This window comes from Corvus cornix, chromosome 18 (genome assembly GCF_000738735.6).
Source record: "Corvus cornix cornix isolate S_Up_H32 chromosome 18, ASM73873v5, whole genome shotgun sequence".
Lineage (NCBI taxonomy): Eukaryota > Metazoa > Chordata > Aves > Passeriformes > Corvidae > Corvus > Corvus cornix.
Genome location: NC_046347.1, coordinates 4,023,576 through 4,087,687, shown reverse-complemented (window position 1 = coordinate 4,087,687; position 64,112 = coordinate 4,023,576). Strand labels below are relative to the sequence as shown.

The 64,112-nt window shown below is 46.6% G+C and overlaps 1 protein-coding gene, 1 long non-coding RNA gene and 1 other non-coding gene across 4 annotated transcripts; all 3 read left to right on the top strand.

Annotated features, from left to right (window-relative positions):
• Nucleotides 1-5,688: 5,688 nt before the first annotated feature.
• On the top strand, nucleotides 5,689-5,844 carry LOC120410997. Its single transcript, XR_005603373.1, has one exon.
• An 8,081-nt stretch (nucleotides 5,845-13,925) lies between these two features.
• On the top strand, nucleotides 13,926-17,461 carry LOC109145704. 2 transcript variants are annotated; one of them, XR_002047349.1, is made up of 3 exons: nucleotides 13,926-14,314; nucleotides 14,400-14,580; nucleotides 16,856-17,461. It is a non-coding gene; the product is annotated as an uncharacterized LOC109145704 (long non-coding RNA). The 2 variants fall into 2 exon arrangements; XR_002047350.1 differs by lacking the exon at nucleotides 16,856-17,461 and adding an exon at nucleotides 14,780-14,961.
• A 3,544-nt stretch (nucleotides 17,462-21,005) lies between these two features.
• SEC14L1 (SEC14 like lipid binding 1) lies at nucleotides 21,006-61,483 on the top strand. The gene is made up of 16 exons (XM_039562261.1): nucleotides 21,006-21,099; nucleotides 22,943-23,034; nucleotides 45,126-45,275; nucleotides 45,365-45,496; nucleotides 47,519-47,647; nucleotides 47,901-48,135; nucleotides 48,823-48,932; nucleotides 49,669-49,858; nucleotides 52,909-52,997; nucleotides 53,795-53,865; nucleotides 55,392-55,563; nucleotides 55,885-56,019; nucleotides 57,608-57,742; nucleotides 58,214-58,465; nucleotides 59,457-59,635; nucleotides 60,141-61,483. Exons 2-16 carry the CDS (start codon nucleotides 22,972-22,974, stop codon nucleotides 60,244-60,246), a joined length of 2,148 nt encoding a protein of 715 aa, XP_039418195.1. The 5' UTR covers nucleotides 21,006-21,099; nucleotides 22,943-22,971; the 3' UTR covers nucleotides 60,247-61,483.
• The last annotated feature ends 2,629 nt before the right edge of the window (nucleotides 61,484-64,112 follow it).

The window sequence follows — 64,112 nt, the reverse complement described above, 5'->3', positions numbered from 1 at the left end:
TCGTCCAGCTCCATGACACCGTGCCTGCTGCTGGCTTGTGGAGAGGATAAATCACAGCTGGCACAGCTAATGTGAGGGGAGCACAGCCATACAGAACTGGATCTGGAAGAAATGTTGCCACAAGGAGTTATTCTTCAAAAAAAAAAGCCCCTGGTAGGTGGGAGGCAGCAGTGTGGCCGTGCTGCAATCAGCACACGCCTGGCCACTGCAGCGCTCCTCAGCAGGTCACCAGCTCTCGGATTTGTCATCTTCAGAGTGGAGGACACCAGCCCAGCTGGCTCCACTGGTTCATGCACACAAACTGCCCAGCTGGCAGGCTGATGGGAGAGGAACCTCCAGCTGGGGACAGTGACAAGTGCCTGAGAGAGAAAACATCTTTCCCCAGCACAGCTGGGTTTGGTCCACAAGCGTGTTTGAATAACAAAATGAGTACGTACACAAACCTCTTCAACCTTCTCTGCAGCAGGGAACTGGGGATAGAGGAGATGCTGATGGGAGTAATTCCAGATACAACAGCTCTGTGGAGCAGGGAATTTTCACTTTGTTTTTCAGGTGAAGGCAGAGATCCCTGAGCTTTCAGCTCGTCACCGTGGCGGGAGGGACGTGTCCTGTCCGAGTGCCTTGGGCTCAGGTGTCCAGGTGACGTGACCAGCCATGGCACTCTTTCCCCAAGGGGGATGCCTGCCTTTTGGTCTCTGCTGGAGGCCTTTTCCACGTGTGAGAAGGGCCAGGGTAGCTCACAGCCCATTTCCAAGGCAGCAGGAACTGGAGCACATCGATGGTTGCTAGGAACCAGGGACACCACAAGATGATCCCTACAGAAAGGACATTGAGGGGCTGGAGTGTGTCCAGAGAGGGCCAATGGAGCTGGGGAAGGGTCTGCAACCACGAGTCTTATGAGAGGGAGCTGGGGAGGCTCAGCCTGGAGAAAAGGAGGCTCAGGGGAGACTTTGTGGCTCTGCACAAGTCCCTGACAGGAGGGGGCAGCTGGGGGGGTCGGGCTCTGCTTGCAGGGAACAGGGACAGGAGGAGAGGAAATGGCCTCAAGCTGCACCAGGGGAGGTTTAGATTGGCTGTTACGGAAAATTTCTTCACTGAAAGGGTTGTCAAGTCCTGGAACAAACTGCCCAGGATGGAGGGGAGTCACCATCCCTGGAGGGATTAAAAGGTGCGTGGGTGTGGCACTTGAGGACATGTTTCAGGGGCGAACATAGAGGTGTTGGGTTAATGGTTGGACTCAGTGATCTTAGAGGTCTCTTCCAAGCTTAACAATTCCATGATTCTCTGAAGACCCTCAGTGTGAGCAACCCTGGGAGAAGCAGGAATTTGTGTGGTGGGAGCAGGCCAGGAGCATGTACAGAGGCAGCTTTTCACATCAGAGGTACCCAGAGTACAAACATACACAGGCCAAGGGCTCAGCTTGGTTTCAATCTCTCTGGTAAATTTGCCTGGTTTTAGCTGTTGAACTCCACAAGAATTTCTGGCACAACTGGCAGAGCTGGGTGCCACCCTCACCTTTCTGATCTTGCCAAGAGGAGGGCTCAGAGAGGCCTAAAGGGATTTTAAGCACTTGATGCACTGAAATGCATCAGATGATCCTTTGCAGATCATCTGGGAAAGCTCTGGCGGCAGCAAACGCTCTGCTCTGTGCGTTCTCCCCCGATGGATGAGCTGCAAACCCTCGAGCTGATGGTGCATCCCACGATTTGCTCCCAAAGAGGCAGAAAGGCTCCACTCCCTGCCCTCAGGCACCAGGTGCTCCTCACCATGGAGCCAGTGTCCGCCCATCCCATAGGATATTCCACGTGGGGGCAATGGATCAGCTGTGGAAGCCGATGCCCCCACTGGGAGTCTGACACATCCCACAGCGCAGCAGTGACCCTGAAGGCAGGAGGATCCCACCCCGGCAGGACCAGGCTCCCAGATCCATGTGCTGCTCAGTTTTCCTAACGCTGCTCAAAGCCAGGGCAGCTCCGATTTGGCTGGAGCTGCTCAGGTGTGATGTGGCACCGTGGGCAAGCACCAAACCCCACGCCTGACAGCGAAAGCGTTCTGCTGGAGTGCAGCATGAGGAAACCAAATTACTCTGGAATCAACGAGAAAATCCATCACTGGTGGGAAGAGGAGGAGGGAACCGGTTGAAGGATCCACGTACAGGACCGTGACAGCAATCAAACAACAGCCCTTTAAATGTCAGGGGGTGAGCGTGGTTTAATAGCAACTGAAACGCTGCCAAGCTGGGCGACGTGGAACAGAGCAGAGGGATGGATACATCCACCTATTATCTGCTCCCTGGAGAAAGAGAGGAGGGAGATAATTCAGGTTTATGCTTGATCTACTGTGTAAATCTCGGAGAGGTAATGTTTTCTTTTATCAAATAGGAAAATAAAGAATGTTTGTTTTCAGCTCCGTCCCTGCCATCAGCCAGACAGCCCCAGCTCGGCTGTACAAATGAGATACACAACGTTTACAGCTGGCCAGAGCTGGGCAGAATTGCACCCAGGAGGGATGAGATCCTGGCAGCTGGCCAGCCCCTGGCTCCCTTGGAGGCAAAATAGAGTGTGAGGGGGACACAAAGGGACCAGCAGGATGCACCGGTGGCAGCATCGGGCGTGAAATGCTTTTGCCTTCACAAATAAAACTCGGGAAGGGCGTGAAATGCTTTTGCTCTGCACACAAGGGCCCTGGGCCACTCTGATGTGCTGGAATGGGTGGCTCTCCCTGCCCACAGTGGGGTGGCCGGGTTCTCCTGCGGGGCTGGTGATGAACAAGGCTGTGAGGTGTCGCAGCCCCTCGGGCTCGGTTGTTAAAGCCCCTCTCCGCCGTGAGCGTGCCCGCGGAGCCAGCGCAGCCTGGCTGCCTCACCTGGCTGCCTCACCTGGCTGCCTCACCTGGCCACTGCGCCTTTGGTTCCAGGGCTCTCCCACCGTGCTCTGGGTACCTGGCACCGCTGAAGGATTTCACTGCAGCCACGGTCGGGTTTGATGGTCTTGGAGGTCTTTTCCAGCCTCAAGGATTCTACGGGTCTGTAAGGGAAAAAAGAGCGCGGAGCATTATGACTTCAGCATTGAAGCAGCAACGCAGGAGAAGCGGGGCTGTGCTGGGAGAGGGGATATCCCTCGGCTTGTGAGCAGCGGTCAAGGGGCAGCAGGGAAGGGCTTTGTACTCTGAGATGCACAAAAGCAGCTTTTGCGAAGTCAGCGCCTCAGATCTGCGGGTGTTTGTGTTTTCATTCATCCCTCTGCATCACAATTCTTTGCGCAAAGTAGGGATCGCGACCTCTGCTTTCACAGGGACCGGAGAGACGTTCCCGGGTATTTGTAGAACACTCCTGCTGTGTATTTACAAGCGGCAGAGGGAAAATCACAAGGAAATGAAGAGTTTAGTATTCAGAGCAGGCTCTGAGCAGCGCAGGCACCCACTCCTGGGGAGCCTGAGCGTGGAATTACCTGCTCAGCTGGCACAGCGTGGGGCCGGGCTGGTGGCACAGACCTTGTCACTCAAGCTCCGTGCTCGGATGTGCCAGCACCGAGAGGCCACACGAAGCTTTAATGGGCAAAAATGAGGTTTTCGTTTGCTGGTGGTGTGGTGCTTGGCTTCCCCAGCTGCTCCTCCCATCCAGGTTTTGCATGGCTTGGACCTGTATGTATATTTTATAAGAGGTCTGCTAAAATGTGTTATTGCAGAAATAAAACTAAGCACTGCTTCATTTTTAATGAGCCGTCAGGGAGCAAGTTATTGCTCGTGTGTTGGAGTGGTTTGCTGCTCCGGGGCTGTTCGTACCGAAATGTCTTGGAGGGAAATTTGTGATTAAATTTCATGAGTGAGATACCTGTGTTTGCGCTGAAAGCCTCTCTCTTAGCCAGGAGTGGCTGTCAGAGCCGCTGAAAGTGAAGCACAATTCAACATAAACAGGTGGCCTTGAGAACTATCAGCAGAATATTAGATCAAAACACTGATTTACTCTGTATTAACTGCCCTGTGGTTTCAGCTCCAGCCAAGAGCGACGTCTGAACTCTCTTCATGCAGAGATTTTGCCTTTGGGGGGGATTATAACAATGGAATAATGGAATGATTTGGGTTGAAAAGGATGTAAAACCCATCTCATTCCACCCCTGCCATGGGCAGGGACACCTTCCACTGTCCCAGGTGGAACTACCTGGCCTTGGGCACTTCCAGGGGTGGGGCAGCCACAGCTTCTCTGGGCAGCCTGTGCCAGCGTGTCAGCACTCTCACAGGGAGGAATTTCTTCCTCCCTTCTTTTAGTATCAAACTATTCTCTCTTGTCCTATCGCTGTCTGCCTGTGTAAAAAGTCACTCTCCATCTCTTTATAAGCTGCCTTTAGGCACTGGAAGGGGCTCTAAAGTCTTTCTGGAGCCTTCTCTTCTCCAGGTGAACACCCGCAGCTCTCCCAGCCTGGCTCCAGAGCAGAGGGGCTCCAGCCCTTGGAGCATCTCCATGGCCCCCTCTGGACCGGCAGCTCCAAAACCAAACCCCACCCGGTCGGGCCGTTCCCAAGCTGCACGGGCTCCTGTTCTCTGCTGGTGCCGAGCCCCACAGCGCTGGGCTGTGCCCCCGGCAGTTCCCCTCCCGTTCTCCGGGCTCCGCTCCCGGCAATTCCCGGCGGATCCCGGGCGCTCCGCTGCAGTCCCAGCTCCCGCCGCAGGAGGGCGCTGTCCCCGGCGGGCCGTGCCCTGCGCGGCGCTCTGGCCCCACGGCTCCTCTCGGTGTCCTTCCGGCCGCGCTTCCGGGCTCCACTTCCGGCTTCCGCTGCCGGGCCGCGCTTCCGGCCGCGTGGCGGGCGGGGGGTGCTGAGGGAGGGTCGGGGACGGGGCCGTGATGGGACTTGGGGGGATTTAGGGTGGGGACAGAGGGGTGCTAGGGGCGGGGAGGCGGCTGGGGTAGCCTGGAGTCCTGGGGGGCAGAGTGTGGGGTACAGGAGGGGCTGCACTGGGGGCTCCGGGGAAGCGGGGGTCGGTGTGGGGAGGCCAGGGGAGACAGGGTTGGGGGGCTGGAGTGCTGGGGGATGTGGGGAGGGCGTTTGGGATGCAGTGGAGGTGGGTAGCGAGGGTCTGGGGAGCAGCGTGTGGGGTTCTGTGGGGCTGGGGGAGGCGGCTGTGGGGGCTGGAGCTGTGTGGGGGTGCAGGGGGGTGTTGGGGTGTCGAGGGGGAAGTGACGGCCTGGGAGTCCGAGTTCCCCGGGGGGCTGCAGGGGGGGCTGGGGGAGGCAGGGTTTGGGGGGCTGGGGGCACGCAGGGTTTGGGGTCTGTGTGGGGGCTTTGGGGCAGTGTAGGGGGTCGGTAGGAGCACTGGGGCGCTGTGCAAGGACAACCCGGGGTGTGGCTCCTCCCTGGGGGACGTGTTGGGCCCACAGCAGGCTCGGGGAGCCGGGGGAGAGCTGAGTGGGGCCCGTGGGGTGTAAGGAGTGAGCCATGGGGTGGGGAAGGGGCTGCAGGGCCAGGCCAGGGTGTGCCCCAGGGCCAGCAGCCAGACCAGGACTCTGTTTTTGCTGTGACTGTCCCAGAACTTTGTGTGTCACAGGATTTCCTGCCGGGGCTCAGCCCCAGAGAAGCCACAGCCCTGGATGGTCACAGGGATGGGACTCAGTGCTTCCATCCCTGAGGTGAGGAAGGACCAGGTGAGTTGTGGGAGCCCCACGTGTCCCTCCTGGGCAGGGGTTCGGGGTCTGTGGGCTGGGGAAGGGCTGCTGGGTGGTACCAGCCAGCCTCACCCGTGCCCGAGAGCAGCTCCCAGGTGGGCTCCGTGCTGGGCCTCACCTGTGCAGTAACAGGTGTGAACATTCATGAAGCATTTTGATGGTCATGTATGATACTGCAAACAACAGCTGTGCCCCCAACCCAAGGAAAGAGAGGGGTTAGATTGGGGTTTTTAATGTATACTGAGCCTTCTTCTGAAAATGTTTTGCAAAATCAAACTCTCTCAGGTATGGAAATCAGAACCTGGGTACTTGCTTTGTCACTAGATGCTGTTTGAGTTGCAACTTTGTTCCCCACGTAGGAGGGAATAGTGATAAGGTGGTTTCTGCACTCGAGCAAGTGTAAAGCTTTGTTGGAAGTTGTGTACTCTGCTCTCTTGTTCTGTGTTTGGTTTCTCTCCTGCAGCAGGGGGTTCACCTGGGGACAGCTCAGGGGACTGTGTGCCCTGGCAAGTGTGGGAAGGGAGAGGGAGAGGGGAGGGCCCGTGCAGGGAACCTGGCACCACAGTGATCCCAGCTTCTGGCAAAAGTTCCTTGCCAAAAGAAGAAGTCCTTTTCCTGTTTGTTGTTGCTGTGGGATGGGTGATCTGGCTCTGGTGTGCTTTGGGAAGTGCTCGTGGTAGAGACGCTTTTGGGAAGGGCTTTAGGGAGAGCTGGGGGTGGGATGATGCTTCAGTTAGCACTGCTCCAGAGGAGATGGGTCTGTGTCGGACAGGGGGCTCTGGTTTTAGCTGCATTCCTGGGTGAACATCTTGGTTATTTCTTTTCAGGTAGCTGGACCAAGAGGTGGTTGTGCAGGATGGTGAGAGCTGCTCTTACTGTTTGGTTATACCTGTGTGGTTTTTTGGGTTATCACAGAATCATAGAAGGGTTTGGGCTGGAAGGGACCATAAAGACCATCTCCTTCCACCCCTGCCATGGGCAGGGACACCTTCCACTGTCCCAGGTTGCCCCAAGCCCTGTCCAGCCTGGCCTTGGACATGTCCAGGGATGGGGCACCCACAGCTCCTCTGGCAACCTGTGCCAGGGCCTTGCCCATCTAATGCCCTAATACCCCCTCTGCCTGTTGAAACCATTCCCTCTTGTCCTGGCACTACATGCTCTTGTGAAGAGTCCCCCTCCAGCTCTCCTGTAGGTTATAGAAGGCAATTTTGCCTAATTGGATGGTGAACATGAATAAAATCCATTTCTCAAAGTTGACTTTCTTTCTTTCTTTCTTTGTATTTGATACTCTTGTGCCTGAACAAGGTGGGGAGGTGTTTAACTGCTGCAGGTGGCTGTGCAGGCAGGCAGAGAACTGACCCCTGCACTGACCCCTGCACTGTCACACCCTGCAGGTGTCACACCCGGTCCTGCTTGGGGAGCTGCAGGGCAGTCAGATGCTGAATTGAACTCCTCGGCAGTGCTGTGGGATTTGGGAGCATCTCGGTGTGCCAAGCTCCCACCTCCACTAGAGGGTGTGGAGCTCCACAGAATCCTTTTGTTTTCACGGAAACGGGAAAACTGGGAGCCTTTCTGTAATCGGATGCACAGGCAGCCAGGCCATGGTGGGATTATATCCTCGGGAGATCCCTGCTCTGTGCCCTGGCAGCAGCCCAGGCTGCTCGTGCATTACACAACTGCCAGCCGGGCTCGGAGCATTCCAGGGGGTGTCCCTGGCCAGCCTGCAGCCAGGAAGAGCAGCTGGAGTGTGCAGGGGAGGCAGCTCTGCTGTGGGTTTGATCAGGTACTGCCCACCTCCTGGATGAGGTTGCTTGGAGGGATAACTTGCACGTGCCAAATTTTCCCTCTCCTTCTGCTTGGGGAGCGAAATGTAACTAAACAGCAGACAAATGTTTCACTTGCACAAGAGCCTGGCTCCTGGGTTTCCCTTCCTAGAGGGAATTTCCACTGGGTGTGCAACATTCCCCAGCCAAGCCCAAGACCAGTGTGCTGTGAAATTCCATGAGCCCGTGCTGCTTGCTGGGCTGTGTGTGCTCCCTGTGCTTGTAGGATGTGCTGCAGAGGCTGCTCAGCTCGTGGTGGCCACGTTGGCTCCTTGGCCAGGTACAGGATTTCCTCCTTGCTAAATTCTGCCTCCAAGTGTCTCGTTAAGAATGAATTCCTGAGCAGAACTGGAGCCAGCAGTGCTGCCTTTGCTCCAGCACTCAGTGCTTGGGGGAGCACCCAGAGCAGGTGGCTGGGGATGTGGAGGAACACAGGCTCCTCTCCAGCTGCTGGTCCCGTCTGGGTGTGCAGACATTTAGGAGTTGGATCTGTCTGGGAGGGAAGCAGCACCACAGGTGGGTGGGATGTGCAGCTCTGCGGGGTCAGGAGGGCTCCATGTCCTGCCAGGGTTGTCCAGTCAGAGCCCTGGTCATGGGGAGAGTGAACTGGCCTCTCCAGGGACCTTCCTGAAAGAATCCCATGGGAATGTGCCCTAGAGGAAAGAGGGATCCCAGAGCTGGGTAATATTCAAGGAACACTTCTTCCAGACTCAATAACATCCCTGTGGGCAAGGAATGGAGCAAAAGGGGCAGGAGAGCTGTAGGAATGGACATGGAACTCTGTCAGGAGAGAGAATGAGGTGGAAGAAGGGACAGGCCACCAGGATGAATATAGGGATGGTGTCAGTGTGCTGTGCTCATCCATGGCCAGGAGTGCTGATGAGAGGGAGGTCAGAGACTCTGTCCCCCGGTTCCAGATCCTGGTCCAGAGCCAGCTGTGGAGCAGCAGCCAGGATCATAACCCAGCCAAACAAATCCTCCATCAGCTGAGCATGAAATGGATATTTATGTGTATAATGAGGAAGGAGGCAGAGGTGTTTGCACAGGCACCCATGTTTTACCTCAACTGCAGCCAGGCCAAATCCTGAGTACTGGGGCTGGGCTGGGATCCTGTGTGGGAGATGCTCAGGCTGTGGGGAACAGAAGCTGGGGGCAGCTGCCAAGGTGGGGCAGGTTGGTGAGCAACGGGGAAACCTCTTTGTCCTCCAAAGCACAGCCCAGGCTGAGGGCCTGGCTGTGCCTGTGGTGTCTCCCCTCACACTAAGCCCAGTTCTGCTCCAAGGCTGCCTTCTGCTCTCCCCTGCTCTGCTCCTGGTTTGTGCTGAGGCTGGAAGAGCGCTGAGCTCTGTGCCTGGCTGGACCTTGAGCTGGGGCAGCAATCAGCTCACGCTGTCTGTGTTATGTAAGGGTTTGACCTTTGCCTTGTTGGAAGCGGAAATGTCTGGACTGCTCCGATCTCTGCAGGAACTGCGAGGGGCTGTGGCCACTTCTGCTGGGTAAACAGCCAGAGAACTGCCTGTTTTCCACCTTTCCTCTCCCTCCACCACCCACTGAAACTGCTCTGGCAGCTCTCTTGGAGTGTGACACCTGGGAATAGTGCTGGCAGCCAGCAGTGCAGCCCAGACCCTTCCACTCGGCATCGCTCAGCCTTGGTGAAGGCTCACCTCTGCTAAGAGGCTGCTTTTAGCTGTTCCCTTGAGAGCTGGTTTTAGGTCTGGCTGTAGCACTGCTCTTCCTTCAGCAGCAGCTGAAGTCCTTTGGGCACAGGCTGCAGGAAGGACACGTCTGGTGTCTCACTGCCCTGACCCTGCGGAAGGACGAGGCTGGGGCTGGGCACAGCTGAGCATCCTTGGAGCTCACAGCTCCCACCAGAGCCAGGATTGCACGGCAAGAGATGATGCCAGTCATTCTGCTGTGATGATGAAGGGAGCAGGCAATCAAAAAGGCTTTAAAAAAAAATTATTTTTAAGCTATAGCTAAGAAATCTGCCATGGCTCCAAGTTGGACCTTGCAGCCAGAGGTGAGCAGGCTTAATTTGACAGCTATTTCTTAAATATTTCAAAAGCTGCCTGGAATAAACGGAATGCTTCCGAGTAGTGACCTAAATTCCACTTGCTGTAAATTTCATTAGAAAGTGGATTTGTGTGCCTGCCAGGCTGCTTTGCAGCTTCATTGATCCGCCCAAACCATGTGCTGTGCAAGTGCCTTCCTCAGCAGATTTTTAAAGAGCTCACTGCTGCGTGCTGCCAGCCCAGAATGTGACTTGTTTTCTTCCTTTTCTCTCCTCTTCCTCTTTTTTTTTTGTTTCCTGGTGCAAATGCATCATTTGTTTACTAATCATGTCACATCATTAGCTGCATGGAGTCATCCCACCAGCTGTGTGGGCACGGAGGGAGCAGCTGGGAAGGAAAATGTCACTCTCTTCAGCTCGCTTGATGTGCTTTGCTCCCAAATCCCCATCCCACGCCATGAAGGCCAAAGACTTTTGCAACCCCGGGAGCTGCCAGCAGCTCTCTGCTCTCCAGCACTGTCACCTGTGGTTCTGACATCCCCCAGAAAAAGCCTCCTCTCCTCCTGCTGTCCCCAAAGTGCTGTCTATCCCTGTGCAACCACAGCTTTAGATCTTGTGGAGAGGTGTGATGGTAGCACAGATGGCACAGACTGAGCCTTACCAGGGAAAGTAGCCTGAGGAGATGTGGGACTGCCACACCTGTGGATGCAGGAGCAGCCTGTACCTCGTCAGGCCTGAGCAGGGTCACAGAGGTGCTGCCGAGTTCCCTTCCTGTAGCAGTGTGTTTGCAGCCCACCTGCTGGGGTTAAAGGGAGTGGAGAGGGGCTCTGTGCAACACCACAGCTGTCTCTGTTTGGTTTCTCTCCTGCAGTGGGGGAGTTCACCTCCTGTGTTGTCAGACTTGGAGCAGTTGCCTGGTTGGGCTGAATTACTGGGTGAGGGGAAGGTGTGTTCCAGTAGCCCTGAGGTTGGGTACCCAGCCCTGCCTGCCCCATGGGAACCCTATTCTGGGGCTGTCCCTGTGCCCCTGGCACTGCTGTTCCTGTGGGGACCCCCAGCCTGGAGAAAGGCTACATGGCAGTATGAAACCCAAGTTTGGGAAGCCCCATGGCCTTGCTGTGGTTCGGGGGCATCGGACACCCTGGGCACTGTGTGTGGAGCAGGCAGACTGTGCTGGAAATAAAGGTCTAACCCACAACCCCATCCTTCAGGAATGAAGTGCTGGCACCTGGCAGGAGCTCTGACAGCTCTTCCCAGTTCACAGCACAAGGCAGAGCTGGCTTTTGAAGAGGAGCTTTCCTGCCCGAGGACAGTCCCAGCACTGCCAGGCTGGCATGGAGAACAGCCCTGGCAGCAAGCCCAGGGGTGGGTTTGGGCCAGGAGGGCATGCTCATGTTGAAGGGATGTCTAAGGGGATTAGTAATCATAGAAATGGTCTCCAAAGGGTGAGATTACAAAACATGGGTTTCCCTCATGTCTTTCCAGACACAGAGCCTGTGCAGCTGGGAATATGGGAGGGACTGGAAATACCCCAAACCCACCCAGAGAGGTGTTTAGTGTCAAGGATGGAGGTTGGAGAGAAATATCCCACTCTTCCAACCACTCTCTATGAGTGAACATTGTGAAGAGACATCTGGAAGGGGGGTTTGGTGCTCCTCTTGCTGTGTGGGTGATGAAAGTGGGAAGAAATCCCTGTCTTGGAGCTGTGGAACATGGGACTGTCCTGCCTCCTGATGAGGAGGGGGCTTTCTTGGGCTGAGTTGTGGCATCCAAACAGCAGCAGCCTTTCCACTGCCTTCCCTTCCCCTTTGGCTGCCAGCACAGGGGATGCTGAGTGCCGGGATCCTGGCTGTCCTCTGCTCTGGGAGAGGCGCTGCTTCAACTCTGCTGTACAACCATGACTTATTTTTGGAAGTTAAACCTGAAGTCTGACAAAGACCCCACTGCTTGGGCCAGCAGTATGGGCTGTCCTAGAGGCAGGGCCTTGCTGGCCAAACTAATTTCCCATAAATCTGAAATGCTCTGCCAGTTTCCCAGGTTCTCAGCATCCCTGCTGGAGTTGCCTGTTTATTTATTTCCCTGAGTCTTCGATGTACAGTAGGTTTTGCAGAGGTGATGACCCATGTCCCATCCCCTCCTGCTGTCAGCACCCACAGCCTTTCCTTATTCTGGCTCTTGATGAGGGGTTTCTCTTGTGGCCCCAGGTGGCTTCAGATGTCCCCAAGCCTCATCTGTCCCCAGCTGCAGGAAAGGCAGGGAGGAAGGAGAGTTGGAGGCAAGAAGTCTCCTGGCTCTGTCCTGCTTTGTTTTGGGGCAGGGTGGGTGGTTCAGCCCCTTTGAGGGGGGGCTCTGCAAGCTCACCCATCCATGCCTGGCAGAGAGGCACTGGGACTGTGCCAGCCTGGCTATGACTGGGCACTGGGATGGCACTGGGAGCTTCCCTGCCTTGGTTCCCTGCCCAGTGCAGTGAGGTTGAAGCAAGTGCAGCTGCACTTGTGAATGCTGAGCAAAGGGCTGGTCAGGGTGGAGCTGCCAGGGACAGTTGGATTTAAGAGTTGGGAGTGTCACCAAAGCAGCAGTTTCTCTCTGCAACCCATGGGGGCTTAAGTGAAAAATGAAACTTCTGTCTATCTCCTTCCTTGTGCTTTCTCATCTCCGCCAACGGAGCTGAAGATGGCAGAGGATTTTTTCCCCTATATTTAGCTTTGGAGAAATTGCTATAACTAATCGGCTTTAGGATTCTGTGTTCTCTTTTTTATTTTATCTTTTCCTGTCACTAAGACCTTGTCATGTGGCTGTGGACTGCAATTCGCTGGCTCTCTGTTTGCTGGGCTTTCATGGAGTCAATTAATAACCCGTAAAAATAACACCTCCAGCTGTTCCACTTGCAGCTGCCAGGCTGGAGTCTAATTATGAGGCCTTGGATCCCAAATCCTGCTTTGCATGTAAAAGTGCCAGTGAATAGGAAGAGCAGAGGAGATGGCAATGCAAAAAAGGAATGTGGTTTGGGGTCTATTTTTAGCCTTTTCAAGCCAAATGTAAAAAGACCCTTAGGCTGCTTGTGTCCTGCTGAATGTGATCACATGCACAATATTGTTCCCATGGCACAGCGCAGCAGCCAGGGTGGGTTGGGGGTTATTTTTGGCAATTAGCTTGCCTACACTACAAACCTCCTTCTGGGTTAGTTTGCACAGTGCTGTGTTGTGGCTCACATCCATGTGCTAATGGGTTTATTGCAATCAGCTCCAGTTCTCTCTGTGTTCCTGAGTGTGTCAGTGCAGTGGTGGGGAGAGGAGGCACACAGCTGCTCACCCAGTGCATCACACAGAGTAGTTGGTGGTAAAGGGGTGCTCAGCCTCCCTCCAAAAGTCTTTTCCTGCTGACTGTGATACAAAATTAATTTAGCTGGGGCTCTGGTGGATAGGTGACGGTCTCCCTTCCATGTAATCCTGTCTGTTGTGCACCCTCATCTGCTCTCCAAGCTGGATGTCGTCTCTGGGTGAACTGCTGGGCAGATTTGTCCTCTGCTTCTCTGGAGACTCTGCTGGGCTGGTTCTGCCTCAACTCCCACCACTGCCATATTCACCTGCCTCTTGCCTCCTCCTGGGTGCTCAAGACCACTCTCTTTTCTTGCTCCCCACAGAAGTGGGCAGTGAAGGCCCATGAGTGCCCAGGTGCATGGGTGGTGTTGGGGATGGGGAACAAAGAAAGCACTGGGCTCATTTCCAGTCTCTGTCCAGGGAGTTTCCCATGGCATGTCAGTCCTTTCCATCACTGGGCTCTTGTTTAATTCAGACTCAGCCTGGTTGTGACCAGAAGTCACATTAGTTCATTAGTTAATTTAAATACTTGGTGGTCACACATTAGTCTGTAGCCACCAGCTTGAGACCATGACTGCAAGTGGGCTTCTTTTGCTGGAGACCATCCCCTTTGTCAAAACAAGTTATTTGGAGACTGATATTGGAACCTGCCCTCAGAAAAAACTTGACACATCCCACTTGCACAGGGGTTGCAGAGACACCCCTATGGCAATTCCACCTCTTCCTTGTCTGCTCACGCTCCCCCTGACAACCCCCAGAGCCAGGAGGTGTTAAACATCTCTCTCATCCGTTGGGCGATGGAGCCACACTCTCAGAGGGTGTCCCTTCAGTGGAGCTCTGCTACCAGTTCACTCATCCAGGGACAGAGGATGCTATCAATCCATCCAGTCTTGCCTGGCAAAGAGATTGCAAACGTGGCTTTCCATCACGTGCTACATTAGCCAAATTAATTCCAGGACTGACAGCCAGCAGTGCTCGAGGTCGAGACAGATTAATGCTGCATCCGTGTCAGAGTCAGCAGAGCTGCTGCTTGCACTGTGCCAGCTCCCCGGCTGCAGCCAGCCCTCTGCTCAGCCGTGCCCTCTGCCTCACACCTCTCCGGAGCACTGAACTCTGCAATCACTGACACAGACAATTCAATTGGAAGGAACATCTGTCTCGGAATTGTGTTCCCATTCAGGCTGCCGCCGCGGCGACAGGGTGACATTTTTCATGCGTCTTGCCTGCTTTCTTTAATCTCCTAAATACAGGCATGGCTGTGGAACACAGGAAGGTTCCTCCCCCGTGAGAAGGAGAAAGAAATTAGCCAGCAGATCGAGCGTGTATAGCAAATAATGAGATTGCCTTGGATACAGAACCGGAATTCATGTAAAGAATGATGCTGATCGGAGACGATAAGCGGCATTTCTGGGGTCCGCAAACAGCGTCATGAAACTTGCATTTCTCAAGTTCTGAGACACGCGTGGATGAAGGCTGCCAGCACAGGCCTGATCCACAGACTGTGAGTTAAAAAATAAACCCTGAAATAGCAATACTGGTAGTTATTTTGGTGTGCAAGTGCCTCATAATGCCTCATTTTCCTCCAGGCACAGGAATAAGCTGTACAGACACAGGCACTGTGATGCTGGCGGAGCAGCAGCCACAAAGGCAACTTGTCCTGACAGAGCTCCACTGAGACGTGCTGTGTTTGCCCAAGGGTGCAGACCCAGCTCTAGTGGAGTCAGTGTGTCCTTTAAAAGGAGATGGATTTGTCCAATACTTTCAATAGTAAGTGTTTCTTTTTACTCCTCTCGTATTAAAAAAAATAATAATTATCAACGTGTTAGAGGCAAATAGGGACAAAGTCTCTACCCAGTGAGTGACCCAGCAGCTTGATTCAGTGCTTGTGGAAGCAGCTGAGAGTATTTATACTGTCAGGCTCATTAAAAGGAGGGATGGTAAACAGCCTTTGTTTTTATTTTTATAGGAAATTTACTCATTGTTTCTGCTGAGCCTTTGGCTGGGACTCCTCTATTTTTCTAAGGATTGAGTGATCAGATCCTGGCAGTTCTTTAAGTCATTTAAAGAGACAACTGGAAACAGGCTGCTCCCTGTGAGGCAGGTACCAGGCAGCTCCCAGGCAGTGGCACATGCACACAAGGGCTGTTTCCAAAGGCAAGTAGAAAAGTTGGGCGTTCCCAACAGCCCAGCGAACCCTTCCTCGCTCACAACTCCAGCTCCCTGTGTCATGAGCTTGACATCTTCAGCAACAATGAAACACCTCAGCAAATCTGCTATTATCCAAGTGTTTTTCCCTTTATTCCCTTGACCTTTATTTCCTTTACTGGAAGAAAGCTCATGGGGGTGAGTTCTCTTTAGCCTGTGCCATCTCCTGATGTCTGGGGGATAAAATAACCTGGTGGGAGCCCCAGAGGGGGTCCCCTGCTCCTCACAGTCCCCCCAAAAAACAGTGCTATCAGGCTTCTAGGTGTTACAAACATCCAACACAGGTATTGGAATAAATGTTGGATCTGATGCTTCATCCAGAATATCCACTCCACCAGCTCCTCACATTCAATTATCTCTGTACGAGCAGCCCCCCCTGCACCACCTGCTCACTTCTGTTTTAGCATCGCACGGCTCCTGAGCAGCGACACGGAACTCGAGGCAGGGAGCCTTGGATGGATACAGGCTTTGCAGGGAGAGCATGGGAATAAGGGCTGGGATGTGTGCCACACGCTCATCCCCACTCATCTATTTTATGAATCAGGACTCAGTCCTATTTGCTAATGTTTGTCTGTGTAACCTTTGCTGTCAATGGTGCTGGTGCTCTGATGTCAGCTGCTGGACTCCGAGCGCTGGCAGCTGGTGTCCCTGGCCAGCTCCCAGCCTACAATTCAATTTTCCTACCAGTCACTTGAGAAGACAGGAAAAAACATGTTTCTGCCTGTTTGTGGCATCAAGACATAAAGGGCTCCAGTCTACAAGGTCATTTATGGCTTTTCTACAGGAAAGTTCAGATAAATCGAATAGCGGTATAAAGTTAATACACCCTCACTTATGGTACAATAAACTACAGTAAGCTAAGGCTGGTTTAATCCTGAATAAAAATCTCATCACAGAGTTTAACACCTTCTAGATATTGTACATTAACATTCCCTGTCTGAACACAGACCAGTCTGGAGATATTTTACCCTTATCCCAATCTTGTGAATAGTGGAAAATTACTGCAGAGCTAAAAGTCGGGAGTGCCTGGGAATAAGGGAACCACCCAGGAAGTGAGGAGCTCTGGTCTCCTTTCTCATGCTGACTTACTGGGTGACTTTTCCTGTGGCATTTTGTGAACCTCAGTATTTATACCTGCATATTGGGATTATTAATGTCTTCCCTGCCATTATGAAGGGCTTTAAGATCTCCAGAGATACATGGAGAAATGTTTCCTCCTGTTCACTGTTTACCCAGTATGGGCTATCCAGGGAGCTTACAAAAATATGTACAGCTGTAATGGATGGGCACATTCAGGTCTGTGTCTGGAGGGCTGAACTTGGGGGTCACAGTTACTTTTAAGAGAAAAGGGGTGAAGGAGTTCACACATCCTCACATCCAGCTTTACCAGTTTGTCTCTCCCTAAACTGACAAGGGAAAGGAAAAACGGTGACACCTGGTGAAATACCTGTGATGGACTAAATAAAAACCCTCTGTAAACCAGAATCAGTGTCCCCAGGGCACAACTCTGTTCCATTAACTGTTTGTCACTCATCATGCTTATTATTATTTCCATCATGCTGGCAGTGTTATCATTTGGGACCATTTCCATGCTTTTAAAGGTTTAGGAAGCAGGTATTTATTTCAATGCAGCCAGTAGTACAAAAAAAATTCCACTGTTGCAGACGGGACTGATTTGTTAGGGAACAGCTCTTGAAGCACTTCAGTGTGTCTGAACTCAAACTCTCATTCCTTTTCCACATATTTTAATAAATGTATGGCTTAGCAGCAAGACTTCGAGTGACCATGTTCTCTCTTGTTACAAACTGCTGACAAACTCCTCTCTTTGGTACAACAGCTCTGAAGATGAGACTTGCTGGACAGTAAGAAGGCAGAATCACTTCACTTTTCTTCACTGCCTGGGATGCAAACAAAAGAAGCCAGAGCAAGTTCCTGCCTGCTGAAATTCCAGGAGCTTGAGCTGCATTCCAGCACGGCTGAGGGGTGTTTTGAATCTTTTCTCATATGCATCAGCCCTGCACGGCTCCCAAGCAACTGCACTTTCAGTTAGTTATTATTAATAGTAAAGGACTGACTACCAATAGTTCTCATTAATTTCCATGGCAATATTGCCCGAATCAAGATAACAATTGCCTCGAGTTGTGTAACCAAAGCTCATAACGTGAAGGAATGCAATCCAGGGAAAGTGCTCAGATGGAGGGAAGTGACCGACCTTCCATAACCTCCCTAAGGCCAAACTTCCCTTCATATCTAGCAGGCTGCATTCCTAATTTTCTGAAAATATGGAACGGTTTGCACTTTCAGGCTGTGTCCTCTGGGCTTCAGTCTCTAGCATGCCTCACAGCTTTCCTGAAACATTGCACCCACACATTTATTCCTTTATATTCCTCCTAACGATGCATGTCTGGAGCTTCCATAAGAGAAGATGTAACAGGAAAATAAACACTAGAAAAATTTAAAACCGTATTGCTTTCCTCTTCTTTGTCTATCTTGCTAAGATTGTTGTTTCTGCAGAAAACAGCCGAGACTACAATTGATTTAGATATTAAATTATGGATATTCACTCTATCAATAAACTCCAAATACCTTTAAAAGTCCAAATAAAGCATTTCTGATTTCCTGGCCATTTGGTTAGGTAGAATAGTGGTGGTCAGTAAGAATTAAAACATTTCCCAGAATCTAAAGAGGGAAATGTTATGAACAAAGAGGAATCTGAGTGGGCATAAATTCCTCCCTGTGCTATGCTGGTAGGATTATATCTCAGGCTTTCAGAGCAGGAAAAGGATGTTGCAGGCATAATGGCATGGAATATCAATCAGATAACTAAATCTAATTACAGTTAGCTAGTTAACTTCAGCTACATGAAGGCAACTGGCCAAGTGCCACACAGAAATGAGATTCAGAGGAACAATTTCTCAACACATTAAACAACTTCTTGTAAGGACTAGTTCAGATCAGACAACAGGCTATGCTTGATTAACTTCAAAAGATACAAGGTTTGTGTAAGAAAGAATGGTAGCATAATCCCTCATTAGTGGTAACCACAAATTCAGCTTTCCCGGAGAAAGAATTGCATCAAAATGTCAGGATATGACTCTGAATTTTAGTAGATTTATATTCTGAGGGAGCGAGCCATTAATAAAAGATATTGTGGGTAAACAAAATGTCTCAATAGTGCTGTTGAAGGGAGCAGAGTCATGAGCTCCTAACTTTAAGTCCTTATTTTAACACAGTTTGTGATACTCTGATACTGTAAAAAACACCATTGTATTTATTTCTTGCTTTTAGTACATCACAGTAAACCATGCATGGTGTGAGACAGAGCTCTTTGAGGCATCCCAAACTGCAATACCCTGGGCTGGGTAAGTGCTGGCTGATTATGGACACAGAGGAGAGGCAGAAAGATGCTCCTGCGGTGACAGAGGCAGGTCCCTGTGCTCCCACAGCACCACGGCCCTGGAGCACTGAGTGACTCTGGCACGGCTGTGCTGACTCCGGGCTGTTCCATTGCCCTGAGCTGACCTCACCCCTGATGGTGCCTGAAACCCACCCAGAGCCCCCCAGAGCCCTGTGCCGAGGGAGCCACGGGGGGTGTGGGACCACAGGATGCTCAGGAGGCTGAGGGGAGCTACCTGCAGAAGGTGCCATGTCCCGCTGTCCGTGTCCTCCTGCCCCTGGGGGGTGCGTACGTAACTCGGTGTGTGCACGGCTGTGTGTGTACATGGCTGCGTGTGTGCATGGCTGTGTGTGTACATGGCTGTGTGTGTGCATGGCTGTGTGTGTACATGGCTGCGTGTGTACATGGCTGCGTGTGTACATGGCTGTGTGTGTCCATAACTCAGTGTGTGTACACGGCTGTGTGTGTGCATGGCTGTGTGTGTGCATGGCTGTGTGTGTCCATAACTCAGTGTGTGCACATGGTTCTGTGTGTGTTCATGGCTGTGTGTGTACATGGCTGTGTGTGTGTACATGGCAGTGTGTGTTCATGGCTGTGTGTGTGTACATGGCTGCATGTGTGCATGGCTCTGTGTGTGTAATGGCTGTGTGTGTACATGGCAGTGTGTGTTCATGGCTGCGTGTGTGTGCATGGCTGTGTGTGTACATGGCTGTGTGTGTGTACATGGCTGTGTGTGTACATGGCTGTGTGTGTGCATGGCTGTGTGTGTGTACATGGCTGCGTGTGTGTGCATGGCTGTGTGTGTGTACATGGCTGTGTGTGTACATGGCTGTGTGTGTTCATGGCTGTGTGTGTGTACATGGCTGTGTGTGTACATGGCTGTGTGTGTTCATGGCTGTGTGTGTGCACATGGCTGCGTGTGTGTACATGGCTGCGTGTGTGTGCATGGCTGTGTGTGTGTGCATGGCTGTGTGTGTACATGGCTGTGTGTGTACATGGCTGTGTGTGTGTACACGGCAGTGTGTGTACATGGCTGTGTGTGTACATGGCTGTGTGTGTGCATGGCTGTGTGTACATGGCTGTGTGTGTGCACATGGCTGCATGTGTGCACATGGCTGTGTGTGTGTGCATGGCTGTGTGTGTGCATGGCTGTGTGTGTGTACACGGCAGTGTGTGCACATGGCTGTGTGTGTGTGCATGGCTGTGTGTGTGCATGGCTGTGTGTGTACATGGCTCTGTGTGTGTACATGGCTCTGTGTGTGCACATGGCTGCGTGTGTGTACACGGCAGTGTGTGTACATGGCTGTGTGTGTGCATGGCTGTGTGTGAATGGCTGTGTGTGTGCATGGCTGTGTGTGTGCACATGGCTGTGTGTGTGTACATGGCTGTGTGTGTGTACATGGCTGTGTGTGTCTGTAACTCAGTGTGTGTGTACATGGCTGCATGCGTGCACATGGCTGTGTGTGTGTCCGTAACTCGGTGTGTGCACATGGGTGTGTGTGTGTACATGGCTGTGTTTGACAGGGACTCTGCCTCTCTGCCCCGCTCAGGTGAGACCCCACCTGGAACACCGTATCCAGCTCTGAGGCTCCTGCACAGGACATGGACATGTTGGAGTGAGTCCAGAGGAGGCACCAAGATGACTGGAGGGTTAGAGCAGTTCTGATATGAGGAAAGGCTGAGAGAATTGGAATTGTTCAGGCTGGAGAAGACTTCGGGGTGACCTAATTGCAGCCTTCCAGTACAGAATCACAGAATCACAGAGTGTGCTGAGTTGGAAGGGACGCACCAGGATCATCGAGTCCAAGTCCTGGCCGTGCACAGGACACCCCAAGGATCCCACCATGTGCCTGAGAGCATTGTCCAAACGCTCCTTGAACTCCAACAGGCTTGGCACTGTGACCACCTCCCTCGGGAGCCTGTTCCAGTGCTCAACCACCCTCTGGATGAAAAACTTTTTCCTCATATCCAACCTAAACCTCCCCTGACTCAGCTTCATGCTGTTCATGAAGGGAGCCTACAAGAAAGATGAGGGGAGGGTATTTACCAGGGCATGTAGTGGCAGGACAAGGGGGAACGGCTTCACACTGACAGAGAGTAGGCTTAGATTAGTTTAGTCATCATTCCTGGAGGTGTTTAAGAAAAGACTGGATGCGGCACTTAGTGCCATGGTCTAATTGGCAAGGTGGTGTTAGTTCGTAAATTGGACTTGGTGATCTCAAAGGTCTTCTCCAACCTAACCGATCCTGTGATTCTGCGATTACAGATTTGAAAGAAATCCTTCTTTGTGAGGGTGGTGAGGTAGTGGAACAGAGCAGCTGCGGCTGCCCCATCTCTGCAAGCGTTCAAGGCCAAGCTGGACAGTGCTCGAAGCAATCTGCTCTGTTGCAAGCTGTCCCCGCCCGCGGCAGGGGGTGAAGCTGGATGACCTTTACGATTCTTTCCCATGCAAACAACTCCACCACCCCACAACCCACGCTCCCCTCACGCCCGCCGCGCGCCCCGCGCCGCCCACGGCGCATGCGCCCGGCCCGGCCCCGCCCCCTCAGCACCGCGCAGGCGCCGGGCCCGCCCCCGCCCGGCACCGCGAACGACGGGCGGCGGCGGCGGCGGCGGCGCGCCCCTCCCGCGCAGGACGGCGCTGCCCCGGCGGCATGAGGGGAGAGCGCGGCCGGCTCGGAGCGGTAAGGACGGCGCGGAGCCTCCCGGGGCCCCCGCCCGCGCCCCGCGTCCCCCAGCCCCGCCGCCGTGCCCCGCGGCAACTTTCCCATTGTCCGCTCTCTCCCCGCCGGCTCCTCTCAGCGCTGGCCGCGGGGAGCCCCGAGGAACGGTCGGTGCTGCCCGTGATGGACGGGGGGTGGCCGTAGTAATGATGGTGGTGGTACTGGTGATGGTGGGGCGGGGGTCGCGGTCCTCGGGCGGGTCACGGGCGCCCCGGGCAGGCGGCTCTGGCCGGGTCCCTCCAGGCAGCGCGGGGCTGGCACGGGTGTCCCGTCCCCTCTCGGAGTGTCCCGGAACCCACTGGGGAAGTGCGGGGCTGTCACCGGTGTCCCTCCATCCCGTCCGCTCCCGGGGTGTCCCGGATCCCTCCAGACAGCGCGGGGCTGGCACGGGTGTCCCGTCCCCTCCCGGAGTGTCCCGGAACCCACTGGGGCAGTGCGGGGCTGTCACGGGTGTCCCTCCATCCCGTCCGCTCCCGGGGTGTCCCGGATCCCTCCGGAGCAGCGCGGAGCTGTCACAGGCGTCCCTTCCCCGCCCGGGATTGTCCCGGTGGCTGCAGGGCTGTCACAGGTGTCCCGTCCCGCCGTGGGCTGTCCCGGATCCCTCCGGGAGACCTCAGGGCTGACACAGGTGTCCCCCCCATCCCGTCCCTTCCCGGGCTGTCCGGTTCCGGCGCGGCGGGAGGAACGCGGAGTTTCTTTGTTGTGTAACTCTTTTTGTCCGGGGATTAGAGAGCGTTTGCGGCTGTTTGTGCTGATTCAGGTGTTTTGGTTTTTTTTTTAAAAAATGCGGGGTAATCATGGGTAAATTCTTCTCGGGGCTGGGATGCCGGAGAACTTTCCTGTGGCTCGGGGGGTTGTTGTTGGCTCCGGCCGGGGAGCCGCCGAGCCCCGCTGCCCCAGCCCCGGGGCCGGGAGCGCTCCCGCAGCGCTGCGGGGACGTGGGAGCGCCTTACGGACAGAAAAGTGAAGCGAACTTGCTGTAGCGAACCCATTTCTCGCTAAAATGAGGGTGACTCGCAGCCCGCGACTCATCTGCGAGTGCTACTGCCAGAATTTTTCAGTAAACGTAATTGCAGTCGAGAGAGTTCGGGTCAAGCACTTTGCCGGGTAGAGCAGGCATGAAGCCTTTGGAGTAATTCCTCTCCGTGTTGCCAGTGAATTTTTTCTGGTCTCATAGTGGATTTTTTTCTCGAAGTTTTTTTTGCCGGCTATCTCATAAATTTCTCTCTCACAAGTTTCAGGTTTTTTGAAGATGATCAAGGAATGCCCTTGATCATCAGTGTGCTTTAATAATCCGGTTTTTTTTCCTTCTTTCTGAAAACAAGCATTTTTAACACTTATTTTTTTAACCTCTTTTTGTGCTTTCTGTATTTCTTTCTTGTTTTGCTTTTGTTTTTTTGGGTTTTTTTTCCCCAGTCCCTGTTCTGAGCAGGGCAGCCCACATACTGTGCTGGGGTACTGGGAAATGCTTCTCTGCCTGTCGCTGGGATGTGTCAGTGTTTAGTTCTCAGCAGCAGCACAGGAAGTCTCACCACCCTGACAAAGAGTCATAAAATATGTTGAAGATTTGTTACTAAAAATGTGCTAATTTTATGTTGTCTTTGGGAGAAATGATAAGTCATTTCTGACAGAAATATATATATAGCTTTTCAGGGCCCTGTTGAGTCTTAAAAAAGATTGTCAGGGAATTGTGAAGGATTTCCTGTGGAATTGCTGGCATGGTACCACGCACAGACTAATTGCAAGAGAAAATTGAAAATGGCTTCCTACGTCTGACAGATGGTTTTAAAAATTTCTTTTTCAGGTTTGAGTTGATCTCACTAAACTGCAGCCATGGTGCAGAAGTACCAGTCCCCTGTACGGGTGTATAAACACCCTTTTGAGTTAATTATGGCTGTAAGTATTAATTTTTGCTGTAATTTTCTTCTTGCTGGTTCCTTGTGTTGCTGAGTACTTGCTGGGCTTTGATAGATACTGTAGAACATACAAAGCTGAAAACAGTATGCAAAACATGAGAGCTATGTGTTTCAGTGTTTCTTTTCTTTCAGCGTTTCTTTTTGAGAGTATTTTCTTAACATAATGTGCTCTCCTTTTCTGTCAAAGCTTAGATACGGTTTCCAGATGTATTTGAAAGTTAGAGCAAAAGTAGGATTGAAGTGTACTGGAAGTTGATTACTGGGGGCAGACGCTTCTAGAATGGGAGGAAATGTCATGTACGCTGATTAAAACATTGTTATGGTTTTGTCTTCATCGGTGTAGAGTGTACAGGATTAGAGAGCACAGAGAAGGCCATGAAAGCAAGGATATGCCTGAATGAAAAGGGAGAAAGGACTCTGGTAACATTTTGAGGGAAGGGAAAAAAAAGCTTGGTAGGGAGGCCAGAGAGATGAACAAAAAGCCTTTTGGGTGCATGCTGCTAATTTGTGTGATAGTGTTACAAATAGTAAAGAAAAGAAAGAAATCTAATTAGGTTCCCTTTTTTTTCCTCTCCCTCCTTCTCTCCCTCCCTTTTTTTTTTTCCTTTTCAAAAACGGAGTGGAAGTAGGTGTTTGACATTTTAAAGTATATTCAGTTGAAACCACAGCTGTGGGGCTCTTGTGAGTTACAAAGAGCAATTAGGGAGCTTTTCCGTGATAAAACCAGTTAAAAGTGAACTGTAATCGAAAAAATAATTGTTTAATTTCACTTGCTGAAAATACTATGTTTAATGGCTTCAGAGGAGAGTTTTAATAGTGCTCACAGTGTAAATATTTAGATAGATCACATGGTTTGGAGTGCAGAGTTCCTTACAGAAGTGTTCCTTTGCAGTCACAGGGCAAAAAAGGATTAGATCACCCTACAGGGAATACTGGCATTTCTTTTTATCTTGTTCCTAAGGCTGCCTCCACTGTTACACATGTAGGTCTTGCTCTTGCAAACACTTCAAGGCAGAGAGAGTGGTTATTTTGCTGAGCAGTGAAGAATCCAACTATGATATGTGTCAGGTCTTTTATGACTTCAGTAACTCTGACAGCTGGGCTTCAGGTGGTCTCTCAGTGAAATTTGATGGTGTCTGTAACTTTAGCCTTCAGTGAAGTTGTACTGGCTCTTAGATCAATCAGCCAAAATTAGGTTCTTAAATGAAATTCCCTTGCTGTTTGCTAAACTGATGAGTCTTTCCCTTGCTGCTGAATTGAAGGCAAAAATTCTTCCCTTGGGTTATTTCTTCAAGGATATTTTGAGTCAAAATGCTGATGTCAGGATTGTCCACAACGCTTTGCTGGGTGTAATTAGAAACACTTCTGACTATTAGTATTTAACAGAGTTCTCAAACGGTTCTGTGTCTTGGGGATAATATCTGAAGAAGAATATTTAACAAATATAAAACCTTCCCTTACATTAAAGCTTTTCTTTAGATGGCAAGAGGCTATCCTAGGTATGCACCTAGGATAAAATAAAAGTTAAAAATTAAAAGTGAACTAAGAGGAGAAGAATGCTCATAAAAAGAAACAGCCAGACAGGATCCTTTCTGAGACTGGAAGTTTAGCTGAGCAATAATACATCTGATTTATTTAGTGTGTGTCAGAACAGTGGGTTATCACTTGTACTTGTTCAGAATGTGAGCACTGGATGAACATCTTCCCCCTGCCATTTCGCTGCTGTTACTGATTTTTAAAACTTGTTAAATTTCTGCTGGTGATCCATCAAAACTGTCCCTGCATTTTCTGAGGTGTGTAGAGGAGTGCCTCCATGAGCCAAATTCTGTAAGGAATAGAAACAGTATATGCTGGCTTGATGCTTTTTGGTACTGCTTTGTTACTGTTTCCCCTTGGTTGAATAGCGATTGCATAAGTTGATGAAGTATTTCTGGAAGGAATACTTGTGTCAAATTTTGTGCTCACTAAAGTGGAAGCACTACGTTGCACATTCTCAACAAAAAAAGTGCTGTAATGTTATTTTAGCAGTGCCAGCAGCTCTTCTGAAATGAGGAACAGCCTGGCATACACCAAGCTTGAATTTAAAGCACCCAAGAAATGACTGATGTGTTTGATTTTCCTTTGTCCCTCTCTTTATATTTGCATGCAGCCCTTGAGAGAATGTGTCCTCAAACGGAGGTTTAAACCCACACCCCAGAGATACTCATCTGTCAGTAAAAAAATCTCTTGAGAACACTTTGGTCAGTGTGGCAGCAGGGTTCTGTGTGCTGAGTTGTGTAACAAAAATCCCTGTCTCTAGCCTGGGTCTTGGGTGGGATCTCATCTTTGTCTTCAGGTGCTGAGTACTTTTAAAAATTTTGTTTGGCCAATTGTCCTCCCTTCCTTGGGCGTTCTCTGGAACTCCAGAGGTAATTCTTTCTGTAGAGTAGTAACGAAGCTCACCAGTGTCAGTGAAGCCTGTGTGCACTGGGAAGATTCCCTGGATGATACTTGTGGCAATTGCAAATTGGAACTCATTAAGTCAAACTAATATTTAGCCTTCAGATACAGAAATCAGCATTAATTATTCTTTTCTAGAAGCCACTGAGTGAATGCCACTTGCAGAGTGGGTCATTTACAGTGCAAACTTCCGATTTGCCCACTTTCCCCTTCCTGGGTTTCCAAGAGGTACTTGAGGGAGAATGGAGCACAATCAGCATTCCATTCATGCAGCTCTACTGTGTTCCCAGGGAACTTTGTTCTCTGGGATGGGTGACTGCAGCTCTATATTAAGACAAAAAACGGAATTTAATTCCACTTTGATCTAAGCCAAGATTGACAAGACAAAAGTGTTTTGCAGGCAATTATGATATAAAGACTTCTAAAATAGACAAGAGTCAAAATTCTTTTCCTAAGTTGAATTGGTGTTGAAAATTAGTTTCTCTGTTATGCATCCTCCACTGAAATCTAAAACTCATCTGTTGAACCCTAATGTATCTCTATGACACTATCCTTAAGGCATGACCTCTTATCTCCCAACTGGGAGTTGGTGGGGTGCTGAGGCTGGGAGAGAGTCAGGACATCCATCACTTCCAACTTCCTACATTCCCTCATCAATAAAGTCCAGCTATGTAAAATCTAATCTAAGCTACTTCCCTTGAAGATTTCTTTCTACTGGCAAATTGTGTGGTTCCAGATAATGTTTAAGATGCAAATCTTTTCATGAAACTACTTCCTGAACTTGAAAAGATTCTAGAATCATAGGCTGTAAATTGCCACACTTTAGTCTGACACACCTAACACAGGCAAGATGATTTCACCAAATAGTTTCCGAAGCTGACATGATGATTTTTGGCCGCTCTGTGGAATATCTGTCATAATGAACTTCTTGGAATCTCTGTGTGTCAGTGGATATGTATTTTAAAAAGCACCCAGGGCAGCAGCTTGCACAGCTGTTCAGGAGACTGAATAGAATCTCGCTTCTCCTCCTGTTCAGAGTTTACGTAATGCTGGAAGCAGCTGAAATGTGGAAAAATGGCTGTTTACTTAGACTCACTTGTCAAGTTACCAAGGTTAAATATACTGGAGAAAAACTGAGAAGCTGCTTTTGTAAAACTTCTAAAAGATTACAGTTTCAAATTTTTTATATTGGCTTAAAGAGGTTTACATTTAAAGTAATACAGGGACTTTGCTGAATAAGTAGTTCTTAATATTAAAAGGCAGTTAAGAACTTGAATCTTCCTTAACACACATGAGGCTAAAATTAACTTTGGAGATTCGCAGCTCATTTTCAGTCTGACATACTTTAGATAATTCCCCTTGAGTTTAATTTCCAAAGTAAATTTAAATAATGAATAATCACTTGCAATGGCATTCCAAGGGTGGAATTTATGTAAATGGAAGATAAATAAGATTTTTGAAAAAGCACACATTGGATTGAACCATTGACCAGCGGGATTTTTCCTTTTTCTTTTAAGTTTCTGAAAGCTCTGTGGAAAATGTATTGGTCTTCAGCCCATTTAGAAAATATCCTATTTACAGTCACAAATTACTTAGTTTCAGAAATAATGTGAATTTTAAAAAATCGATCTCACATTTTCCTATTGTTCTGATGGAATACCTGAAGTATCTCAAGCATGAATCTCTCCTAATAAGTATAATGTATAATGCCTTTGATTATATTATCATTTTTATGGTTCAAATTTGCTGCTTTTGGACAACAGGCTGACTCTCTTTGGCTTTATAGATCTAAAAAATAGTTCTTAAGGTATATCTCATGAATTAAAGTATTCCTAAATTACAGGTAAGTAATAAGACTGTAAATGGGACAAACACACTTCAGTGATAGAGTAGATTAGAAAAAAATTTATCTGTTTTTTCAGATTGACAAATCAAAGTATAATCCCTTGATCTAGATTGTAATGGCCTTCCTGATCAGGCAGTACATTGTTATTTCATTATAAAAGTTATTACTTTAAAAAGCCATTTAAAAAAATTCAAACTGTATCAAGCTAAATGCCATACCTGCTCATAAATCCTTGCCATTTTTATTCCTTCTAGTCTCTTTTTTTTGTTTTTTTCCTGGAAAAAATGCATTTCACACGTCATGTGAAGAGGAGCTGAGAGGCTGGTGAGAAAAAGGAAGCTCTTCTGCAAGTGCTTTTGAAAGCACAAAGCAGGCTTTAAATATATGGAGAAGTACTTTATTCCCCCAATGCAGTGCATTTTCCTGAGAATTTGTCTTGGATACTTAAATCCTGGAGAAGGGAATAAACTGAGTGTCTGCTCCCAAAACCGCTGAGCTGTTTTCCCTTTTGTTGTAGAACTCCCAGAGTCTCATCTGCTTTGCTTCTTGTCTTTGTTGAAAACTCAGCCTTATTTGCTGTTGGAAATGTGTTGGTAAAGCTGTGGTGGAGCAGAGCCTTGTGTGGAATTTCTGAATTTATATGAAGTGCCTGCAGTTTCGCTGGTGGTTGATAGTGGTGGTGGTTCCTGTGTTACCACACGGTGTAAGAACAAATGATTGTTTGGCCACTTGTTTGGAATGAGCTGTGGGTAACAAATGTGAGAGTTCACTTGAGCGAGAGGGAAAAATATTGACTTAGCAGCCTGCTAATGGTGCAGTTTGTGTTATTTTGTGTTATTTTGTGACGTGCTTAGCTATTTCCATGCTTGGTTTCCTGTTGGTGTTATTTTTGTTGGGGTTTTTTTTTTTTTTTTTCTGGGCAAACACATGACCTGACTGTAGCTGACAGCTGCAGTTCTCTTGTTCACCAAAAGCTTTGAGTCAGTTTTTAACAAGTCCTTTACACTTTAAAAGCTAAGACACCACTGCTGTCACACTCTGAAAGGTGTCAGAAGAAAGAAAATATGTATCAAAACAGTTCTTGTGTTGTGTTCTGAAAGCACTCCAAGCTTTTCACCCTTTGCAGGTGATTTAGCTCTGGTGTGACGTGCTGCTCCAGGATCTGTTGATGCAGCCAAGTGATGTTGCCTTTGAGTTAAAACTCTTAAACAGGTGGGAATCTGTCAGAAAAGAAGTGGTTACACATCCTGCAGAGTCCTGGACACTCAGAATCTGGAGAAGGTATAACTCCATGCTCATGGTCTAAGGCGTGATTAGACAGTAAGAAGTATATGTAAAAGTCTTCAAAACCATGTGGGAAAGAGATAATGGTGAATTCTTTTGGGATTGATTAAAAAAACATACCCAGTGAAAAGCCAGAGGTTGCTTAGAGGTCAGAATGACGTGTTTCCATATGGCTTGGGCAGTCCGTGCTACCTGAGGACTTCCCAAAAAGCACCTTCAGTGGGAGTCCAGAATCTGGAACCCAGAATTGAGGGGATATTTGTCGTAGCCAGGACCACTTTTGCTTTGAGCTCAGTTTGGAGTCAGTACATTCCTGGAGGGAGGCCGGCGATGGAATCTTCAGGCTGTTGCATTCTGAATGTGGAATGAATCTTCCAAGAATATGCAAGGAAAGCTGTTAATTAGCTCAAGTTGAAATTAATTACAGGTTAGTCTTAAATGGTCTATTTCATTTTCTCCCAAGTGAATTTGTCTTCCAATTTTTTCATGGAGTTTAAAAATGCTGCGCATATATTCTAAATTAAGAACTAGGATGTTAAGCTGAATTATTTAACTCTTTCTTTAATTTTTGTGATACAGTTAAGACAGGTCAGGTTAGCAGCTCATGTAAAATGTTAAGTAAGGCCTATTACAGGTAATTTAATAATTTGACTTTCTCACAGTCAAATTGCAGCTGGTTTCAGCCGTCCCCAGTCAGTCAGTGGTGTTTGAGGTCAGAGCCCTGCCAAGGACCCACGCTGGTGGCACAGCCGATGGCAGCATGGCTAGGAAGGGAATGCCTGGCATCATCTGCACTCCACTGCAGCGTGGGCCAGCACTGCCAAAAGAGTACAAGCCAGCAGTGAGCCATCACGAGTTGAGATCAGCTCTCAAGTTCTTGGCTTTTCTCTGCATAGCTTTTGTTCAAGTCACGCTGATTTCAGCCCAGTCCACAGAGGTTTTCAGCTTGTGGTTCATGGACTCTGTCTAAGGGTCAGAGAAATATCACCAATATGTGGTTTCCCACTGTAGCTAAGCTGGTGCACCAGGCTGCTGCTCTTGCTTTCTTGCAAAGATGTGTTCATCAGCAAGCCAGCTTAGGGACACAGGCTGGTCCAGAGCTGTCTTAGAGAAAAAGAAGATAAATTCCTTGTCAACCCAATTTTCTCACTGGGTTCCCTTAAGGCTGCTGAGCATCCCTGTGGGAGCAGGTGCTTGTCCCCCCCGTGCTGTGGGTGAGCTGATGGCAGCTGGCTGCAAGAAAGAGGAGTCAGCAGGGCATCTGTCACTAAGGTTGCACTCTGGGAGCCCTCCATTCCATTGGGAAATAATTAGGGATGTGCAGTTTGAAAAATGCAGAAGCTGCTTGCTGTAACAGTAAATGAAGGGGCCATTAGAAACCTGATTCAGCAGTCTTCAGGTATTATTTAGCAGTGCAAAGTACTTGCAAATCGCACTTAATGGCTTGGAGTTGTGGATTCTGTGAGTTGCTTTGGCATAAAGGGTGTTCTGTCCCTGCTTCAGAAAAATGAAAATTAGAAATGTCTGTGTTGTGTGCTGGAACATGGTCACATGTGAATGGAATGGCTGCCTGTCTTGCTTTGTATTCGTGTTTAAAACTTCATATTTGAGCATTTTCTATCTTGGACTCCTCTTGCATTTTACTTTATTATAATTAGTTTTGGGTTCTATATATCAGCAAATTTGAAAATAAAAATATCACTGAGCTGTTGGAACCTACCAGCTTTAACTCTGGCAACAGCAGAGGGATCGTGGGAGGGAGCAAAGAGAAGCTATTTTTTTGCATTAGAAATGAATTTTTGTTTGAACTGTTTTAATTGTTAGTTATATATGTTTGGGTTCTCTTGAATTACTGTTTCAATATTGTGTCATGGTCAGATTGATTAGGTTAAATATCTAAAGCTGTGGGGTTATGTATTACTTACTGGATAATTACAACTGTTTTCATTTTGTTGGTATTTATGTTCTCATAACTTAAGTATGGATGCTTCTTGGAATATATGCAGATCAATTTGTGCAGGAGTTGAAAGCTACACTGCAAACCTCACCATCTCAGCCTGTCTGGTAACTTTCTGCCTTGCCTGCTGCTGCTGTAATATTAGATCATATCACTTTGACAATAATAGATCTCATTTTGTGAAAAAGAGTATTTCCCTGGTGATGGTCAGGGTGGCAATGTGCCATTTAGAGTTGTTTATGCCAGAACAGATGGGAACAGCTTCCTGATGAGAGCACTTCCTTTCTTGAGTGCATTGTGTCCTTTCATTTAGTGTAAAATTCAAATGCCATAGACATTCAGTCCAGTTCAGGCACATCAGGCAGCAGAAGCCTTTCCAGAGGATGGCTTCTTCTGGCTATTTCATTCAGTGTGTAAATTATACTGTATAATTTGCAAAACTCTCTTTGCTGTGCAATTCATTGGCTTGTAGATAAGTTCTGCATTACTGAATTCAAGGTTCTATGAAATCACTTATTTCTATTGAAGTGTTTCATGGTCTGCGTGGTGGAGCTACTGAAGTTGTAATGAACAGGATTTAAAGCAATTTCACTTGAACTTGTTTGTTCTGTGTTGACTAAACTGATTCATGCTTTTGTTTGCCTTTCTTTGCTGTAAAGGAGGGTGAAGAACAAAGAACTGCTTGTCTATAATCTATGAGTTTAACTGCCTTTTAGAAAAGAAGCAGATGACTCTTGACTGTTCTTCTTTTATCTTTTGAAGCTAGGTGGTATCTCTGTCTTTATTTTATAGGGGAGCAGATGCAGGGGTGCAGAAGTTGTACCATCCCACTGATGGCTTTACACTGGTATTACCTGGTTGGTGAGATCTGGATGATCTTTATTCTGTCTCTTAATGAGAAGCACAGAACTGAATTGCACCATGAGGCCTCTCTAGCTAGTGCTGCCTTTCAGGCAGTGGCCAAGGGCAGTATCTGCCTCTAGGGGAGAGGACAGGAATGAGATAAACATATGGTAACACTCTCTTAGGACACTCTCTCATCCTCCAGCAATGTGTCTTGACAGCCCTTCTGGTCCAGAATGTGCCGTTGTGAGGAATAACATCTCATGTGCTTGATTTCTTGTGCTCCCAGCTCCTTTCTGGAGCCCAGTGAACTGTGTGGTGGCACCTTCCAGCAGGAGTTGGCGCTTCATGACACACTGTCAAGAGATGGATCCTTTCCCTCGAGCCTGGCAGAGCTTGCTCAGCCTCACACCTCCTGCTCCTTGTGTCAGAAGAGGCAGCACAGCCTGACTCAGGCTCCCTGTGCTGCCTGCCCTCTTAGATCTGGCAGGTACCTCCCTCAGCTCTTAAATTGCTAGTTTTCATGGTGGTGATTTTAGTTAGTTCAGTAGTTTATGATTTCACATGAGGAACTGCTCTTCTGTACTCCTGGTTTTTCACCATCAGTTTTTTACCTTTTTGAGGGTTTCCTGATACATCCATGTCTGATGTAAGGTATTTTTTTTGTTATGCTTCCTAGCTTGAGGTAAGTAGTGTGCAGGCTCCAGACCCTATCATGCTGCATTTTGATGGCACTCCATTGGCATTAGTGAATGGTCAAGATTTAAAATTACGTACTTAGGAAATTTTAAATGGTTTGCTTAACAGAGTATGGCTGCTCTCTACCTGGAAGTTGATATTTTGCTGGTCCAATAGCCAAATCAAGGCCTTGCTGTTTATCTTGAATTTTATGTTCTTCTGGTGAATCTCACTGTACTAATGATAGTCTTGGAAGAGTGAAATCAGTGGTGCAGTGCTTAGAGGCCAGTTGCCTCTGGGCCAAATGAAAATCTGGTGGGTGAAGGCTGAGGCAATGAAGTCAAACCTGTTCCACTGAACTTTCATGGGGAGGGAAAGTCTGGAGACTTTTTTCCTTGTGGTAGTACAAGTCTATTGCCTCCCAGGCAATGGTTTAATGAGGAATTCTGAGCCCATACTGTAGCAGTGCTGTAGTCATCCTGTCCTCCTCCACTGATAAATTAGATTTTGTCTGCACAGTAATAATTTTATTTTAAATAGCCTAACATATTCCAGATGTTAAACATGTTGTAACAGACCTTCTTATTGAAAGTGTCTGTGATTCTAAGACCAAACAAGTGACGAATACTAATTATAGGACTCATAAAAGTGAGACTTAAGCATGGTACAATAGAGCAGCAAGGAATATTTGACTGTTCTAAAAATAGATCCTCAGTGGACACAGTGGGACTGCAGCTGAATTTTAAAAAACTGACTGCAGAGGAACCAGACATGCAATTTTGTTAACTGGAAAAGGAAAGGGGAAGCCAAGTACCAAATTCTGCTTTCAGTGTGACAATACCCCGTGCCTCTGAAATGCCTGTTGGCAACATGGAGCGTGGTTGTGATTGTTCAGCTGCTGTAAGACAAGGAATGGTAATTAGAAGAAATAGTAGGACAAGCTTAGTGATTTACAGTTGGTTTTATGTGTGTCTCTTAAAAAATTCACGGGAAGATATGTTCCTGTGTTATGTAAGGGGCCGTGTGTTGCCAGTGTTGCAGAGAAATAGGAAATGCTTGGGAATAGCTCACATTCCCCAGTAATCACATGTCGGTCTCCAGGCATTTAAGCTTTCCCTGGCCTGTCGCCAGCCTTTGCTGTGATGCTCTTTTGGAGGTCAGCTTCTTCTCCAGACTGCTTTAACCTTGAGCCAAAACAGTCGTGTCCTGTGCAATTGGGGTCAGAAGCCAAGTTTCCTCTCTTAGCAACTACTGAAGTTGACTTTAATTGCAGGGCACATTCTGTCAAACAAAGCCTTGTGCCCGGAGCTACGTGGCTCCTGGGCCAGACTGATTTCCATCTGTCTTGCTTGGAACACGGGCAGGGCAGGCATTTTTCTCTGAATATAGAGTAGTGTTGCAAATGAGTTTGATGTAAGTAAGTTACGGTGAGATTGCGAGTCCATCTGGGATTGCTGTTGCCCCCTCTAGGTCAGCTAAGATCTGTGTATGTTGAAGAGCAACTTGGAGCAGCACAGCTGTAAAGTCTGTCCTCAATGTTCCACCTTCACTCTAGACCAGAGCAATGTCAGTTGTTTTCTAACCAGCAATTTGATCTTGGTCTCTCAGTCATAAGCCAGCCTAACCTGAATGATCAGGCTTTCCCAGCTTACTCCAAAGGAAAGGAAGATTAAATTTATTTTATTTGCATTCAGCGTGGTTGTTGTTGGGTTTTCTGTTCTTAACCTTTTGTTTTTCTTGTGGAAGGAGTGCTACCTGCCCAACTTCCCTATTCCAGCTTCTCCTTTTAGACATTTATGTCTCAAGATTGTGCAGAGGCTGCAGTTGAAGTTTGTCTTGCTCACTCTTTACTGGAGTGGCACTTGGGTGCTTTCAGGCTCTGTGGACTTCCCAAAGGGAGGAAGAGAATTAATGATTCTCTTGTGTGTGCCTGGAAGGCAAAGCAGGTGTAACTCAAACTCCTACACAGGCTGTCCACCAACTCCTCTGTCCTGCCCTCATATTAAGGTGTCCTCTGAAGATGGACATTGAGGCTCCCATACAAGAATCAATTCTTACACAATTCCACCTGTGCAAATTTATTTAAGCAAACCACAGATGACTCAGATCTGTTTTAAAGTAACCACTCTTCAAATTAAAGTCCTGTTGAGGCATGTCTGTGGTTATTGAAGATCATCTTTTACAGATAGAAGATGGAATGTTAGCCCTTGTCTTCAGGTCCCATCCTTTATCCCCAGTTTGTTCTACCTGCTGAATTGGTGTACCTTTTAGCATCAAAACTTTGAATAAAATTACGTTAAATCATTGAAGCTTTAATTTTTATCTGGAAGAAGATGGAATCTCTGTGTGTAGCAGAGTGGTTCTTAAGTGGTTGTGAGCCAGTTCCCTTCCAGTGTCGTTCCATGCAACATCAGGCCACTGTAATTTTGCTGTGAGCTTCTCTCTGAGCACTTTTCTGAAATGAAAATTGTGTTGAATGTGTTGGACAGGAAGGAGGTGCACTGAGGGGGATAAAGTAGTGATCTGTGTAGGAAGAGCCTGCATGGGTGGCTTGACTGGTCACATCCCCGATGAGAATTGAGGTTTCTGTGTCTGGCTGTTTCTTTCTGGTTCAGGAAAGAGGCTCTTTGCTTGGTGACTACAGCTGAATAACTCAACAGTGAACTACCAGTAAAATTGCACTTACCTAGGAGATTGCTTCATAACCTGTTTTGAATCTCCTGCTTTATTTATACGGCCTAAATTATTTTAATGAAGTACTAAAATATTAAAGTAACTTTGTTCATGCTTGAAAACACTGAACACTGATGCTGAGATTCCTTAGCTCTGTAGCCAGCACATTTGTGCTGCCATACAGAGGATGTTTGCTGCAGACCTTCCTGTCCCCCAGTAACTCCTTTTTTTTTGCTCCTGCCTTTTGCCTTTTCTTTTATTCCCTTCCTTGCTTTTGGTTTTGGCCTGTCTCAAGCAAATCTATACTTTTTTTAGTATAACTCAAATTTGTCAAGAATGCTTAATGAACATATATTGTCAAGTATTTCCTTGGCTAAGCAGAGAGTTTTACTGATATTTAGTTGCAGGTACTGTCTAAATGGAGCATTTGTGCAATAAGCTGCCTGAAAATTCCTTTTGATTTCTGGTTTGTGTGCTGGTAGAAAAACAAGCACATCTTTGCTTCACATTTACTTTGCAGAGAATGTAAACTAAAACTCTGAAATGTGTGTAAACTTTTTTAATTACTGCAAGGAAAGATGCTTTTTTTCGCCTGAAATTGTTACTCTTTTTGATAGTAGGCAGGGTTTGATGTCTTCTGTAAGCTAACACCAGTAAAAAATTAGTTCTAAATCCTCTTCATGAGAGTGATACTAATATTCATAATCCTATCTAGTTGATTCTTAGCCTGAATTTCTCCAAAACATTCTGTGCAATAGCTGCCAGGTGAATTTGTTGCAGTTTCCTGTGATTGGCAGCCGAGATAATGTCCCAAAGTCCACATGGTTTGGGGTCATGTTTTGGGCAGTAAGAATGTTTTGGTTTCATTAGGACTCCTGATGCTTTCTCTGCATGATGACCTCAAAGGAAAGAAGTTTAAGCACAAGCAAGACAAACAAATATAGTACCAAAGTTTGGGAAGATGGTGTGGATGCTGTGATGAGTTTCCTTGGAGATCTGTCCAGTTTCAGTGACTGCTTTTGCAATGACCTGGAGGATGTAATGAGCACTGTGGTATTTTCAGGGGTGGACTGGGCAGTGCTGGGTTCATGGTTGGACTCAATGATCTTAATAGTCTTTTCCAGCCAGAGTGAGTTTATGATTCTGAGTGCATTCCACCTCACGGGACTCAAAGCCAGGTTACAAGAACTGGCCTGCAGGGTTGCCTTCAGGGCTGTTTAGAATGCCAGGCTATGCATTTGGTCTGGATTTGGAATGTAATTAAACCCAATAAGTGATCAACACTGTAACCATGGAAATGCTGCCTGAACTATAGAGAGGAACAGAAATGTCAGTATTTGTGTGTTGGTGCAGTTGCTTTCACTTGGAAGTGCTTTGTAGCAGTTTAACACATGAAAGGTGCTGCTGTCAGAAATCCGAGGTGGTGTGTGACGTGTTGTGTAAGCAGCACTCTGACTGTGAGCTGTCGAGCTGCAGTTTCCTTTGTAACACCATTTCAGTGGTATTTTGTGATTTTTGTGATTGGCTGTGTGTATCAACTATGGTTATGCCTGACATTTAACATGAAACTGTTGCTTCTGCACTGCAGAAGACTTGGAAAAGATTAAATAGGTGTGAAATAGCCTGGATTGTGTCTGCAGAGCTGTGTGGAGATAAAGCTCTGTTCTGTCTCTGTTCTGAAAGGTTGTTTTGCTTCCCCAGGCGCATCCCTCGTGTTTTGGATGAGTGGTGGTAAGTGCTGTTTGAAGCCAGGAGCCAGCAAAAAATTGTCTCTAAATTTTTATGGTCTCCGAGTAACTCAGTGGAGCCAAAGCACAAGAATAACTTCTCTGCTGTTTCCTGTCTCCATAGAGATTTTTAATTTACTGAATCAAAGCCTTTCATACAAGATCACAAAGTAGTTATTGAATTTGAGTTTAGTCTGTATACTGGGTTATTTTGTAGTGGTTATGGGCAATGTCCTCATTGTTTTCAGGAATTTGCAGACTGGATGTGAAGCTGGGAGGTTTCTTGCTGTGTTTGTAGGATTTGAGCAGCAGATTGCCTGCTTGGCATGTGGCAAGGCTGTTAACCTATTTGGTAGAACAAATATGTATTGTTTGTTCAGTGGTGACATCCACTGGAGACAAGATCACTTTAACAGGTAGAGTGTATTTGAAATGTGCAAGACACTTAACTGGGTGTTTACTTAACGTGAAAGTACTGTGGGCTTCTAATACAGCTAAATGTAAAATTGGACAGAGCAGTCTTGCCTTCTTTTTGTATGAAGTAATAAAATCTGAGGCTTTATATAGTTAAGCTAGGGTGAGTTTAAGTGTGTTGGAATAAATCTGCTCATCCTTTCTTCCTCTTTCTTTATGGACATTTGTAAGGCACAAGTGGGTTATTCATAGCGATGCAGAGCCTGAAATCCTTTTCAGTGAAACCTGACTGAATCAAGAGAAGCCCTTAAACAAGTATAGGCACCGAGAGAAGACAAGGACGAGTAGGGATTATGCTCTTCTGTACACCTAATAAAGCCTTTTCTTCCATGCAGGACTCTTGAGTGACAGAGGAGCTCTCAAGGGCAAGAATTAATGGCTTTGGCAAATGCCAGGAAAGGAAAGGTTTTCTTATTGACCTCTGCTTACAGATGGCTTAATTTTCCTCAGTTCCTGGTTTCATGGAGAATTTCTCAGTAATTTCATTTCCATTCCACAGGAGAGGTGAGCTGAGGAAGCTCAATTTGCTGGCTGCTGAGCCAGTTATGCTTTCAGATGCTTTGCCGAGACAAGGATACTGTAAAGAACAAGTCCTTGTAGCACTTGATGATTGAGCAAGGCCCAGGGAAGCCCTGGTGGTGTTAATGAAAAGGCTTCTGCAGTGATCTTCAGTGTTTGTAGGGTGTAAGGGCAGCTTAGAGCACTTAATTAGTTACTGAATATTAGTATTACTATTACTATAGTATTACTATTAGTTACTTAATAGCTGTGGGTCTTGGAAGCCCGGGGAGAGCTTAGAGACTGTGCAGGGTCCTGTAATGTGTGTGAGGTCAGGATTCATTCAGTGAGGGAAGTCTCTCCTGGATCTTCTGAGTAGAAGAGGCGTAGACGTGGGCTGTAAATCTGAGCACCCCTTCAGTGCAGTATCATAAATATGGCATTTGAAGAATCTGAATATCATGCTGCAGTAAGTTTTTTGAACCACTGACAGTTTCTCTTCCCAGATACTCTACCTGAAAGCTCTGATCACTGCCTTGGAGAACATCCAAGGTTGTTTTTCAAGATTGCTTCTCTCTCTGTTTGAGAAATAATTAACCTTCAATTACAACTCATGAACAACATCTGTGCAGAGTAGATTCTTGTTAGTACTTGTCTAATTTGTATAATAACGTGTTTGTGTGGTCTATTAAAAAAAATAAAAGACAAGCCTCAGAACTTCAAAAACAAAAAAGCCATTGTAATTGTAGTTCAAGGATTTAATGCATAATTATATAAAACTTTCACAGCCTCCTTTATGAAAATTTTAGACTAACTCCATTGTTTATGAACTTTAAGGCAGGAATGTACTCCTGCAAAGTAGAGGGAGTTGGGCCGTTTTGGGCAATTACTTGGGAATGCTTTGCTTTGGAAGGCTGGATATGAACAGTGCTGTAAACATACACTCTTAATGCACTAAAGATCATTTAATTTGAAAGTTCCAGGTCACTTCTTATGCCTGTGTAGTAAAGAGGAGCTCTTTAGCCTCTAAAATGGAGCAGAATGTTTGTCTTACTGATATCGACTTGTCCTATTGATTTTTTCGGTGCAACTTACAGAAGGGTTATTTATTTTATCTTGGATACACTTAATAGCCATCATTAATACTTGGATGGCCAAATTTCATCTTGTACCAGGGAACAGATGGTGAAGACAATTTATCCTGTTATTGAATGACTTGTGCCACTACAAGGTAAAATGCTTTTGGACCGTAATGGAGGGAGGATACAAGAGGGACAAAGTGAAATAAGGTCGGCATGCAGTTGTAGGAAAGTGTGATGAGGAGAAAGGAGAATTGTGCAAATTTTTTTCCTGTAGCTTCAGATAAGGGGCCACTTGCATTTACCAGGTGAATGTCAGCTCTCATTTTGGGAGATCCTTGGGAATGCATCCCAGCACACGGTGCAGCCGTGCCCTCAGAGCCACCTGCTCTCTGCTCTTCACACCCTGCCCAAGTACGGCCCTGCTTGGAAAGGCAGGATTTTCCTCTCTCCTGTGGAATTCTGCTCTGTGTAGAGTGGAAGAGTTTCTTCCTGTTGCAAAATGAATATATTAAAACAAAGGTATATTTGAATGTGGGGCATTGTGATTTAATTTCTTTTTTAACAAACCAAGATGGAACAGAGCCTTCCTTTTTAATGAATGCTTGCTGCCTGCTTCATTTGTCTTAATTCTTAAAATCTCTGCAGTGGCTCTGTTTCAGGTGAAGAGTTACAATTTTTAATTCAAATTGCTTCCACACAAGGTATTTCCTGCTGTCCTTTCAACTTGCTTAATCCAGTTCCGTGATAAATTGTTATGCAAACATTTTGTTTGTTGATCTTGCTCTGATAGCCAGCAGGTTCACCATTGGTGAGTCTTGCTGGAAAAGCTATGGAGTAGTCTCTTTGTTCTAGTTCTAATTTTGAACACTCTAAAATACTTTTTTAAAGTAGAAATTACAGTGGAAAGCTTAAACTCTTTTTTTATTTTTTTTCCATTTTAGAGTAAGTCATAGTGTTCTTTACACTCTGACTAGCCATATCTTGATGGCATAGACTGTGCTAGGATTTAGAGAGAAGTCAAAGGACTGTTAAACTACCTCATATTTGTCAAGAGCCAGAAATGGTACATAAAGGAAATTTTTATTTAGATGAGACACAGCCATTCACTGTCAGGTCTGACCCTGCCCCTCCTGCTGGGTTGTCTGTAGTCCCCACAAGCCTCAGCTGTAGTCTGTGTAACTAAAGCCTTCTCCTTCTTTTCCAGAGAGAGTTCTAGAACTGAGTGGCTGCCAAGCAGCCTTTGTTTCCCAGCAATAAGAGAATAACTCCTCTCTTCGTAAATGAGAACATTAAATAAAGTGAAAACATGGCAGAGAGAATAACCACTTAAGCCTCCTCTGAGCAAGGGCTGCTGTGGAGAGCTGCTCTGAGGGGAAGGTCACTGCACAAAGCCGAGGGGAACGTGCTGCTTGGAGCAGGGGCCTGGCTGGGACTTGTCCTTGGAGGACTTGTCCTTCCAGAGCTGGCTTCACAGGAGAGTTTCTTCCCAGAGAGCTGCCTACCTGTATGTTAAAGATATTTGTGCTTCCCCAACGTGCAGTTCGCGTCACGTTCCCTCTTCCCGGTGCCTGGGAGTGTTACCTTACCAAAACCCCTATTTCTGGAGCTTTTTGAGGTGTAGCCACTGTAACCATCTGCTCTCTTGCACACACGCCCCCGAGCTGATCACTCCCATGTGAGCTAACATCCCTCAGAGACACTGGCACTGAGATCACACTGCTTTGTTCAAGTCTCACGATTTTTATACTGCTTTGAACAAGTGTCATGATTTTTATACATATGTATGAATTGCAAAGGGAGTGGTAGAGAGCTCTGAACAGCAGAATGCAGGGCATGGAAAGTTATTTGCTGCTCTGTGAGAGTTCATCCAGAATCGTTTCTTTCCAAGTTCAGCTGCCAAGAATTTGAAACCTCTTGGTTGCCCTCCCATGAGTCGCTGCTTTTCCTATTGATCTGCAGTGCAAGAGAAGGAAGGGATGCAGTGCTCTGCAGGAATGATCAGGCTGCTGGAATGCAGCCTGTTGAGCCAGGGCAGCATCCTGCTTGAGTGACCCTTCTTGTTTCTTGTGTTTATGAATAATTCAGAAATCCCCCACGGTGGGAGTGGATAGGCGAGCACAGTGAACGTTGGTATGCACTTGCACATTGGGACCCACACATGATCAGGTGCTGCAGGCAGAAATTAAAGTTAGCACCGAGTGCTGCAGATGAGATTGGACTGCCAGGATGAATCTGTTCGTGGGTTCTCTTGAGGTGCCCTTGGAGAATGTGGTGCTGCTCTTGGAATGCTGCTCTGCCAGCAATTTCAGACAGAAAACATCAGAAAGAAATAAATAAAACATCTTAACGGCTTGATTCATGCTGTTAAGCTGTTAAAGCACTCAATATGCTTAATTTTCCAAGTGGTAATTGAAATTCCTCCTTATGTCACCAGGTTAGAATTCCTGTTTGGAGGATTCACCTACTAGAACAGCACAGCATAAAATTGCTTGGAATATTTTTTTTCCTCTTTTAAATATAGAAGTTAGTTTTGAGTCATATAATGGAAATACTAAATAATCCCTATCCTTGAAGCAGGAGACTGGGAATATATTAATCTGGCCAGAGAAGCTGAGTAATTTCTTTGCATAAATGACTGGCTGTCCCCACTGACGACTGAGCACATGCTTATTATCAAGGTATTTTATTAGCCCTAGGCATGGTTTGAGAAGGAAAAAGCCAGAAGTCTTTAAAAACTGGGTTGGGGTCATACCTAAGTGCTGTTTTAAAGATGGTATTTTGAAAAGAACTCATTATTCCTGATATTAGAATTCCAAAATCTAAGGGCAGCGGCAGCAAGTACAATTCCCTTGGCTATGAAAAACGACTGCAATGGGTTTAAAATAGTCTGACTTCTGAATTGCTTTCATGTCTTCACACTCAGCTGAAATACTAGCAAGGATAAAAGTGGAATAAATCCTGTTATTTTGACTCTACTCTGAGCATGAGTTGCTAAGGGAAGCAGTTGGAAAAGAAGCTTTATTACAGTGCTATTTTGGTTGAAATTATGCTTGTCAGTGCTCTTGCTGTTAACATGCATTAAGAAAGTTAAATTTGCAGTTCAAGCTGCTTCACCAGACTGTGTTTTTCTTGATGCACAATGCAGCTTCTAATGTATCAGAGTACACAAACGTTCCAGAGGCTGGTGGGAAATGTAAAAGTACGTTATTGAGGAACTGCAGAATTGCAGGATCAAAATCATTTTTTGAAAGATCCATACACAGGTGTCTCAGCCAAGGAGGTGGTGTGACTTCATGTCAAGCCCAGCAGCAGCTGCAGAGTTTTGAGGATGAGCACATCTGTGCTTTTGACTTGTGCTCCATGTCAGTCTCCACACACCCTGTGTGTTAAATGTGGTGGGGAAAACAGTGTCAGTGTCATGTCCTTGCAACACCGTTCATGGGTGCATTTAGTGCTATAGCAGCAGCATTTCACTCCTGCGTGGAGCCCTTCAGGATTTTCTGCAGCTGCTTCTCTTTTGAGGAACTAATTGTCTTTGATTGTATCTGTACAGTGAAATTGGAACACTTAAGACAAAGGTGTGGAGTATCTGATTTTATTTGTAAAGAGAGACCTATCTGTCCAGGTTTAACCACGATGCTGTCAAACAAGGTAGGGGCAGCATTTTATAATGAACTCCGTTTTGTCAGCCTGCTGGAGGAATACTGCATAATGCAGTTCAGTTATTTCCTGTCTGCAAAGCTGGATTTGAGACAAAATTTCTGGTTCAAAACACTTCAATAACGCAGCAAAATCTCTTCAATGTTACTGGAAAATAAAGGCGGTGTTTGATCTTTCTTTAATCTTCTCATGCTCCTTTAATTGCTCCAGTCTTGACCATGCATGTGCTGCTCTGACTCACGTGGCTCTTGCTGTGTTGTACCACAAATTACAGGTTTTCTTCCTGTGCTGCGTTGGTTCGTGGTGGAAGATCTGTCAGTGTCCTGTAGCCTTCAGCAGCTTTTTCCTGCCTACTCTGCACTGTGAAAGGCAGCAGTTTGTCCCTTGTGGAAGGCACAGCCATGCTTGAATCAGATTGAGTATTTTGATGTGGCCATGCTTTGCTCTAATCACCTTTTATTCAAACAGGGCTGTGCTGAGAAATGGTGCATTACAAGGACATGCTGGCAGTGGGACATAAAGAAATAAAACCAGCCTAATTTAAGAGCCCAATAAAATTGACTGTGAACAGTTTTCTGTGTGTATGTTCTTGAGGGAGAAAGAATCCTGAGTCGCTCTTAATCTCTTGGAAGCCCTCAAGTACTTTGCTGTAAGCATTCAGCTTGCCAGCTTCTGGCAGATAATTATTTTGTTTTCTTCCAAATTGAACACATTCAATTCAGTCTTGCCATTTGAAACAACCCATTCTTCTTGGGCATTTTTTTGTTCACAGTTCAGCAAACACCCAGGAGCAGGGTTCACAGGGCAAGCATGAAGTGTTTGGAGGAGTAAGATGAGAAAAGCATCAGTATGTGCAATGAAGGAGATTTGCAAAGGCTTTGGCATAAAGGGGGTTGTTCAGATGGGGAAAACTTGTCATCCAATTGTAAAAAGGACTTTGAAAAAAGTGAGAAAAATGTTAGATAATTACTGTCCCTGCTCTCCTGTCTGTAAAATAATTATAACATTAGCTCCATAGATAAAAGTGTCAAATGAAGCAATCTGAAAACCAGAAATACCTTTAAATTCTGCTTCTTCTAGGAATGTTTAACAGCGTTTAACTACAGTCAGTGCAGTTAAAATAGAGATTAATTTAGAAAGAATGCTGAAACTTTTTCAGGGAAAGGACTGAGATACTCATGAGCAACTCAAATGTACAGCCTTCTGTCCAGAACAAGAGCCTCATAAAAAAAAATGAGAAACTTCTTTGCTGTACCAACAGGACAAAAGAAACTTCTTATACCGTGTTAATAGGACCCATCCTCCCTTTGTCTTGGAGCTGTGAAAGGTTTTCTCCCTCACTGCTGACTATTGTGTTAAAATACTAATGCTCTGTCACTGCTATTGTGCACACATCTCTGAGCCCAGAAATTATTGCTGTTCTTCAATCAAACCCGACCAGCTGTGCACAAATGAAGTCTGAAGAAGGGAGTGTGTGTAACCCCTTCCCTGGCTGCGCTTCTGCTGCTTTACAGAGGAGCTTTATGAACTTGGGACAGTCATGCTGCAAAAATGGTTTAAAAATATGCACAAGGGGAAAAAAGCTGACACTGTTTTAGTGCCTTACACCACTGTCACCATAGTAACACTGCCTTCAAACTAGGTTTGAATGCTGGTAATAAACTGAAGTATTTTAATTGTTCTAGAGGGAGAATTCAGAGACCTTTTCTGTTCCAGCCCCACCATTGCATACTTTGTGCAGCTGCTGCTTGTTTTGTTCCACACCCTCTCCCTCTTGGTGCTGCAGCCCAGCTGTTTTCAGAGCAGTTGAAACCATCTAAAAGGACAGAGTAGATATTTTACCTCTTTTAAAGAGTTGTTTCATGATGTTCTCTCAGATTTACTTTATCTAAGCTTTCTTCTGCATTGAGACACCTTGCAAAATCCGACCTCTTCACCAAAACCAGTGAGGTTCTCATAACAGCAAAAATGAAGGAATTCACAATATGGAAAGCAGGCTAAAGAGTTAGTTGCTTAGTTAGTTGTTAGTTACTGCTACCCCATGAGGAAAAAAAAATAAGAGCTGTCTTGTATTCTTCAACCAGAGTGGTTTTAAAATTAAAATCCAACAAGTTTACTAATGGGGATAAACACCCATTTTCGTCTTTCTTGTTTTACTGATCCCAAATCCTTGACTATCCTGTCAATGTCTGATTTAATACCATCTTCTCTGTGTGTCAAGTATTTAAGAGGTGAAGTTATTTACATGACTGTGTTCTTTAACCCAAATCAAAGCTGTTGCTAGCTCTGCATTATTGCAAGAAGTTTTACATTTTCAGAAGCGTGAAATGAGCTCATTGTCTTAGACTGACTGTTGTTGGACAGAACTGTGAACTGTTAAACTGCAGTGAAATCATTAGGAGGACTCTGTGCCCAGGGAGCTTGAGAGCTCTATTAGCTTAAGAAATAGCTTTAGAAATGTTTTTATTAGACCTTGGGGAGCTGTATGAAATCCCTCTAGATAGCTTGGTGAAACACCGGTAATTAGTAAGTGGGTTTTTTAAATCCAAGGCATAATTGTTTTGTCTTGTGGTATTTTAGAAGTAGAGTGTCTGATTTTCCTGTTCCTGTTATCAAGGGGGTTGTCATGGTACAGAATGAATAACTTCCTTTTCAGAGGGAGGGGAGGAATGGGTTATTTTGTGTGGTTTAAAAATTGCCTTACTGGAAAGGAATTAATATTATTTATATTAATAAACAGATTGTTTGGAATGCTCTGTGACTCTTTCAACTGTAATGTGGATTCAGGAAGGTTCAGCCCGTTCCATGGAAGCTCTGAAGGAGCCTCCAAATGGTGATGCTGACGAAGGAGCTCTGCACAGCCTCAGGAATCAACGGTGATGATTGTTTGTTCTCTTTCCATCGTTACAGGCCTATGAAAGAAGGTTTCCTACGTGCCCTCTGATCCCCATGTTCGTAGCCAGTGACACTGTAAACGAGTACAAGAGTGAGGACGAGGCCATCCACGTGATCGAGCGGCGCTGCAAGCTGGACATCGATGCACCGCGGCTGCTGAAAAAGGTGATGAGCTTGGAAGTGCCTGCTTTGTACTTCTGGATGTCCCTTCACCTGAGTACTGTACCTTAACAGAGCCTGTGCATCTTCCCCAGATTGCAGGAGTGGACTACGTGTACTTTGTCCAGAAGAACTCTCTGAACAGGCGAGAAAGGACTCTGCATATAGAAGCCTACAATGAAACCTTCTCTAACAGAGTCATCATTAACGAGCACTGCTCCTACACAGTGAGTAACAACAGGCCCTTGCTGGGGCTGCAGATGGAGCTGAGGCAGTGTTTAGATCTCAGGACTCAGAACTGGGGTTGTTCCTGGCTTTTGCCTTGCAAGAAAAAATAACCAGTGCACTGCCCTGAGTGATAATTGTTACTGTTAAATGTAACACGCTTGCCTCAGGAACGGAGACATGTGTGGCACCCTCTTGCTTGAGCATCTTCTCAGAGAGCAGAACACAACATAATTTGCTGTGTTTGACAGCTCTGTTTAGGCAAATCTGTGCTCTATAGCAGCAGTGTGGGACTTGGTGAGGCTGATGATACCCTGACAGAACTGCCAGAGGAAAGTTCAGCTGATTTGCCTTCTGCTCAGCTCAGACAGAAGTTCACTGAGTCAGCTACGTTTTAACCTATCTTTTTTTCATTGTTCTTGGTCTTCAGTGCAAATGTTGATGCAGAGGAGTCTGGTGGCAGGCCTGCTGCTCTGCTCTGGTCGTGGTTTATTTCTGAATGGCTCAGCCCATCCTCATGGGCTCTTACAGCATGTACTGTAGCAGTAGAACTTCAAATTGATGTTAAAGGTCAGATCCGAGCTAACAAATGTAACTGATTTATCTGTATTGTAGCACTCTTTTTATGTGCAGGTCGTAACATTTTCTGTCGTGTTTAACCTGTGGTTAAAAGATCACTGCATGCCAAACGCACTTGACACTGTTATCTAGTCTTTTTGTAATTATTTCTGCCCTAACTTCCAGGGCATACTTAAAAATACTCTTCCACTTACCTGCAGTTTTTATGTGAAAGCTCTGCTTAAACAGGGGAAATGCTGTACAGAAAAGTGCATGTGGTAAATACATACAAAACACAGCACTTCTCTTTGCCCGTTTGCTCTACTCAATCAAGAAGTTAGGTAAATACAAAACCAGGTTTTTAATGGAAGAAGAAGTTGTTTCTAAAAGTTCATTTTTATTAAAGGTAACTTATAATTGAATTTATGAAAATACAGGAATATTCTTAAGTGATGTTATGATTTGTACTTAGGCTGTACAAGCTATTCTTGTACCTCCCATTCCCTAATACAGAAACAGAAAATGAAGGGAAAAGGGTTTTTTTCTGTAGCTGTCTACTTATAAAGTGTTGATCCTGTTCTTAGCCAAATTTAGCATGTTTTGAGGGGGAGGGGAACCCTAAGGCATCAGGCCAGTTGCATGCTCAGAAATCCAGCCTTTCGTGATGTTTTTATAATGACAAATTCAGAGCCTGGCCTAGAAATTGCTTGAACAAATCTATTTTATCCAAGAGAGTTTAAGAAACAGCTTTTTGTAACAGTATCAGCATCAATCATGAATTGTTTAGGTTGGAAAAGCCCTTTAAGATGGAGTCCAACTAAAAGTCTGTTTCAGGATCATGTCAGTAAACCAAGAGATAAGCTAAGAGGGAAGGTGTCAGCTGAGTGAGGAGTGTGCACTTCTGTCTGTGGCATTATCATAGGAGAACAGACTAAAACAGTTTTCATTCTACAAAAGGCTAAAGTACCTCATGGGTCAGTCTGTTGGCAGTCTGTCTGTTGGAAACATGTCTGGACTGCAGTGCCTGGGGATGCTGCCCCTGTCCTTGCTGCAGGGCTCAGCCTGGCTGAGCTGGCCCTGGGCTATCAGCCACAGCAGAGAGTTCCTTGTGGAGGCTTTTACCCTGTTCCACAGACACCCTGCAGTCCCAGCCCTTATCTAGACTGAGACAGTGTATAAACGTGCAGTCCTCTGGCTCGTGGCTCGTGCACTTGTGTTTCTCCACCCTTCCCTTTCTTGTTAAGACAAAAAAAAAGCTGTGGGACCATGGAAGGACTTTTCAGCTTTTTGTCTTTTGGTGTTGCCTCTTCCCAACCGTGTTTTGCAAGTGAAGCAAGACACTGCAGATTCCACTTAAACTTTTGACTGTGTGAACCTCTAAAATAAGAAACATTTCAAATATTTCGGGGGGGGGGGGGGGGGGAACCTAAATGGATAACTGAGCTGTGTGATCTTTTGACTTGCAGGTTCACCCTGACAATGAAGATTGGACCTGTTTTGAACAGTCAGCAAGTCTGGATATCAAATCTTTTTTCGGTTTTGAAAGCACAGTGGAAAAGATTGCCATGAAGCAATACACCAGCAATATTAAAAAGGTGAGCCTGCAGTTGGGAAGGATGTGCCTGGCTCCAAGTTACCAAAAGACACTGAGGCTGCTGCTAAGTAACAGGCTGCTCTGCTCAGGGAGCTGGGCTGCTTTGCTAAAAGCCTGGGGCAGTGTGTCTGTGTAGGGCTGTTTCAAGTGGAATCTTTAGAGGTCTGATCACTTAATTGGGTTTTCACCCCAATCCTTTCTGGGTCTAAATGGGTGGGTTTTTCAGTAGCTGAAGTAAATTTTCTTTTTTGAAGGGAAAAGAAATAATAGAATACTACCTGAAGCAGCTGGAGGAAGAAGGAATAACTTCTGTCCCTCGCTGGACTCCTCCTGTTGCATGTAAATCAGAGAGCAGCACATCCCACCCAAGGAGACCAGTGTCACCTGCCATTAATATCCCAGAGTCTGCCACAAAGGAGGGCTTGAACAACAAGGAGATCCTCAACAGCTCCAGCAGCCCCTCGGAGCCCACCGCAGGAACGCCCGATGGTATGAGGGTCTGATGTGTTCTACTGGGATGCTTTCTACTAGAGAGGCACTCAGCAGTGGGCAGCTTCTCCAGGGCAGCTGAGGAGCTCCACACTGGCTCCATGGTTGGGGACATGCAGTGTTGAAGTGTGGGCTCACCAAGCAGTGACACATGGCAGAGCTCAGGGAGCTGTTCTGGGCTGAGCTCATGAGTGGAGGGCAGGTATGAGCAGAAAAACTCTTCGCTGTTCATTGGGTTGCAGATGAACAGTCTGCTGCTTGCCCTGAAATTCAGGGATGGGTATAACTATAGAAATAATGGGGAGAAAACAGCTGAAGCTCCCCTAGATACAGTCTTGTGGGAATTGGGGAAAATTCTTGCACTGGGAGATCAAAGCTTCCCTAAATATTTTTAGAAGCAGTAAGCCCGATGGTGCTGTGGACTGATGAATCTGAGTATACTGGCAAAATGCTTTCACAAGTGTCTGCTTTTGCTCCTTCCTTAGTTGCAGAAGGGTAATTTTATCTTCTTCATGAAGATGACTGTGTTTGTTGCCTTGCTCACCTTTTCATTGATTCAAAGGAGCTTTATTCAGTTCTGACTGCGCCAAAGACAGCAGCCACTTTGAGACAGCAGCAAATCAGATCACTTGGTGCTTGGCCTAGGTCAGTTCAGGACCACTCTGATCACCTGTAATCTCTTTTTAGATAAGCTGGATGCAGACTACATCAAGAGGTACCTGGGGGACCTGACCCCGATGCAGGAGAGCTGCCTCATCCGCCTGCGGCAGTGGCTCCAGGAGACGCACAAAGGCAAAGTGAGTTCCTGGGGGTGTCCAGAGTGTGTGACACACAAGGTGGGCCTGAGGAAACCTCCTGCCACACCCCCTGGAGCTTACTCTTTCTGCTAAGTGGCCCTCTGTGATCAAAACCTAAATTTAAGCAGTGGCAATAGGAGGAGTTCGTTGTGACTGTCCAGCTGACTTTGCAGCTGAGGTGCTTCAATAATTAGCATGAAAGCCTCTCAGACTGTCAGTTAAACTGCCACAGGGCAATAACATCAGTTTTATAGGTCTTCCTGGTTTCTACAATGACCTTATTTTCACATTTGTTTGTTTTGGCCAAACATCATAGTCTTAAATACTGAAACAGTGGTAGCAGTGGAGCCAGTTAAGTCACTGATAGCAAAGCTGGGGTTTTTCCAGTGCCTTGTGATTTGCATGTGTGTCTCAGCTTCCTCTACCTTAACAATAAAATACAGTCTGTGTTCTGTCCTGATTTATTTAAATTGGACTGACTTGGTATGGTCATGCAGGTGGAAATGATTACATTAGAGTTCATGAAATTTTTATATCCCTTATGAAGGTAGCTGCAGTGCCTGACAGGGCTCATGATTTTGTTTCAAACAAAGGCTGATTTCCTTGAGTAACTCCCAGTGTTACCCACCATCCTCTTGCATTGGTGCAGGGCAGCACATTTTTCAGCTTCTTTTGTTTGGGTTTCTGTTCTTGTTTCAAACCTTGAGTACAAAATTTGGTGTGGTTTTTTTAATAGATCCCAAAAGATGAGCACATTTTAAGATTCCTGCGTGCCCGGGACTTCAACATCGACAAAGCAAGAGAGATCCTTTGCCAGTCACTCACGTGGCGTAAGCAGCACCAGGTGGATTATATTCTGGACACCTGGAATCCTCCCCAGGTGCTCCAGGATTACTATGCAGGAGGCTGGCATCACCATGACAAAGGTATGGTTTCAGTACAAAATATGTATTGAACAGCCATTTTACATTTTGAATCAAAGGTGATTGTTGTCCCTCTGTTAGCTAGAGGTGGCTGGTTAGAACTTCTCAGTTGTTAAGTACTAAAGACACTTAAATTCATAGAATATTTTGGGTTGAAGGGAATTTAAAGTAATCTTGTTTCATCTCCCTGCCATGGGCAGGGACACCTTCCACTAGACCAGGTTGCTCAGAGGCCCATCCAGCACGGCCTTGAACACTTCCAGGGGCATCCTCAGTTTCTCTGGGCAGCCTGTTCAGTGCCTTTGCCAGCCCTTAGCTGCTGATCCAGGAGGCAGACCCTTGGATCAGAGTCTTTCTGACTAATACTGACATACTTAAGTCTGCTTTGCCAGGAGCTTAAAAAAATTGATTAATTGCACTTCTGTAGTGCTCTGAGATGCTTAAAAGGGTGTTAGGCAAATGCTGAGTGTGCTCTTTCAGTGATTAAAAGATGTTTGTAAATAAGTATATCTTTGTAATCAATTTATTTCTGATGTTGTATAAGTCTGCTGATGGCATAAATTAATATTTATTTGGCATTACAATCAGCTTAATGATAAGAAGTGGAATGTTGAAAAAACATCAAATAGAGCAGGTTTGTTTAAGAAGAGAAGCAGCTTTGACTGAATTCCCTTTGTACTGTGAGCCACAGCCTGACACACTCCCCTGTCCCTCTGCTTTATCGTGCGCTGATCTTGTTGCTAATACATACATAGAAATGAAACACCTTGGAATTTGTGGTTTGAGGCAAGCTGGGCTCTTTAGATAAGGAAATGATCTCTTACTGTGAGTGATCTGTGCTCTGATTGAGTCTTTTCCCACCAGGCACCATTGTTTCTGCTCAGCTCTTCCCTTTTCAAGCAGCATATGAAACAGGGCAGGATGCTGTCAGCAGTAGTGACCAGGAGACAGGGAGGATGCAGCAGAAGTTTAATCCCAGAGCTTGAATGGCTCTTCCCTGCTGCTCTGGGTTTGACAGACCTCAAACTGAGAAAATGGAAAATGAGAGTGTGCCTGTAAGGATTGTAGGGAAAAAGACCTGTTAATAAGTTCTCCCTTTCAGCCCGTTCCTTGTCTGTCCTTTGCAAAGACTTCCTCTGTCAATAGCACACAACTTGGTCCTGCCAGCGAGCAGAAAGGTGCAGAATGCATCAAAAGCTTGTTTAATGTTCTGCTGAGGAGTTCTTCAGTCTTGTGGTGAACTTCGTGCCCCCTCCCTTCCCCTGCAGTTCCTTTGATCTCTCTTGCAGCATGCCCACAAGTACAGCATGGCTTTGTCAATAATGGAAACACGATTTCAGAACTATAATTTATCAGTTCTCTATAATTTAAAATTTTACAGTGGTAGGTGCTTTTTTTAAACCATCTTTTCTAGTATTGCTCCTTTCCTCCTACAGATGCTAAATGTGCCAAACTTAAGCTGGGTGAATGCTGTGTGGCTTTTAGTGCTACAGCAAAGGCAGCAGTGATAACGAAGCATGTTGTCTAGAATGAGCTATCAGTGCTAAAGAATAGAAGTTATTATTTTGGCTTGCAATTAGCACAGTTTTCTGTACATCTGCGTGTCTTTTATTTTGACAGGAATGCTTCAGTCTAATGTCTTTTTAAAATCACAAAGCTCTAATGGAATATAAATTGTACAGTGATAGCACTGTCGGCTGAGACTCTCCTTCATGTGTCATTTGGGTGGACCAGGGTTACTGAGCTGTTAGTTTGGGTTTGGAGGCATCTGTGTCTGGGAGGGAGGGAGACCTGCTATGAAGCTTAATAGCAGTTTTTGTTTAGTGTTTCAAAAGCTAAACAGTACATTCCAAGATAAGTGTGTGCCGATGTTAAAATAACATTTTCTTTTAGTCCACCTGATAAAACATAAAACACTGTGAACTTTCATGGGGGCAGTGTCTTTGCCAAATAAATAACTTGCCTTGACTCTGTAGTTTTGGTTGGTTGTTGGTTTTTTTAATAGTGTATTTTTTGCGGTTTCTCCCCTTGTATCTTAAAGGACTTAATGATAATTTGATAACCTCCTTTGCAGCTGTTGGAGGGGAGTGAAGCTGCACAGACCACAGGACTTGAGGGAGATTTTTATGTAGAAAGCTTCCTTTTTTTCTTCTTTTTATATTGTATGCTAACATATTCACTTTAATAAGCTGGTGATTATTTAGCCTGTGTATTAGAATAGATGAAGCAAAGCTTAACAAGTGCATCACAGCTTTAGGAGGAGGCTGGGAGCTGTTTTGGACAAGTAAGGGCCAGAGATGCAAGCTCTGATTCTCAATTTCGGCCAACACAGTAATACAGCTTAATGCCTGAGTATCCTGCCAGTGTCAGGCTGCCCCAGTGTGCAGGCAGACTGTGGAAAGGCAGGGCTTTAATGCAGAGGGTCCAGCTGAAGCTGATCTCTGGAGCAGAGTCTGTTCTCACCAGGCTTACCCTGCATGAGCGGGGCTGTGTGCCAGTTCTGCACAGTGACAGAGCTGGAGTGTGGCTCCAGCAGGCTCCGCAGAGGGCAGGCTCTGGGTTAACACTTGGTTTCATTAATTCCCACATGTCAGGATGGCTATTTTTCAGGAAAGGTTGCTGTAAACTCTCCAGAGCAATATTGCATCCCATGTGATAAAAGCCTTACAGCCTTCCTCGCAGCTCTGCAGTTACAGGAAAAGCTTCAGTTCATTGGTGTACCTGAGCTGTCCTGGAAGCTAAGAATAGTCTGTGTCATTAATTGTGTATACCAAGGTCTGGAGTGTACTGATGTACTCAAAGTCCTTTGAACTTTCCATGAAGGTCAGGGAGCTATTTTTGAATCAGGTTATCTCCATTTTGCAGCTCGCTTACAGGTAATCTGTTGGTGTAGCTGCACAGTCACGTTTATGTTGCCATCTGCTCCTGACTCTTCCTCTTGCAGGGGAGGTTTAACTGTTCTGGTTTGTTTCCATCAGAATTCTTCAGAAGTAGCTCTCTCAAATGTCTCTTGCTGTGTTGGGTGAGGGTGCTGTTGGTTTGTGTCTCTGCAGACGGGCGCCCGCTGTACGTGCTGAGGCTGGGCCAGATGGACACCAAGGGCTTGGTGCGAGCGCTGGGGGAGGAGGCCTTGCTGCGCTACGTGAGTGTTCCCAACACTGGATATTTTAGTTTAGGAATTCCCTCTGCCACAGCATCCATCGCTGGCTATTCGCATGTGCTCTCTGGCCGTCAGTTTTTGGTTGGAATACGTCTGAAAGCCCCTGGTAGCCGTTCCTGGTGCTTTCTTTCCCACTGCAGGCTGATGGTGGAAAGGTGGAGTTCCTGGCAGCTCCCGTGGTTATTGATTGGCATTTGCACAGATTCTTCTGCACTTGTGGAGGGCTTCAATCTCCAGTCTCTGTTCTTGTACAGAAGAGAAAATGCCACACTCAGGTTTTTGTCAAGCCTGTACTCCAAGGATAAGAATCATTTATTTTTAAAGAAAAAGTGCTTGCCTGTAGTTCTGCCTTCTTTAAAGGCATCACTCAGACTGTTGGCTGTGGATCTGCTCAGCTTCCAAGCAGAAAGCTGGCAGACTTCCAGGTTTGCACTAACTTTTTTTGACTCCTAGTAATGACAGGAGCAGCCATAGTGACTATTAAAAGCAGGGGCTGGATTTTACTTTTCTCTCCTAGTGGCGTTTCCAAGCAGACACTAATTTTGTTTGCTTGCCCTGGTTCTGTTTCAAGGTTACTTTCTGTGATTTCAAAAGGGGTTTTAATTTCTGAGTAATTAGGGATAATTGTAGTGATTTCTAGTTCATTCTTTAGAGGAGGGAAAAGTTTATGCTGGTTTGATCTTGTAGTTTTAATTAATCTTTGGATATAAACATATTTTCTTTATCCCACCTACTGAGCTTGAGGCTGTCTTTTCTAAATCCCACTCTTTCTTGTGCAGGTTCTTTCAATAAATGAAGAAGGGCTGAGGCGATGTGAGGAGAATACAAAAGTATTTGGCAGGCCAATAAGGTAAAATCTGCTCTGTGGGAATTAGCTGCTTTCATGGGGTGTGTGGGGGGAATGTCAGGCAGTGGAACAAGCAGAGGACAGGCTGTGTCTCACATGCAGGTGCAAGCGCAGGTACAGTTAATTGAGAGCCTCCCCAATTAGTGCTAGAGGGACTGTGGCTGGGGAAGCCTGAGGGATGCACAACACCTGCCCCAGCAGCCTTTGTCTGGTGTTCATAATGGTTCTGTTGGGGCTGGTACTCTTCAGCTCTCTTGTACTGCTGGATATCTGCAGAGCAGTGCAGCCCAACTCCCAGATCTGTTTGGGAGGGGATTTTACAGGCATTGGTGCAAGCTGCCAAGAAAGCAGGCCACGATAATATCATGAGTAACATTTCCAGGAGTTTGAGGTGTGGCTTCCATGTCACTTGTTCATCCATAGTCCACTCCAAGGCTCATTACACTCAGTTCTGGTTTCATTCTCCATTTATTATATGTGGCTACTCAGCTCTTGATTCAAGGTGAGGTCATGAGGCTCCTGTGAAACCTGGGATCTGATTTTCCAGGTTCTGGCATGACTTCATGTGAAGTTCAGTCAAAAGTGGTTTGCTAGCCCATCTTTAAGTCATTGGAGGGGTCACTTGTGAAAGTAGCCAAATGAATTTAAGGGCATGGAACGAAGGCAGAACCAGCCTTGAAAAGATGCCATGTTTCTTGGACTCTCTCCAGTTTCTGCCTCCTTCCCCTAATCTGTAATGTCCAGGGATGTGTCTGCTTATCCTGTCCCTGTTAGAGAACTTGCTGCCCTAGCTCTCCAAGGGAGGTCAAATCCAAGGAGAGGTCTCATGTGTGTAACAATGGAATGGTGTTGCCTGCTGGATCTTCATTTGTAGCCGTAATCCTAAAGGGCTGCATATTAAACATTTAAAGTGAAACAAAGAAGGGTTTGGTGTTTCATAGAAGCCTTGTGCATAATGTAATGGCTGCTGGCTGGTGCAGCACAGCTGTAAATCTTGAATTCCTGCCCAGGGCGAGACCTGAACTTGGAAGGAAACTGAAACACATGCTGCAGCTCAGTAGTTAGTATTAAGAACATATCTCTTCCTATAGAAAAAGCTTCCTTCCCTGAGATCTGACAACAGAATTAGCTTTGACGTGTATTGGCACCGTTGTGCACTGTGTTAGTAGAAAATCTGCACTGTGAATGTTAAATTGCTTCAGAGCAGCAGCGTGGCCACTTAATTGATCTCGCAGTAAAAGCAGTGCTTTAATGTTTGGGCTGACTGTTGACAGGATCTTTTTTTGGCTTCATATGAACTGAACCTTTATCTGGAATCTGAAATGTCTGTGGGAGAATGTGCAGGGTGTGCAGTGTGATCATTGCACACCCCTTAAACTCCAGTGTCTACGGGCAGCACAAAGCAAGGAGGTAAAACAAGAAACCAAAATGTGCAGAGGCTCCCCACATTTCAGTATGTTGGGCACTTGCAGAAGCAAGGAGAATTTTGATGCTATTGAGATTTTTCTTCTTCTCTTTCTCAAATTCAGCTCTTGGACCTGTCTAGTAGACCTGGAAGGCTTGAACATGAGGCATTTATGGAGACCTGGTGTCAAGGCCTTGCTGAGAATCATCGAGGTGGTTGAAGCTAATTACCCTGAGACCTTGGGTCGTCTTCTTATCCTAAGAGCACCTCGAGTATTCCCAGTTCTCTGGACACTGGTACGTGTGTAATCCAAGGTATTACTCAGTTCTCTCAGTTTGTGAAAGCACTTCAGAGATCAGGCTGTATGTGCAGCAAATGCTGCCATTTGGAAACATGTCCTTTATGTCGGATTCCTGGAGTGGGTTAAAAACCACCACCTAAGAACCTGCTTACATAGTTGGTTAATTTGGCTTCTTTGTGGTGTGAGCTTTGCATAACCAGGATGGTAACACTCAATGTGATCAAAACTGATTCTTTCAAAATTGACTTGAAAACAATGTAAATTGACTTGAGAAAAATGTGAGGGGCTGATCTGTTGTGTTTTTCTTTTGTTGTAGGTTAGTCCATTCATTGATGACAACACTAGAAAAAAATTTCTTATTTATGCTGGAAATGACTACCAGGGTCCTGGGGGACTGCTGGATTACATCGATAAAGAAATTATCCCTGATTTCCTCGGTGGAGAGTGCATGGTATGAATATAAACTATTGTGTAAAGCAACTTATTAGTGTTTTTTTTATTTTTCCTCTCCTCTAAGCAAAGAAGTCTGTAAGCACAGAGTGATTCCTGCTGTAGTTTGGAGGTGGGGGCTATGGTGTAGGATTCCAGGCTCAGTGCTTTCTTCTACATCCACTTTAATAAAAGCAGTACAATGCTTCTCTAGGATGAGTATCAAATACCTTATCAGAACAGCCAAGCACAGCTAAAAGCCACAGTCTGTTCCCTGGAAAGTTCAGGCAAACATGGTTGCAGAGCTCTGAGCAAGAGTTGTCACCAGCAGCTGATCCAAAGAGCCTGTGTCACCTAAAAACCAATCCCATAAGGAGCCCGTGGGAACATGTGGCACATAAGAGGGCTCAACAAACAGCCCAGTCTCCTCACACAGGGTGTGCAGTGAGCCCCAGCAAACCAGAAAAACGCTTTTACTGCAGGATACTGTAATTTCTCAGTCCCTTGTCACATGCGTTCATAGCTGTTTCCTGCCTGGACCTTGGGTGTCAGTTGGATCTGGCATTGTAACATCTCACTGACAATACTGTAAGGTTTGTTTCACCTGTAGTGTTTTTGACAACACAGGTTCGCTGTGTTTTCAGCCCCTGTACGCTCTCTAGATTAATTTCTGTACCATTCTTGAAAATTCATCTGTGTCTGTTCCAACAGAGCCTCAAATGATAATGAAGTACAGTTAGATGTGTTGGAGTAGAGCACGTGTTTATCTCCAGTGCAGCTTTTTGCTGCAGCAGTAGCTTTCAGTGTCCTCTAATTTGAAACTCAAAGCTGGCAAAATCCACTGCTTAAGTAAGCAAAAGTGAATGTTACCAGGAAGCAAATTGCTACAGTACTTCCTGCCAGTTACAGGCAGTGGCAGTCTCTCTCTTCTTCTTTACTTCTGTGTATTTGAATAAAAATGACTTCTCTGAGATCTTTTCAATTCTCTGTTGTAATTCAGTTACCAAACACTTTTACTTCCCCAGACACTTCTGTGGAACCTGTTGTCAGCTTCATTGCTGCAGGCTTCTTAGAACAGAAGTTTGCTTAGGGAAGTTGTGTAATCACTTCCAGTACTGAGTTATCAGACAGCTGTAACTTCAAAACTGTTAACTTTTCTGGCTTCAGTGTCCTTTCACCTGCTTGGAAATTTACTGTATCTCCCACTACCCCTCGTTAAGTTCAGCTACCCCAGTTCTTTCAGGTCTCTGTAGCTCTATTTTTCAGACTTAGTAACCATTGCCACTTCCCTCAGGATTCTGAACTGTCTCCCATCTTTCTTCAGTGTAAGGTGGTGTAAATGATAATTACAGCCTTTCCACAGTCCCTTCCTGGAGTGGTGGCTGTTGTGAATGTACAAGATCTGTTCCCTGGTGTCCAGTTCTGCAAACATCTCACCCAGATCACTGTAAAAAAGAACTGCATGTGTATCATGTACAAGCTATAAAACTACTTTCAGACTGTTCCCTTCTCCAGAGCATTGCTGAATGTTTGTTTCTGAAGCTGGCAGGCAGTGAACATGATGGGATGGTCACAGGAGATAATTTTTAATGGTTTTTTTTTTGTTTTAGTGTGAAGTACCAGAGGGTGGGCTGGTTCCCAAGTCCCTCTACCGGACAGCAGAAGAGTTGGAAAATGAAGACATCAAGCTTTGGACTGAAACAATCTACCAGTCTGCAAGTGTCTTCAAAGGAGCTCCACATGAGGTACAGCTCCAGCTGCCCTTTGCTTTCATCTCAGCCCTCTGCTCTGAACCCTTGTCTCTTGGCCTGGGAATGGTCTACTGCTTGTTTATTTAGTTGCTGTGCTTCCACCTTCTGTAGCTGGTGCACGGTGATGCTTTAGTAGTTGAAGTTTGTAACTGGTCCTCCTGTTGTTTTGTTGCCATTTAGGGAATATCACTGGTTTTCATTCTGTTCAAAGCTATGTTCTTCTAAGCAAAGCAAGCAATATTCTCAGAAGCTGTTGGAAAGCTTCTGAAAGTCTTGTGTTAAAAGAGACACCCCATCAGGAGGGAATTTGTATCCGTAATGCCTTTTTTTGACTATTAAAAAGCCTTTTTAATAGTAGAAACTAAGCCCAGCAACAAAAAAGCTCTGTTCTTTGTCTTTTTTTCCTGTAGGAATTTGCCTTTACTGAGCAAATTGCTGTTGTCTAATGTGTCTTTCCTGTCTCAGGTTCTCATCCAGATCGTGGACGCCTCATCTGTGATCACATGGGATTTTGATGTGTGCAAGGGCGACATTGTTTTTAACATCTTCCATTCCAAAAGAGCCCCACAGCCTCCCAAAAAGGACTCTCTGGGAGCTCACAGTATTACATCCCCTGGTGGGAACAATGTCCAGTTGATAGACAAAGTCTGGCAGCTGGGGCGTGACTACAGCATGGTGGAGTCTCCCCTGATCTGCAAAGAAGGGGAGAGTGTGCAGGTGAGAGAGGAGAGAGGCAGATGGAGCCAAAGCTGCCTGTTCTTACTCACAGCACTGACGACTGAGTGGTGACTCAGTGCTGGGCTGGCTGCTTGCTTTTGGCCAGCATTTCAGCTGCTGTTCAGGCTGGGTGCTGCAGGGAGCAGGGATGGGATTTACGTGGGATCTGCTGTGAGGGGAAGTTGCCATCAGTCCGGTAGTGACTGAGATGGATCAGCAAGGAACCTGGGGAAGCCACCTGAAACAAAGTGCACATCCAGAAAGTAGCAAAACATGCTTAGTGCTGTAATTCTGACAGTTATTTTCTGAAGCAAACAGTCTGTTTGAGGAGTATCACAGTGCCTGCCCTCATTAATGAGAGAGGGCTGGAAATCAAGTCAGAGCTTCTGTGCGTTTGTCCCTCTAATGGGCAGTGTAAGAGCTCCTGATGGCCAAAGCTCCTGAAGGTTTTTTATGCCATTTACAACCTGTCCTTTAATTCCAAGTTTGGTATAACGTGCAGCATGTTTACAGTCACACGCTGCCACTGCTGTTCCTGTTCACTTGAAATGAGTCAGCCTCTGAAAAAGCAGCTCCTTAAGTCACCAAGATGGAAGTGTTAAACTGGAAATACGGGCAGTGACCTCTTGACTGTGAGGCAGGAGCCTTGACTGCTCTTTTCACTGTCTCAAAAGGACAGCTGTGAAGGAAAATAAATGAAAAAAATGGATATCGTTTTAAAGCAGAACTTGTTCTTTCAGTGTATTAAACCCTAACCCCTCTACACTATCAAAAAGCTGGAGGAACTGCTGGTGTTCCATCCCAGCTTTGATAAGGATGTTGTGTGGGGAGAGTCTCCCAGCACTGCCATTTGCCTTAGGAGCTGAAATATTGGCATTGGGGAAAAATTCTGGGCATGTAGGCACTTTTTCTAAGCTTGGAAAAGAAATGTCAAGCCTACAAATCTCTATTAACCAAGTTAATTTTTGATTTTTGTTGTGTCTGCTTGCAGGGCTCCCACGTGACCAGGTGGCCTGGCTTCTACATTTTACAGTGGAAATTCCACAGCATGCCTGCCTGTGCTACAACCAACCTGCCTCGTGTGGATGATGTGCTGGCATCTCTACAGGTGTCCTCTCACAAATGTAAAGTGATGTACTATACAGAAGTGATAGGATCTGAAGATTTCAGGTATGTCTGGCCAAGGTCAGCCAGTGTCAAACCTTTCTGATTATTTGGATGATCAAGTCAGTGTCAACTTCATTTAAATACAAGTAAATTGTGAGGGCCTTAAAAAGTTGCACTGAGGGCAACTAATGTATAAAAGGGGCTAATCAGTTACCTGGTGGTAATCATCACTGGTCACTTGGCTCTGCTTTGAGAACTTGTTGGGCTTGGCAGGTTGTCCTATAGAAGGGGGTGCAATTCAGATTCCAGTTATTGAATTTCATTTTCTGCCAGTGGATAAACTTGACTGAAATTAAATCTCTGTCTCTTTGAACAGCATCTGGTTTTTTGAAAGGGATGCAGTGTCCTCATTATTTTATGTGGTGAGGCAGAAAAGCTTTTGAGTATCTGTACCAAAGCTGTTACTTGCTTTTTATTCAGTGTGCAAACAAATATAGATGAGGAGCAGAAATCAAAATCTTCACGTGTTCTGAAGCTTAAAACTGCTTGCTTGCTTTTTTTTCTGCAGGGGATCTATGACCAGCCTTGAATCAAGCCACAGTGGATTCTCCCAGCTCAGTGCTGCCACCACCTCCTCTAGCCAGTCCCATTCCAGCTCCATGATTTCCAGGTAGTGCCACAACAGCTGAAAAGCAAATGGATGTGATGGCTGGACCCTCGCCCATGGCAGCTGACTGCAATACAGCATATTCAACTGGCAATTGTGCAAAAAAACCCCACCCCAAAAAGCCTTTTATAGATAGTAAAGTAGCTGTTTGAATTTTACACTTAGTGGTTTTGGTCTTTGTTAGATCCAGCAGCTTGTCTCTTAACTTTAACCCTTTTTCCTAACTCAGCCATAAATATTTTTGCAAGTGTGCTTGCACAAATCCTAACTCTGAACACAAGGGCTCTTACTGAAAAGGAAAAACAACCAGTGCATCAGTTAAGAATGAATTTTTTTTTTTTAAACTCTGTAGATGTTAAAAAGCAAAAAAGAAAAACCCTACCAAAAATGCTCCGTAGTGCATTAGAGATCAACTGCAAGTCTCCTGTCAGGACACTCCTTGCCATCCTGAGAAATCCCCTGTGATCTTCCAGTGCTGTAAACTGTTCTCCTGTTGCCACTAATGATGTCCGAGACAAAGAACAGCAGTTGCTGGATACTTGACTTTGTGAGTCCATTTTTTTCAAAGCATGCCCACAGAGCTGTGGCCAGGCTGTAACACTAAATATAACTTTTGTATGAGCACATTTCTGGGGAATCTGAGCTCTGCATCTTGCTGGGTTGAAGCAATTTGTTCTTTCCTGAGATGTGTGCGTGGAGCACTGCAGAGAGAGAGGCAGAGAGCAGGCTCTCCCTCACTGTGTCACACTGGGCTCATCCAGGGCTGCTCTGAGCTTTTGTTCCCAGCTCTGTGCTGGAGCTTCACTCTGCTTCCTTAGTGCATTCCAAGCAAATTGATTTTACTGAGATTCTCTTCTTGTCAGGAATTTATGCAGAGTTGCAGCTTGCTGCTTAAACCAGTCTGAAGGAGGTGTGGCTTCCATCCTTCCTGAGCACTTCTCCCTCCTTGGGGCCTCCTGTTCTTCCCTGCACCTGGCAGAAATAGAGCACCTGAGTTCTGATCAGCCTTCCTGTGGGCAGGGAGCTCAGGGATCTTCCCTCTGAGTGATTCAGGAGAAGATGCTCTAGGGATTTTCTCCACCTTTTTCACTACTGCCACTGCCAGAGGTGACCTGCCATTTGGGATTCTGTCCCGGTTTCCCAGGCCCAAGTTGGACTCCTGCTGAACTCTGTCCAGGTGTTCTTCCCTCTCAAGCCCTCTCTCTATGCACAGCAAAAGGCTCTAAAGACTGAACTGTCAGGCAAATACCACACCTGGCAGTGGAGCAGAGAAGATTTTGGTCTGAAATGCAGCAGGATTTGCACAGTTAGACCCTGCTTGGTCTTTCCTTACCCTCACAGAGCTGAATTGTCCATGCAGGCACAAGGAGCTTTTGTGCTGGCTGCAGTCCCTGCTAGGAAGTGGGGTAGGCTCTGGCTTGGGTCAGTGGTGGAGGAGCTTATGGAGGTGTTGCACTTGGAAAGCAGAACTCACTTGAGATTCTGGATCCCCTGCCTGAGGGAAGCTGGTTCTGAACTCAGTGCAAAGCTTTTTTATGGCTGCAGAGCTCCTGAGAGGCAGGTGCCAGACCCCTGACAGCAGCTCTGCTGCAGCCCCGTTCTGCCTGTGGCACGTGGCAGAGCTGACAGGTATTTTGGTAACAGAGGGCCTCAGAGACCAGCCTCCTTAAGCTGAACCAAACTGGTCTGTTCTGGAGCTTTTTTAGGACTCAGAAGCTGAAGGTTAAGCTGTTACTTAGGCTGCCAGAGTGGGCTGTTGTGTGAGACAGGTCTCTGCTTTGGTGTCACACAGCTCCCACCCAGTGTGTGCACAGGCTGTGGCTCCAGGGCTGCTCCACCCCAGTTGCTGACACCAGGAACCAGTATTCCCAGCGCAGGGAGTGCAGCTGGAGCACAGTGAGGTTCACCTGCTGACACTCATGGCATTTCTTCCCATTCACCAGGCTGTAAGGGCTGAAGATGGACCCCCTTCTCTCTCTCTCTCTCTCTCTCTCTCTCTCAGATGGCGATTTTGCTGACAACTGTAAAGAATCTGCTCCATTCAACACTCCACATCTGTCCAGGTGTCTGGCTTTGTAGAACTTTTTGAGTTGCAGTCCCTTTTCAAGTCTGAAGATTTATATTTTTGTTTTTCACTTGAGCTGGCTCAAAAGTGGCACTTTGGGTTTTTCCTGCTGTTGATCTTAACACATCTTTTAGAGCTCAAAGCACATGACAGCACAAACAGCTGGGGAGATAAAATTCCAGAAAAACAATAGTTAATCTTCCTCTAAGCAAAGTGCTGTGGCAATATGACTTGATCACTGCAGTCGAACTAATTAATTTCCCATACCCTGGTCTTTCTTTGTGTGATACTGCTCTTCTTTCTCTCAGCCAATGACTTCTGTTGGCATCTTTCCTGTTACCAGTGTCCTTCACTTCCCTGTCCCTCCTCATGAACTGCATATCAAATTCTGTAAATGTTTTGTATACATAATACCTCATTCTTGGTAATAAAATACAGATAGTCTTTAAAAGATTTTTTTATTGTTATCAATAAATGTGAACTGTTTGGAAAAAAAAAAGTGGAGGGCAGTCTCTTTATTTCATTCATCTGCTGCAAAGCTTCCAGGTTATTTTATGTGCTGGATTCAGTGCTGGGTGAGGGAGGGGCTCCCTGGCTGCCCCCACCACTGACACCTCGGGCAGGAGGCCGAGACAATCACACTTGGGAAATGACGGGCTTTAATTAGTAGAAATAGACTAAGCTTCAGCTATTTTTAAAACAGGAGCCAATAAACGTCAAACTGTGGGTTTTCTAACTCCTGAAGCTGGAGCAGAGGCTGCAGCGTGTTTATGGTTGGTCTTTCAAATTTGATCCAAGCTGTGAAGCTTTTATAAATGAGAATCTTTAACCGTGGCCGTGGAGGTCTGTCAGCAAGACCAGATGGCTGCCTGACCTACTTCAAGCTTTAACATGTGGTCAATATTTCTATGCCAGCACATAATAATGGACCAGCTTTCTGCTGCTCAGGACCTTTCTGAGTGCAGCAGCCCTAGACAAGGTGTTGTACAAGGAGGTGGCTTTGCTGGTCAGCTGGGCTGTGCCTGGAGACGTGGGGGAGCTGCCTTTGTGGCCAGTGCCCCTCTCTGAAGTGGCAATTAAATAAACCTGAGCCTCAGCCCCTGCTTGAGCTGGGCAGGTGATTTCAGTGCAGGCCAGGGCTGCTTCAAACAGCTCCTCTGGGAGAGGTGTCAGTCTGGTTGAACCCTGTGGTTTGGGTTCGTTTGTTGGGTTTTTTTAATGTGGATTTTTATGAGATGAAATAAAATTCCTGGAAGAAATTTCACCTGGTTTTTTTCCCACCTGCATCCCCTCCTCCCCACAAAGCTGAGGGCTCCCTGTTCTTCAGGTCTCTATTTGCAACCTTGGCTTGCCAGCGAGCCTGTAAACTCTCAGTCAGCCCAAGGGAAGGATCCTGAACTGCCATTCCCGAGTCTCCCCTGCTGGAGCAGGAGCTGGCTCTGCCCAAACAGCAGCACCCAGTCCCTGCAGGGGCAGCCAGGGCCGTTTGCTCTTCCATCCCTTCGCAGGGTGGGCTGATTCCGTGCTTGGTGTAGGCAGGCGAGTTAAAGCGGTGATGGAAGGAAGAATTCTGTCATGCTGGGGGCACCCAGGCAGTGCAGGGTCACACAGAGCCCCTCCCCTCCGTGCTGGCCGTGCCGGCCCCATCCTGCATCCCCACTGCCCTCCCACAGCTGCGGGGAGGGTGCGAGGCCGGCGCAGCATCCCAGGAAGCTGCTTCCCAGGGCGGGGGCTGCTTAATGCTGCCGGGAGAGACAAATCCTCGGGCGGAAGCGTTAGGTTTTGGCTGGCTTTCCAAAGTCATCAGC

Coding starts and splice junctions, on each gene's coding strand:
- SEC14L1 (XM_039562261.1), top strand. CDS start 22,972: ATGGTGCAGAAGTACCAGTCCCCTGTACGGGTGTATAAACACCCTTTT. Junction 23,035..45,125: donor CTTTTGAGTTAATTATGGCT/GTAAGTATTAAT, acceptor CCATCGTTACAG/GCCTATGAAAGAAGGTTTCC. Junction 52,998..53,794: donor AGGAGGCCTTGCTGCGCTAC/GTGAGTGTTCCC, acceptor TTTCTTGTGCAG/GTTCTTTCAATAAATGAAGA.